General features: G+C 40.1%; 2 protein-coding genes across 7 annotated transcripts; both read left to right on the top strand.

Moving 5' to 3' along the window:
- The first annotated feature begins 1,349 nt into the window (after window positions 1–1,349).
- Window positions 1,350–28,721, top strand: UPF3A (UPF3A regulator of nonsense mediated mRNA decay). 5 transcript variants are annotated; one of them, XM_053971101.1, is made up of 10 exons: window positions 1,350–1,574; window positions 3,776–3,882; window positions 12,404–12,510; window positions 14,323–14,421; window positions 14,508–14,618; window positions 17,986–18,041; window positions 18,134–18,292; window positions 19,987–20,147; window positions 23,214–23,508; window positions 26,395–26,666. In XM_053971101.1, the coding sequence occupies exons 1-10, from the start codon at window positions 1,365–1,367 to the stop codon at window positions 26,566–26,568; spliced, it is 1,479 nt and encodes a 492-aa protein (XP_053827076.1). In that variant the 5' UTR covers window positions 1,350–1,364; the 3' UTR covers window positions 26,569–26,666. The 5 variants fall into 5 exon arrangements, with proteins under 5 accessions (XP_053827076.1, XP_053827072.1, XP_053827073.1 ...); XM_053971097.1 differs by having other exon boundaries at window positions 1,410–1,574; window positions 23,214–23,288; window positions 26,395–28,721; XM_053971098.1 differs by having other exon boundaries at window positions 1,410–1,574; window positions 23,214–23,452; window positions 26,395–26,561.
- Window positions 28,722–34,265: 5,544 nt separating this feature from the next.
- Window positions 34,266–45,980, top strand: CHAMP1 (chromosome alignment maintaining phosphoprotein 1). 2 transcript variants are annotated; one of them, XM_053971368.1, is made up of 2 exons: window positions 34,266–34,322; window positions 42,303–45,980. In XM_053971368.1, exon 2 carries the CDS (start codon window positions 42,364–42,366, stop codon window positions 45,199–45,201), a length of 2,838 nt encoding a protein of 945 aa, XP_053827343.1. In that variant the 5' UTR covers window positions 34,266–34,322; window positions 42,303–42,363; the 3' UTR covers window positions 45,202–45,980. The 2 variants fall into 2 exon arrangements, with proteins under 2 accessions (XP_053827343.1, XP_053827344.1); XM_053971369.1 differs by lacking the exon at window positions 34,266–34,322 and adding an exon at window positions 34,612–35,211.
- Window positions 45,981–54,257: the final 8,277 nt, after the last annotated feature.

Consider the following 54,257-nt stretch of genomic DNA (forward strand, 5'->3'; position numbering starts at 1 on the left):
TTCTGCTCAAAAGATTTGAAAACAAATAATGTGTTAGCTCAATTGATCAGAGCCTGGTGCTAATAACGCCAGTGTTGCAAGCTTAAACCCCATGTGGGCCATTCACTTAAGAGTTGACTCGATGTTCCTTGTGGGTGCCTTCCAACTCCAAATATTCTGTGATTTCAGTTTTTGCAGCCAACGCCATCTACTTTTATTATTCCACATCAGATCATGTATTTCCTTCATGCTGTGGACAGCTGTTTGAGGACTATCAATGCAGCAGGATCTGAAGATTTGCAATGACCCTGTGTATTCTGATTAAATTGCAGGCATTTTTGCTCCTTCTGTCTAATTTCCATAGCTCCAGACAAGTCTGTCCTTAAATGTGTGACATGTCCTTACTTTGGAGTTTGCTGTACTTCTGCCGCCAATTCTAGGAGATTTAGTCCAAGATGTTCCAACTCACACAGGAATTTCAAGAAACTTTTTGGATCTAGATATTGCAAAATTCGTTGATTGCAGTCCAGGACTAAAAAGCCGTGCTCTGATTGATGGGTCAGTACTTAGAATAATCATGGAATCATAGAATGGTGTGGGTTGGAAAGGACCTAAAGATCCTGTAGTCCTAACCCTGCTTCAGCAGGCAGGGACACCTCCCTGCCAGGTTACTTAAGGCCCTGTCCAACCTGGCTTTGACCACTTGCAGGGATGGGCATCTACAATCTCCCTCGGGCAACCTATTCCAGTGCCTCACCAGCCTGACAGTAACTTTCTTGCTAACATGTAGCTTAAATTTCCCCTCTCTCAGTTTGCACCCACTCTCCCTTGTCCTACCACCACAGCTCCTGAGGAAGCCAGGCGGAAAGGCCCGGAGGCACCTTTGGAAGAGCTCTCTCCTGGTGCTGCGTGGCCGTGGGGGCTCAGGCTGGCGTGCATTGCCGAAGTGTACGCACTGCTTCTTAATTATCACAGAACCTCCCTGCAGGCATAAGACTCCTGGCCTCACACAAGTAACGATTAATGGCCTTTTATTTCCTTTTTCCCACTGCTTTCTCCCCAGGATTTGGCTACCCCTTAGACCCTGCATCCAAAGACTGAATAACGCACCCCGCGGTGTCTGTGCCCTTCCCACCCTACGAGCCGCTCTGAGGCCGGGGTGACGAGGCACCCGTGAACGAGGCCGTGAGAGGAAGGAAAGGGGCACGTTTCAGTGTGTTCCCCTCGCAGCGGCACGGTGGGCGCCTTGCGGCTTTCCCGGAGGGACGAGGACGGGCACGGAGCCACCGCTCCCCGCCACGGCTGGCGCGGGAGCCTCGCGAGATCCCGCCGGCCCTGCGGCCGTTCTCGCGAGGTTTCCGCCCGGCTGCGGGCGCGGCGGCTGCATGCGCTCGGAGCGGGAGGCAGGGCCGGGGCCGGGGCCGGGCCGGGGCGGCGGCCGCGACTCGCGGCCCATGGACGCCCCGCTGCCGCAGGAGTCGCCGCGCCGCGACACCGACGCTCCGCCGAACCCGCCGCCGCCGTCCCCGCTGCCGCCGCCGCTTCACCCGGCGCCAGGGAAACAGCGGGAGGAGAAGAAAACGGCGCTGAGCAAAGTGAGGGGGCGCGAGCGCGGCGGGGGCGGCTCCGGTAGGAGATGGGAGAGGGTGGGAGGGAGGCTGCAGTGAGGAGACAGACCGAGCCTGAACTCAGGAGGCTCGTGTGTTTATAATGGGAATTTCTTCATCTGCAGAATGAGAGTGTTCATTCCCTGGAGTATTGGGAGACCCCCAGCGTCAGCGCTGGAAATCATTTCACCTTTAATTGTGAAGTCAAGGCTGGCTATTGCTGTGGCAAAGCAGCTTCTGACAAGGTCAAGAGCACATCTCTCTTCTCCGTCTTTATTCGAGCACCTTTCAAATAATACTTGTAGACTATATAGCAGGTTGTCCAGGGATGTCACGGAGTCTTTCTGGCTGGAGACATACAGAACCCACCTGGACAAGTTCTGTGGCACCTGCTCTAGGTGGCCCTGCCAGTTCTGTGAGTCTTTGAGTGCTGTGAGATTTTATTTATTCCCGGGATTTTTTTAATTGGAAAACTGAAGCACTGAAAATGACTACAACTCAGTAAAATTAAATTCAGATATTAAAGTACTCAGAAATTAAAACAGGTTGCCTGAAGCTTGATGGCCATTTTGCTGCCTTGTGTGCTAGCATCATTCAGCCAGAGGTTTCTACACAGTTTCCTGGACATTATTATTAGTAGAGCTTGGTGTAGTGGGTTGACTCGGGGTGGCTGAGCTCCAGCCAGGTGCTCTTGCACTCCTCCCTCAGCAAGACCCAGGAATAAGGTATGATGGAAAAAACAAAGTGTCATCACAGGAAAAACTCACACAGCTGAGGGAAGACCTCATAGCAGCTTCTTGCAACTTTCTCACAAAGGAAAATGGAGGGGCAGGCACTGGTACTTTCTCTCTGGTGGCCAGTGACAGGATGTGAAGGAATGGCACAAAGCTGTGTCTGGGGAGGTTTAGATTGCGTATAGAAAAAGGTTCTTCACCCAGAGGGTGGTTAGGCACTGGAACAGGCTCCCCAGGAAAATAGTCAGCACTAAGCCTGACAGAATTGAAGAAGCTCTCAGGCACACACTGGATTCTTGGGGCAGGGCCAGGAGTGGGACTTCAGTGGTCCTTGTGGGTCGCTTCTAACTCAGGATACAGTATGTTCTAACATGGAGAGAATTAATTTAATTAATGGCTAATTAAAAATTAGAGAAGACTGTAAAAAAAAAAGATTGCAACTAAAACATGTTCCCACCTCCCCTCTTCCTTCCCAGGCTCAACCTCCTCTGCTTGGAAGGACTGCAGAAGGATGAGGAATGGGGGTTGCAGACAGGACATAACAGCTCCTCTCTGCTGCTCCTTCTCCCTCACACTCCTTCCCTCCTCCAGCATGGGGGACCTGACATGGGCCACAACAGGATACAGTCCTTCATGAAGTGCTGCAGGAGTGTCCCTCCCACATGCTGCAGTTGTTCATGACCTGCTGCAGCATGAGTCTCCTTCATGGGCTGCAGGCCTTCAGGATAAACCTGATCTAGTGTGGGTTCCTCTGCACAGGCTGCAGGACCGTTCAGGGCATCTCCACTTGCTGTGGCATGGGGTTCCCTATGGGCTGCAGTGGGTGTCTTCTCCACTGTGGTCCTTCACGGCACGTGGAGGAACAGTGTGCCTCACCGTGATCTCCTTCAAGGGACTCTCTGCTTTGGCACTTGGAGCACCTCCTCGCCTCCTTCTCCTTTCCTGTTTGTCTGCAGGGTTGTGTCTTACACCTTTTTTCCCCCCTTACTCCTCTGTCTCGCCCACTGCTGTGCTACCTTTCCTGTCCATTCTTAAATACCTTTCCCAGTGTCACCACTGACTTGGCTTAAGGGGCTCAGCTTTGCCCTGAGGTGGATCCACTGGAGCTGGCTGCACTCAGCACTGGGCAGCCCCAGCATCCTCTCAGAGGCTGCCCTGAAAAAGCCCTGCCAGGAGCAGCTGGACACAGAGACCTATTACACTGAAATACTGCTGTAACAAGACTTAAAAGCTAGTTTAAATCATTTTTTTAGAGATACTTTAAAATTTTTATGTAATCAATATCTAATTTTTAGGTTGATGATTAAATTGCAATGGTTCTCAGCCTGTTTATCACAATATGTCAATTATCCTACAGTTTCAAAACAATGCAGGAACCGAGTCAGGGAATTTGTGCCATCTGTTTCTACAGTATTTAGATCAAATATAAATCTCCATTTCTTTTTATATATGCAGGTGGTTATTCGAAGGCTTCCTCCTTGTCTAACCAAGGAGCAACTGGAGGAACAGCTGCATCCTCTACCTGCCCATGATTATTTTGAGTTTTGCACTGCTGATCCCAGGTGAGGATGAGCTGTTTCTGTAGGTATATGGGACATTGCAAATGACATGTTTTTCCTCTTTTTATTAGTTTTGTTGAGTTACTGTGATGGCCTGACTCAGAAGGTGGGGATAACCCAGGTTCTTGTTACTACATCCCTCGGGGCACATTAGTGTGAATGATCAGTATTTGTAAATAAACAATGTAGGGTTTATTATAGAACAACTTGGCTACAAAGGAAAACAGGTATGGAGCTGTTTTGGTGGTTATTATCTATAGTAATACAACATGAAAGCATTGCAATGTGAAAGTGCAACAACATCACCCAAGGACACACACAAGGGGAAAGAAAGAAAGAGGAAGAAAGAAGAAGAGTGTGAAGCATAAAAGAAAGAAAAACAAAGTACAAGAGTGTGAGGCTCTCACCACCCATAGGTCCTGCAATAAGACTTGGTTGCTGTGCAGTCTTGGATCCAGATCTGGCAGGAGGAGTGGAGGGGAAGTCCTGAATAAGTGATGGGGAGAATATGGTGGAACACAGCATCTCTTGAGTCTATATTCACTCCGATGCAGGTGAATAAAAATCAGGTTCCTCCTTCAGGGTGGTACCAGAGCTTGATGTAAGAATGTGGATCAGGGGACACCTTCTAAGACAGCACAGCTGCCCATGCTAGCAGCGCAGTTGAGTCAGTTGTGCCCCATTATGTCCCATCAGCAGATGAACCCGCTCAGGTCCCACTTGAGTTCCCCGGCATTTCCCAGGGGGAGGAGGGCAAGCCCCACAGCCTAGTGGTTTGTGCAAGGAAGCAAGCTTAGCATGACAAGGGGCACAGTTCTCTCCACAGGATCCAGCTCTTATCTCACTCAGCCCATCATTCACCCTGTGCCTTATCAGATCAGAAGTTTAGCCATTACACAACTAAAAGTTCACCTACTCCATATCAACCAAGCACCCTGGCATCTCCACAAATGAGGAATGTTTTGATTGTCTCTGAATAGTTCAGTCTATTTCTTAAAATATTTCTGAAAGCTGGGTGCATATGCAGACACAATGGCATTCCTCCTCTTTTCCTTTACACTGGAGTGTAAAGGATTTTAAAGTGTAGGTTTTTTTTGTATGAATAGGCCATAATATAGTTTGAAACTCTGATGTTTCTTTTAACCTGCATTGATAAACTGTAACAGCCTGTTTAATTGGCTGTGAGCTGTGGGTATTCTCAGCTCAGTCAGAGAGAAAGAAAGGTTTTATAACCAGGCAAGAGCCTGGGAAGCAGTTGGGAAAGAATGTAAATAATTCTCTAATCTGTCTTGTTGTTCACATTGTTTATAGATATGTTCTGCTACTCTGCGTCATTCACTGCACACCAATGGTGTAACATGCTTTTACTCTAAGACCAATGAAATTAGTCTTCTCGATGTTCTCTATATACAGAGCAGTACATTTGAAATAAAGGGAGAGTTCATTTTCTTTGCCTTCTGATCTGGAGTTCTCTGTTCCCGTCCTGCTCAACAGCGTCAGTGAGCAAGATTCAGTCTGGGGCAAACAATGACAGAATGTTTTCATGAGTTCCATTTGACTTTAGTTTCTTTGTTTACCTGCATGTATTTTTATGTGCTTCATACAAATTTTTAAATTTTATTCTAGTTTTTTTATTCTAGTTTTATTCATTTTTGTCTCATGCAAAAGTAAAAAAGAAGAAATATTGGCTGATTTAAATTAAATCAGAATTGCTTGTGTAGTTACATAATTTACTCAGTATCATAGTGGTAAAATGCAATTCCCTTTTGAATAAATCAGTTTCCAGCAGAGAAACAAAACACCGTGTTTGCTTAATCTTCATGTGTTCTGAAAAACTGAAGTGTAAGAGCCATCTTATCATATCTTAGTGTGTGATTAATCACCCCTCCACTGGCTTGAGATTCTTTCCACTGACTGTAGAGGGATGCCAACTCTTTATTGCTGACCAAATTTTGAAGTTAAGGGTTCTCTCAGAGTCAGTTTTGCAATCAAGAAGAAATAAATGTTTATTTAGAGAAATTTTTAGAGAATTAAATTATTAGAGAAATTAGACCGTTTCTGACCTAGGTAGTTGCACATGAGTGCAGCAAGAAAATTGTAGGTGCTTCAGATTTTCTGTTAAAACCATAAAGATGTGAAGTGAAGAAGAAGGAGAATTTATTCTGATTGGAAATCTTTGTACCTTACATTGCTCTTCTGAACTTTGTCATCTCTGTTTCCACATGGGCATCTTTAATGTTTCTGTCCAAGTTGTTCATTTGATAAGAGGAAAATACCAATGGCAAACCAAAAATTCTCTGCAGAAGAGTGTCAGTTCTCACTGTGTTTAGATGCACAAATGCCAATTAACAGTTTAAAAAATTCCAATTTTAATTTTCCAGAAAAGTTTGCATAATAATTTAGGAAGTCAGCCTCTTTAGAAAAGAGAAGGCACTGACAATTGTTGCATATATAAAGTTTCATTTTCTCTCCTATGTGATGAAATTTGGATTACCCAACAATCTTGCTGTTCACTTGTTTATAATTGCATCTATGGCAGGTTACCAATGAAAGATACTCTTTTTTTCTCTCACACTGTCATTTGTAATGTTATTCTCTTCTGCCTTCACAAATCTAAACTCTAAAATAATTCAATTAAGTTTGAATTTTTCAGCATTAAATGTTTTGTGCTTGCTCCATTTTTCTTCATCCTGCTTTTCAAAAAATGTGTTTTCAGACAAAAGATGGGTTTTTTTGGAATAGGTTTGTCTTTACCAGGTTTGTATGGCTACAGCTTCTTTCAGCAAACTACACAGCTTACGTGGGCATTTCACTGCCCTTCTGCAGTGTTGGCTTGACTGATTGTTTTTTGACTGGCTCAAGATCTCCTTGCCTCTTTTGTCCCCTTTGTTCAAATGCTGACATATACCATGTATATCTTTTTATGAGTCATCTCTTTACATTACCCACTCAGGAATATACAAGAAACTTCCAGAAAGTAAAAGTTTAATCAAGGTTAATCTCAGTCTTGTCTTACCCAGCAGAGAATACTTTTTGAGTATAAGGCATTATATTGCTGTAGTCTGTCATGTTATGGACAGTTCACATGATTTCAGCAAACTCTGTGCATGTGGCTTCATGTCATTCCAGCTAACAGGAAAAGCTACAGGACAAGGTTGGCATGTTTTCTGTCATTGAATAGTTTTTTCTAGATCCTGTATCATGTGCATAGTGGCAAGCGATCCAGAGAATTCAGTGATAACAAAAACATGTGAAGATGAAAAGAAATGTCACCCAACGAGAAGGATTTGAAGAAGCTACTCTGTGAAGAGGATCTGGTGGAAAGGGAAAGGGGCGTAGAGATGCTTTGATGCAGAAGCAGACAAGTTTCCTTAAGAGCTGGAACATCTCAATTTAATCACATCCTGTGTAGCTACATCACAGAAATTTCTATAAGCTCATTCAGATTTTAGAACTTGTCAGAAATTCATGCCACAAATGATGAATTCATGCCACAAATGGGTCAGGAGCAGTTTGACAAATATTTACTCTAGACAAATATTTATCTATGCAAACCTATTAAACATAAGTTACAACTTTGGTATTACAAAGTCCCTAGGCTGCAGATACTTGCAGTTATGAACTGAGTATTTGTACATTTTCCTCTTTTTAATAAATTTTCTCTTGGCATTCTCCATTAGTTGCTGTTGGTAAGGGCACTAGAGAGGTCTAACTATAGCTGTTTCTACATTTTTATTTCCAAGATAATTCATCCTAGAGGACAAAACAAAGATATGCCTATCAACTCCAGGTTTTTTTGTAATCTTTATAATATCTTTATAAGTGTTATCTTTAAGTTTACAATGTCCTGTTATAGGCAACCTATAAAACTTTTTCAAATTTCATGTGATTAATGTAATTTTCAGTTTTTCAGTTACATCCATTTCAGTAAAATAATTTCAGAAAGTGACTTGTGTTTTGTGCCTTTTTCAGATTCATCTGATTCACTGCATTATATTTTATTTCTCTTGCATATTGACATCAAAATGCAAACAAAACACTCTTTATAGATGATAATAAAGACTCTGCCTTCCTGACAGGCTGTTGTGTACTCAGACTTCAAATATTAACTATTTTTTCCAGACACTCTTTCCTGTTTGTCTGCTAGTAAAGGTTTCTGAGCCTATTCTAGAGATTTGACTAATCACTAGTCAAGAGATTGATCTCTGGCCCTTCAGGGTTTGGGTAATCTTTCTGGTCTGGCATTGAGTGCTGAGTGCCAGGAATTGTTGATAGTGTTGTGAGGTTATGAAAGGAAAGAAATCTGAACACAAGCCTTGCTTGCATGAAAACAGTTCAAATAGTCAGTGCTATGCCATGTATCACAGGGAGTGATAAAGCTTTTCCACAGAGCACTCCTCCTTTTCCCTCCATAACTTCTTCCCAACATTGTGCTCAGGATTATTGTAGCTAAACAGCATTAACACTGTAGGATGTAGGTTTGCACCCAGGAACTGCAGCACTGAAGGGGCAGTGCCTTTTGTGCTTCAAGTGAGCCACCACTACTGTGTTCTGGGTGAAATAACTGACAGGCTTTGATTGGCACAACGCTAGTGTTTCTGCTTTCTCTGCCAGGCAAACTGCTCATTTATGGCTCTAAAAAGGAAATACTAAGCTTATTTGAAATTGTGCCAGTTCCACCCATAATGTGAATGACCACAGAAGATGATAAGGATGACAGCCAGGGGATTTTAACTTGACATGACAATGTCAATGATGATGGGTTATCAATTACTGTACAAATGGGTGGAGGAGTTACTTGACTCTCCAAAACTTAGTTGTAGAGCTCTATATACATGTAAGTATATATTTTATAAATGCCCACCATGATTCAAGAGTTGATAATTATTTTACTAAGATGAGATTGCTGTTTTTATAGTTCATATGTTGCTGTTTAGACTGTAAATAACTATTTAAAATTGTGTTCCTGTATATCAATCTTTTTACACAATTGTGTTAAAAGGTACTTTGTAGAAGTAGCAAACATTTAGAATGTGTTTTTTATTAAAATTGCTAGAAAAATAAGGACTTAAAGAGATGACTTAAAGAAGTGTTACAGAAATAAATGTACCCTGAAAGACTGAATACCCTTGAATGCAAAGCAGAAAGAGAAGAAAGAAACAGTGTGTTGGAATGAATAAATGTGTACACTCAGACTCATCTGGGTTATTTCCATAGAGATTGCTCCAAGTGCCGACATGTGCAGTGCATCTGTCCAAAACATTATACGTGTGGAAAGCAGCATTATAGACAGCAAACATATGGCAAAATGGAACCAGCTCTTGGATGATAAAACTGAATTTCAGCTCCTGAATGAAATCTGTGGTAGTAGATACTTGAAAAAAGGAGGAGACGCACAGAGTTCACTTCTGTAGGACTCAGCTGGAAGACAAAATCCTGAAGAGTAAAGAGTATTTTAGCCAGTTAACTGCTAGATACTAAGTGCAAAAGTCAAGCAAGAGTGTTTCTTCCTAGGAGGGGTTGTTAGCCTCAGAGTGCCTGTAGCCTTGTGAAGCCCTGTGCATTCTTTGCTGCATGACCATGCTGTTGAGTTCTGAATGGACAATCCAGGGTGGGGAGTAGCTGCTGGAAGTCATATATGTGAAACCTAGAGTAAAAGTGATACATATGCAAGCCACTGCTAAGTATTTCAAATTTGCTAGGTTTAGTTAGCTTCCCACCTAGAATGTTAATTTTACTCACTTTTTTAGGCACACTGTACACTTTGCTGAGTAAGAAGCCTAAGTTTGAAACACTCAGTTGGGTGGGTTTTGTGCACTAGGCACTCTTGATAGCTAACTCACTCACATATGAGAACCAGCTCTTGTGGAAGTGGCTCCATCAGAGAAGCATTGTCACAGCTCTGTTTCTGCAACCTTCTACCCCGATACACAGCTACAGTAATGGACAGACAGTGCTGTGTTATTGTGCTGCACATCAATATCCTGCTGTGCTCAACCATGCTTTTATATTGTTCTGTGTTTCTGCTGGTGCGTGTGAAGTTCTTGAAGATGTTGATAATGTATATCAGCAACACTAGATCCCTTATTTGCAAGGTAAATTCTGAATATCTGTTTTCCAGCGTCCTGTTTACACAGACTCCGTCCTTTCTTACTAATGAGTGCTTGATAACCATATCAGATGTTCCTCCATTTTGAAAGATATTCACTCTGTTTAAGCTGAAAAAGCTAGAAAAATATTATGTTGTGTACCAAGAGAAGATTATGTTGCCAAAGAAGGTGAAAGTGATGGCATTGATATACCAGATAAAGGAAACAAGGAAGGAGCAAGCCTTTGTATTTTCAGTTCTGTTTCAGAATGTGTCTAACCATAAGTTTCTAAGTTCCTACGGGGGAAAAAAAAAAAAAAAACAACTGTATGATGAAGCTGTCCACTGTGCACTGAGGCAGAGAAGTGCCACAGTAATGTAGGAGTGGACCCTTGTCCAAGTAACAGTCTTTAATCTGTAGAAAGTTTTAGTATTTTACAAACACTGAAGATGGAAAGAACAGTGGAGTAGTTATTTAGACTAGGGACTAAAACTCAGTTCCTCAATCTCAGGTAATAATAACTAGAATGAAAAATTATGCTCCCTCAAGATTCCTGGTTTTATTTGATGAATATTTAGCACTTCGAGTGTGCAATCATATCAGTCTAATGTCAGGCCTTGTTCAATTTAAACCTCAAAGCACATGAAACATAAGAATAGTGCTGTTGATATGACAGCGAAGGAAATTTCCTTCTTCATGGGAGCCCAGTTATCTTGAGACTTCTACTGTTGTAGCCATTAGGTAGCACAGATACATTGTTTCCAGTACAGCTATAGATTGCCACAATAAAATTCCCTCCTTTACTTTCACATTTTAAAATACATCTTTTAACTTTGTGTAGTTATGGAAAGTGTTAAATTTTGTCTTCTTTGAAATCGATGAGAAGAAATCTGACTTTTTATATCTGCTTGGCATCTTGGTGATAACTCTACAGCCATGCCATAGCATCTTTCAGCCCTGGCATGCCCTAGCAGTTACCCACTTACCATTGACACGATGCTGTTCCTATCCTGGAATGTCAAAACATACTGGGTATATATGGATAAAATGGCTCTTCCTTTCTTCCTTGGAAATAGTTTATCCTCTTCAAGTTGTACAAACACTTCATAGCTGGTATTTGCAAAGCAGCTAAATGAAAAAAGCCCTCTAGGTTGTTTTGGTTTTTTAACATTTCTTCTGGCTACAGGATCAAACACAAAATTGATGGGTGTACAAAACCATTGGTGATTGACAGCACTGCTCTTTATGGTCTCCTCCTAACACTGTAAGTGGATCCATATGGATGCATATTTTAAAAAGAAAAAATTACTTGGGAGCAGTGTTGCTTTGAGCTGCCACATGCATGGATCCTGTGATTCAATCCATATTTTTGCTCTTTCTCACTCATTATGAAATCTGATTTTGAAAGATCTATGGGATTGAGATACAATTTTAGCTGTGTGTGTTTATTGTCTGCTGGTGGCAGTGGCTAGTTGGTATGAAGACAGGCCATAGGTGACAATGGAATAATGGAATTATAGGTATTTTAAAGATATGGGCTTGTGTTAAGATTTGTTCAGAAACTTGATGTAATATGTAGTCATCATTAAGTCAGTTTAATACAAACTGACATATATAACAGTTGCAGGAGTTTAAAGCATGTACATGCCATGACTCACAATAACTTAGCTGATGGGTTCTAATTCATTAAATTACCTCACTTTCTTCATGGTTGTGGTGTGCCAGCCCTGAGGTTTTTATCAGGCACATTAAACATTTACCCATGGAGTGGGATCTATGCCAATAAAATCTTGAAGAATCAAAATTATTTTAAGTACCTGTTTCTTTTGCTATGCTTTGGATTTTCACAGTAACTGTTGGTCACAACTAGACATTGCATGCACGTTGATAACACAGGGATGTCTGATAGAGTTTATTTATTTGTGTAGAATTCAGTGGATTATATTGCAAACTATTAGGTTTTTTATTCTTTCCTAAAGATGGAAATCTATTTAAATACAGTGACAGCCTGGAAGCTGCCCCTTCACTTCAGTCATTTACTTAACCTTTCATTTTCAGTGACACAAGACTTTTCTTAGTATGCCCAAGAAGTTCCCCAAAAGCACTGCTGTTATTCATATCTCTTTAACTGGGAAATATTAAAGTTTTGATCCTGCACAATTGGAAATGTATGCTCTGCAATTTAGGGGGACAAAATAAACTGGAAATATTTGTGTCAGTTCAGAATAAATTTCATAGTTGCATACAGAACTCTGATGTTCTCTTACTTTTTGTCATATATATATATATCATTAGACATGTAAATGTAAAGGCTGTTTAAGGTAGTAGTTTCTCAAAGAAGAGGAGAATTATGATGTGATCCTTCTGGTTTTATGTTTTCCCTAGCCCTGAAAAGAATAATAAATAACAGAAAATAAAATTGTTTCTTGTTGCAGCCTTTATCCTCATCTCTACTCAAGAGCATACATTAACTTTAGAAATCCTGAGGACATCCTTCTTTTTAGAGATCGCTTTGATGGCTATGTCTTCATTGATAATAAAGGTTGGACTATTTATAAAATACTAAATGTGTATGTATACATATAGCAGTTTAGAGCATCGATTTCCTTTCTTTTTGCTAGTTATGCCACCATTTCCTCTCTATGCAGTTAATTACATTAAAATATGTTAACATTTATCACTTAAAATATAATAAACTGTGAAATATATTTGTCCATGCAGTTTTGCTTGTCTATGTGGTGTGCATGCTTTATGTGCATTCTTATACTTTTGGCAATGCACTATCAAGATCATACTAAGAAAATTACCTTATGCAAGCTTCACAATTCATTACAATAGTAACTGAACACATTGTGAGCACAGATTTTAACATCTTCAGTGTTTCTGAGATAAAGTTTTGCCATTTACTCCTGTTTGGAAAAAGCAAGAGGAAACCTTCAACATTTTGGTTGCCCACTTTTAAGACATGTAGAGATTGAATTTTTAGGGCCTTTGCCGACATCCTGAGTTGAGTTCTGAGAACAAGAATGGCAAAAATTATTTCCAATTTTAAAATGTTCAGTCTGCAAATGTTTGTGCAACAGTAAAGAAAAAGTCTGTAATGTAGATGTGGATAAATCCAGGTCTTCTGCAGGAGTATGAAACTGCCATCATTAAGAAATGGTTTAGCAGAACTTTAGCAGTTCCTTGCCTCATTCAGGCATACCTTCTGTAAAAAATTGCATAGGTTATGTAAAATAGACATAGGTTTGTGGCTCTCTTGTACAGACATTTTCTATTCGGTATACTCAGTGTTGCAGAGGTCCTGTGAAAAGGAGTCCTGGCCACTCTTACTAGAAACTGATCTCTAAAGAAGCTGTCAAACTAATGAACTCCTCTTCAGCATTTCTTAGCTGAGTTGTTTTATTTGCTTCCAATATCCGTCAGATTTAGATGGTTGTTGTAGAGATTAAGAACAACACATCCCTAGCAGTGTGTATTTCCCAGATTTAAAATTCTGGGTGTTTTAAGATTTAAAACACAATTGTACAATTAAAGAGCACAAGGTTTGATCAGAAGTGCTCTCTGGTGAGGCTTGTGGCAGCATTGCATTATGAGGCTAAAACTGAAACTAGGATTAGCAGGTTCAATAAGGTTAACAAATGTTCTAGCAGACTGAAGACAAGTTTTCCATGGACTTGAGTAAAGTGTAGTCTTGAACCTGCTGCAAGTGGAAACCAAGTGAAATTCAAAATCCACACACAGTTCTGACTTCAGTCCACAGAAGAAGCCAGCGTTTAAGGCATAACTCAAAGCAAAGAATCCCTGCCAGTAAAAACACAGGCAGGAGTTGCACAGTCCATCGTAAACAGAGAACTTACACACAATTTTGCCTGCTGAGCTTTACAGTTGTGGTTCTCAAAGGAGATGGTTTGTTGTTTTATTGCATATTACCCATAATTTATTTCTTTTTTAGGCAACAAAGCCTTAGAAAAGCAACTCAACAGCTTCAGATTGATTTCCCAATAGTACTTAATCACTTGTCAGATTGAGATTTTGTGATAGATTTTTCTAATCAATGTCTGTGAATAATTAAAAGGGAGCTATAAATAATAATGCAAGAATTTTATTTTGCAACCGTAGTCATCCTCATTTTCACAGTCTGGTCAGCACATCCAAATAAAAGATTTACTTTTCTTTTAATTTTAAATACCTCTACATGTAACTTTTCATTAGAAGTTTAGGAGTGAGTTGTAGAAATATTTTTGTTTTCTCATAAGACTTCCCAACACGTGTTCAAGAGTTTGGAAAATCTTACTTGAAGGTAGGGAATGTTTCTCCCCTTCAAAAAAATTAAGGATTGATTTCTTTTAAGGTTTGGAATATCCTGCAGTGGTTGAGTTTGCTCCATTCCAGAAGATTTCAAAAAAGAAGCTGAAGAAGAAAGATGCCAAAGCTGGGAGCATTGAAGATGGTAAGCATCTTTTCTTGATATCACAGTGGGAAATTTCTGTTATGCATAGCAAAGTATTAACATAATTAAAAATTTTTTCTTCACAGATCCAGAATATAGGAAATTTTTAGAGAATTATTGTGCTGATGAAGACAAGATCTGTGCTAATCCTGAGATTCTTTTGGGAGAGATTGAGGCCAAAACAAGGGAACTCATTGGTCTGTTTTCTTGATTTTTCTTATTATTGAGAATATTCAATATCTTACTTTATATCTTTATGATACTACCTGCAGGAGCTGACTTGTTCAATGTAACAGATTTATATTACTACAGTTAAATATTTGTTTTCCAGGCAAGTTGTAGCAGTAAACCTTTAAGTCTCTATGCATGAAATAACTTGGTTTCACTTTTGCATGCACACACATTTGCTTCAGAAATAGGCCCTTAGTAATTCTGAATACTAACAGATGTATTAGTAGATGGAAGATTAATTTTTAAAATACAAAGTAGCTGAATACTTAACCATTGATCCCTGATATTAGCTGCTTTTATTAAGAAACATGAAATGATCTCTCTCTGTTCTCATGGTCAAGATTCTGGAAAAGCTCTGAAAGTAAGGCAACACCTTGTTTTCTGTATGCATGCAGCATGGCTTCCACAGTCCTGGGGGGATTTTAAAAAAGGTCAGCACTGAAACCTTCAGTGCTAGTATGCAGGATGACATAGAATTTTGGTGTATCTTCAAGTGATAACATGCAGAACAGTTAGGTGTGACAATTGAGTAGGAAAAAAAAATGACCTTTCCTGTTACATCTTTACAGTGAAAAAGTAGCCACCTCTTTTGATTAGAATCATAGAATCATTTAGGTTGGAAACTTGCTGTTCAAGAACATCAAGTACAACCATTAACTCAACAGTGCCAAGTCCACCACTAAACCATGCCCCCAAATGCCACAACTGCACATCTTTTAAATACCTACAGGGACAGCACTCCATTTCCCTGGGCAGCCTGTTTCAGTGCTTGACAGTCTTTTGTGAAGAAATTTTTCTTAGTATCCAGTATAAACCTGCTCAATTACATCTTGAGGCCATTTCCCCTTTCCTGTCACTTGTTACTGCTGTTTGAGAGTTGACTGGAGAGATTTGGAACTCTAATAATTTAGAGGAAGTGGACATTAGGTAACTCTGTTATGAATAAAACTTGTTTGTTGCTGTTTTAGATGGGGAAGTCACCCAATAATTTTTATTTACCCCTAATCTTCCATGGTTCTCTGGTTGACAGCAGAGTAAAGGCAGTAAAATGTTTTAATAAGTTTGCAATTTGCAAAAAGTTTACAGTTTCAAGAAGATTTATTAACTTGAAAGTATTCTATCAGTGAAGATGATTAATCTTGAGAGTTGCAGATTTCTGAGTAACATTAACTGAAGGCAGCTTTACATTAAGACTTTTAATGTTTCATTTCTGTTAAATCAGAGGAAATCAAACAAGTTGCTTTATTTTTCCTGCCATTCAAAGCTCTGGCCATTGATATCAACATAAAACCAAAAATTTCTTCAGCAGCTAGCATGTTTATAGCAAAATTATGTAAGGGTTTAGCTGTGTGTCCAGTTTCAAAGGTGTTACTCCTACTGATGTCAATAAAGGGTGTGCCCAAGACTTTGCTGGCAGAATTGAGCCTCACATGCTCAGAATTTCTCCATGTAAAGTTACTGCAAACCAACATGTTTTATGCATCATGTGTTTGCATGATCATGGTTGATCAGTTTCCATGTGACAGAGAGATATGAAAGAGATTTTCTCTGTAGCAAAATGAAGATAAGCTCTTTTTTCTGGTATGTTTGTAGACAGCAGGATAAAATGTAAAGTTTTGCAGACACAGCTCTTCATTTAGTAATTTATTTTCAGTTAAAGGTTCTTAAACATTTTAAGAAATTGCTCTTAGGTTTGTATTTGCAGTAAGGCCTATAAATAAGATGGGTAAGATTCAAGTTTGATAAACTTTTTTTTTCCCCCTTCCTCTTTTGGTAGTACTCATCACACTGCTTCTCTCCCTTGAACTTCAAGTTATAATTTCTCATTAAACCTCTTGCACTACAGTCGTAGTCATGACTAGGGTCAAGTTCTGAACTCTCAGTGCAGCTTATCCTTTCCCCAGACCTTCCAGTTAAAATTTGTGATCTCTTTCAGCATGTAAAGGTGCCCAGAGGAAGCCACTGCTCAGGCATGGGAATTTAGGGAGGAGGAGAAAGAGGCAAAACTCAGATCTGAGGGGCTGGAAGTGGGCTCTGGGGACCTAAAACTTGTCAAAATGATGGGCAGGTGAGGAGGATGGGGAGGCATGGAAAATCTTGGAATAGAAGGAGGAAAATACCAAATCAACAATCTTTATTGGTTGTTGATTCCTACCGCTGATATTTGCTAAAAAGAATCCTATCAGCCTTCTCACTCATAACTGTGTAACAAAATTTTGCTATTAACGAATGGGTTGCCCCCAGTATAGTCCAACTTTCAATGCAAAAACATTTAAATGTTTTTGGGATATGAATTGTGTCTAGATTTTGGCCATGTAATTTCAAATTTGTTGAAGACTTTCCTAATTAATTTTTTTTTTCTTTCTTTTCTTTCAAATTTTGTCATGCATTTCAATAGGGAATGTTTTTCTGTGGTTTGAGGGAGAATCCGATACATAACTGTAGAGCAATTTCAAGTAGTAAACATTTTCTATTCTGGGATATCTAAAACTGACAAAATTTGTTGTAACTACTCAAGAGCTGTAAGTACAGGCTGAATTGAAGTCTGAATTCAGTACTGACAGTTATGAATAAAGAATTTGATAAGGAACATGATAAAGAATTTGATGATGCTCTCCAAGATTTTATAGAATTTGAGGATGGTTCAGGCAGATGACTTGATTTCAGAGCATGGAGACAGCTCTGTAATAAAAGAATGACTGATCCAGTAGACGAGACCTTTTATTAGCAATTTTGGAAGCCAGAGTTTTATTGGATCTGCTCATACTTTGCTATGTAACCTGGGACAAACTGCTTATATGTTATTCCTCCTGTTTTCCTGTGGAAAGGTGAATACTAAATGTCAGGTAAATTAAAATGTTATATGAGACTGAAAATATTTCCTTCATGATGTACTTTGAAAACTGGGATTGAAAAGTGCTATATGAGATTGCAGTAATGTGGGCTGTATATGAGCAACAATATAGCTAGGTTTTGATGTACAAAAGTAAAAAGTAAGAATAGATTCTGAACACATTTCTTTATTTTTTTGGTGAAATAACCATCCAATAAGCAGGAGAGAAAAGCCATTCTCTTGAACTGAAAGGCTATGATCTTTAATTAAATATCAAATAATTGTGCAACATATTTCTGTTGCTTCTAATGCTAACAGCAAAAAAGCAATGAAGTGTTTCTAAATGATGGGAATGCCTTCAAAAATACATTAAACAAATAGGTTTATCAATGACTTAGCTCCCTTTCAGATAAAGCTAGAAAAAGGGGGTTATTACTAAAGTAAAGAAATGAGTACATTTTAGGAGTTGAACACTATATCACAAATTTTTTGTGTTTTAGCTAGAAGAACAACACCCCTTTTGGAATATATTAAAAATAGAAAATTAGAAAAGCAGGTACGTTCAGACTTTTGCCTGAAGTTCTATATTTATGTTTCATATGGTTTTCTGTTGGACAATTTACAATTAATCATTATTGAACTCTTCAGAGAATACGAGAAGAGAAAAGAGAAGAACGAAGGCGGAGGGAATTGGAGAAGAAACGTTTGCGGGAGGAAGAGAAAAGGAAGCGCAGAGAAGAGGAAAGACGTAAAAGAAAAGAAGTGGAGAAGCAAAAGAAGATTTCTGAAAAAGAAATAAGGATCAAGGTAACTAAGATCAATGAAAAAAAAATTATTCTTCTTTTAAAGTTATCCAGAAGTTCTCTGGTATCTCAATGTTTATTTAGGCTACTACAGCACAGTGTGGCGACACCAAACCAGTTTTGACTGGAAGGGGAAGTAATGTAGGGCTTTGACAATGTGTTGTTTGGAAGTGTGACTGATGGCCTTGCCTACCATGGTGTGCTGGTGCAGTTAGAGCAGGTAACTCAGATATCTTCATACAACTCTGCTGTATTCTATGCCAGCATTACCTGACAGAACCAAATTGTTCTGTGCCAGCCTGTTGGAAGATTATGGTGGGTTTGATCCCCATATGGGCCATTCACTTAAGAGCTGGACTTGATGATCCTTTCAGCAATCTGAACAGATTTTAATGACATCACTCAGGAGGGTGTATCTTGTGCTATGAAGTCAGGCCATATAAAACCATCTTATTTCTGTAAGATGACAGATGATAGATAAAACTGTTCATCTGAACCAAATTTTTTATTATTGGAAAGGCTTTTTAGGCTGTTTTGAAGAGGAAATTTGGTATAAGAATTTGTAGCATAAAGCAAGAACACAGAGACTTGACTCAGATGTAGTGGTGGTGAGAAGCCACAGAATTGTGAACATCCTTCCTTGTTTCTTCTTGGAAAACAGTTTTCTTCACCTAAAAGCATAAAAATAGTAAATTCTGAAGCTGAATTATATGTTTTTCATATCTGAGCATAAAAAAAAAATACTCTAGAAGTTCATAAGAAAAGGGACTTAATCCTTAAAATATATTACCTAAAAATACTTACCCAAAAAGCCTCAGTATTCATGACATATCTGTGGTGATATGACCCTGAAAGCTATTTCTGTCTCTGAATGAAAAGAAAAATATTACCTGAGAGAAACATTATAGAAATTTCAAATATTGGAGAAGAGTAACCTGTGCTCATTTCAGAAACAAAATGGTGGAATGGAAAGACAGAGATGTTCTGCCTAGAATTGATATGGTACGGTAATAATTTGAGACAGTTGGTCCTTCTATAAAGATTATGCCTGTAATACTATACTCTGCTGAAATCCTGTATCGGTTGCTATGAAAGGAACAGACTTCTTGAAAATCCTAATCTTCAAGGTGAAAATGTAATGACTTCTTTTCTGCTAATATCACAAGTTTTTCCTCATCTGTATTTGTGTCAGGATGTACTAAGCACCTACTTCTACATGCCTGTCTATCCCAATTCATGTGACACATATTTTATATATGATATTTCAAGGAGTGAAGTATTAATCTTGCTCTCTTTGTAGTATTGTAGAGGTTCTGCTTCTTATTTTATGGGCAATGACATTGAGCTCTGTTACATGATTTCTAAGAAACCATAGACCATAATAATGTCTTTATATTTATAACTCAGGAGAGAAGAGTAGGTAAGTGCTCTGAGAAGAATAGGTAAGTGCTTTCTCTAGTATTCTCCACATATTTGAAAGTGTGCAGTTGAATGCCTATTAATGACTGTCACTCCTTAGCAAATATAAACCACCCTTTTAAAATAACTTTAAATTTCATACTTTGTAAAATATATTCCTAGCATGTAAATAAGGTATCTCCAATCTTAGCAGGTTACTGATATATTTAGTACTTACTAAAATGTTTGTATAATAGAGGGGAACAATTTTCCATCATAATATAAACAAATATCTCTTAGCTTCTCAAGAAGCCTGAAAAAGGAGATGAACTGGCCATTGAAAAGCACAAAGAAAAAGGGGAAGAAGCTGACATTGAGGAAAACAAATGGGATAAATCACCTGGATCTGGGAGTATAAAATCAAAATCTTTGGAGAGTTCACTAAAAGAACTTAAAGAAAAGTAAGTAATATTTATCTTTTAGTCTTTAATTTAGATCTTAAATTCTTTCATCACAAGAGTTAAATATAAGTGATGCATTGACAAGATGTTCTGTCACCAAAGAACCAATTTCATTTTATATGTGAACAAATCTCTCCTATTGTTTTGGTAAAAGGTGTTTTGTAACAATTTACTGACCTGGTAGCAGTATTAGTGGATGCAATTTGTTATTGATGAAATGCTATGAAATCCCTGATTGGAAGGATTTCTGCATGAAAATTCAAGTAATTTTGTTGTTATTTCACCTGTTCCCCATCAAGAGCTCAGATAAGGCTCTCCTTCCATTACTCATGTTGAAGACTAAATTGTCCACAATGCCATACTTTTCCTTCACTTATAGGTTGACTGCAATAAACATATAAATATTTAGGTAAGTGGGACAATGGCAAAATATTGAAGGTGTGAATGAAAGCCTTATGATAGATACATGCTGTAGGCTCTCTCTGTCTCCTGCTGCCTTTTATGTTACATTTGCAGTGGTAGGAACAAAAGGCATAGCTCAGTTCTATTACTGCTGTAGTCTGGAAATGACTCATCCTACAAGTGTTTTCAGCAGTTGGTTCTTTCTTGTCCTTTGGCACAGGAGTCCCATCGCGAGCAGGATCTACTCATAAGATATGTAAGATAAATAATGAAGAAAAATACGTATGTTCTGAATGTTCCTGAAAACTTCCATGTCCTGTTGAAACTGAAAATATTCAGCAACTTCTTTATTGATGGTCTTCATGAAAGGAATCAGAACAGGCTCAAAAGAAACACTTGCAGGGGCAAATCAGTTGTTTGCTCCTCATAGAATCTTTCAGGTTGGAATGGACTTTTAAGATCATTGAGTCCATCTGTTAACCCAGCCCTGCCAAACTGCCATTATAAACTGTGTCCTTAAGTGCCACGTCTACATGTGTTTTAAATACTTCCAGGGATTCTGACCCCACTACTTCCCTGGCTTTTTATGGATTAAACTTTTGGTGGTGCCATGTAACATTGTTTGCTATTGATGCAGTAAGTTTAATAAGATATTAATGTAAAATTTGCTCTTGTAAAACAGAATCTGTTTGGCTGCACAGGTACAGTAAGCATTACTTTGTGTTTCCAAGTGCTGATTTCATCTTGATTTTTAGTGGGTAGGTAGCAAGCTATGAGCTATTTCAGCTGGATGGAGGTTTAAAGTTGAAACTACTTTGTCACTGACTCAGAAATTGGTAATAAGCTGTAACTGCCAACTCTACCTGCAGGAGACTGAATTGCCTGTTTGAAACCATGTCAAAGGCTTGGTAGCAATAGCTTCCTACCACAAATCAAAATCTCAGTAGGTGCATAAGTTAATGGTCAAATATGGATTTGAAACTTCACCAAACAGAAGTGTGCTTCCATTCCCTTTACTTCTATTCATTTCTGCTTTCTCTGACAGTGTAACTTCGTCTTCTACCTATACTCTGAAATTGCTTACCCTGCCATTTCCACTCCTGCCTGTCTGTTCACTGTGACTGAATTTTAGGAATCTACTTTAACCACTCTGGGAATAGGAGTTTGTATCCCTGTCACCTGCCTGCCTTCAGACACAGCATTCCTCCCTGACAGTAACAGACAAGGGAAGAGACGAGTATCAGGCAATACTGCAGCAAGAAATTGAGAGGGTCTTTTTGGCTTTTTGGAAGGTCTTGCCCTGAGCCTTGCTAGGACTTGGAGTTATGTTCTGGAATAGCATATTAAACATGAAACAAAGCAACTTACAGCACATACCCTTATCTAACATAGCATTTTATGTAAATTTATCCATGCTACAGGTACAGCGTCTGTGTAATTGTGGTTGGTTCAGGTGTCTGTGACAGCTGGGACGTTGCTTCCACTTGGTGAATGTGTTATGCTGATACGAGCTCAGTCTTGCGAAATGCTGAATAACTTAACTTCTCATTCAGGTTCTGCTCTGACTTTCAGCTCTTCCTGAGACAGGGATTCTCTTTTGGCAGCCCCACTAATGCCCAAGTTCATGACAGATGCTACCAATTTCACATTTTTGTTATATGAAAAAGTTGTGTATATAGATACACTTTTATTTGTATTAAATAATTCTGAATGAGAAGCATATCACTATTTGATCACCATACCATTGAAAAATCTCCATCCTCTCTGATTCTATCTGCAGTTTCCCAAAATATGAGGAGACTACCAAAAGTAACTTGCTGTTTCAATTTTAAGTATTTATACATATGTAATGAAAAGAAACTGCCTGTATTTGTTCCTTTTGAAGTTCAATCTATTTTGTAATCTTTCTTCATTATTTGCAGTCTTGCCGTATGAGAAAAACACCCATTTGCTGAACTGGAGCAATGAAGTGAATAAGAGCTGAGAATTTTATCAGACAGGCAGCAAAATATTGCCAGTAGTCTTTATAATATAAACCATTTACAGCATAGCAGAAATTAAGTATCATGTTGTGGTAAGGTAACGGTCTTTGCTGAAATAAAATATGCAAAGGCAGGGTAGGTTATTTGGAAACACAACAAACAAAAGCCTGGAACATAAGTATTTTCACAAATATCTTCTGCAAGTTATGATGTCAGTAAATAACTTTTGTTGTACAGAGACATAAAATTTACAAATTGATACATGATACTTGCACAATTCCTTCACATCCTGAATGTTCCTGTTCAAGGGAATACTTCCATGCATGACTCACCTCAACACCAGGCTACAAGAGCTAATAGTGCAGCATGTGTTTATATGAAGGGGATTGGGGAACTATTGATAGGATTTCAAAGAGGGATAGAAGATGAAGAATGGGCCTTCCACAACAGTTGCACAAAAGCTTGGTAAAGTTTTGTCTGGTATTCTGAACCAAATGCATAGGTGGACATACACAGGTGAGACATTGAGCATTTAACCCTTTGTAATGAGAAGAAAACAACCTTGCTATATAACTTATCTACACACTTCTGAAGTCAAAGGAAGGCTTTGACTTGTACCTTTCTGTAGCTCCTTTTTACTGTTAATTACTTGGATTTTCTTTCTTTTCATGTATACTCACAGGTCACAAAATGATAGTGACAAAGAGCAAAGAGATTTGGAGAGAAGATTTCGAGAAAAAGAACCTGAAAGACAAAGGTATCGATTGGATGATGGCAGAAAGCATAGAACTCACTATGAGTTTGACAAGTTTATGAGAAGGAATGAAGAAGAGCTGAAATGGGGGAAAGGATACAACCAAGACAGAGGAAAGAAAGGGAACTACAACTACAGCTTCACTGTGGAGGCAGTAGACAAACTGGGTAAAGAGGACAAGTGTGATGACATGGCATCCAAAAAGGAGCGCATAAGAAATAAGGTTCTTTTATTCATTTAGGATAATCTTTCATTAGTTAATATGGTTCAAGATCACAGGTTTTAACTTCTGCAAATTCAGCACAAAGATGCTTTTTCAAAAGAATTCTTCATCTCATTTTCAGTAAAACTCAGATTTCTTTCTGTGTTGTTGTCAAAGGACAACAGCAGTTAAAATAAGTTAAGGTTACAGGCTCATTCATATTCACAATATATAGAAGACTTTCTGTCTTCATTTCAACCTTGTCATTTTAAGAATACTATTCTTGGAAGCCTTACATTTTATAAGTATATTAAAAATCATTACAACTTTTTTTAAATTTAAAAACTGTGGCATGTTAGTCTTTTAAAAATGTACTTCTATTACTCTCATAAAATAATTATATTATGGATTTGCCAGGCATTGTTTGGTAGAGCAACAACAAGGACTTAAATAAATAGCTAATTCAGAGAGCGTGAATGTATGGATTCTTCAGTATTGCATACCTGCCAATATGAAAAGGCTGTCACTTCATCAGGATAAATTTATCCTCATAGCTGTTGTCAGGGAAAGAGCAGATGCAAAACCATTGTATCATTTTTCTCAGGCTAGCTGATTTCACGGATGTGCCAGAGTCTTTTCAGGATGTGGCTCTCCTTGTCAGCCCCTTTTTCTCTCTCTTTCTTAATCCTAGATTTTCCACAGAAGATGACCAAAACACTGTTAGCGTAGAAATTTATTCTGCATGTGAAACTCTTCTTTCAAAGCAAGTGACTGATCTGTACTGTGAGCTAAGGCTGACAAGAGTAAACTGGTCACATGTAGAGTGAGCCTGCATGGAGTGTGCAGGGAGCAAGTTCAGATGGACTCACTGTGCATGTCAAGGAAGTCATCTTCTGCCAACACAGAAAGCCTGGTGTGCCCCGGGGCTTTTTTATGCAGAGGTCAGCTGGGCAGGATGGCTAAGATTTATCTTAATTTACACATTAGCCACTTGCCTCATCAGTGGCTCTACATTTTTCTGTAGAATAGTCAGAAAAATGGCTAGTTCAGAAACAGGAAGATGGGAAAAATATTATTTCTCATTCTTGCCATGCTTGTCTTGAAATATGTCAAAATAATCTCCAACCTTGGAATTGGATGGTGGGTCTTGGGGGCCTTTTGGCAAGTGTTAAGAAGCTTCCTGCTTTCTATTTCTTTGCATCACACTTCTGGTAGCTTGCTGAGTCCCTGGATTAGTCCACACTTAGGACTAAAATACTAGATTTGCTCCCTAAAAAATTAAGCACCATCAGTAAGGTATTTTGCAGTGTGGTGACTTTTTTCCTTAGAGTATTTATTACATAGGTGATTAGGGGCTCAGTTTTACAACTTAGGTATAGCATTGACAATGCCAGCACAAAGTTTTAGTCAGAGATGGAACCTGTTTCTGCAGTTCGTAGGAATTAATTAGAAAATGGGAAATTTCCAGTGTATGTAACGTGATAGCTTTTATACAAACCACAGGCTACAGAGGCTGTGGTAGGAAAAGTCATTTGGACCCTTTATCTTAAACTTTCTAAAGGGCACTGCTTGAAGATCTACTTTTATGCAGCTGTTTGGGATATAGAAAGATGTGTTATGCATTTCATACCACACTGCAAAGCATAAACTGGAATGATCTAGTTATAAGGCTCAGTAGTGATTCTTGACATCTGGTCTAAAGAGAAGGAAAAAAAAAAGTGGGTGAAAAATAGACAAGTGGGTCAAAAATGATGATGGAAAAAGAAAAGGGGAAATGCATATTGGGAATAAGAAAAAAGAATGAAAGAACAAAAATCTAGAATTACTTCAGAGTTACTTATTATTACTTATTATATTGCTTACTTCATTATGAAGGCAATTGAAAATTAGTATAATATGATATAGGACAATTTCAGTGCTCTGCCACTGTCTTTAAGTAGGCTGCTGGCTGTTTGCTAAACTTAACACAAGACTGATCAAAAAGCTCAGGTATTGGTGAGCTTTCAGTTGTTTCATAACATTATGTGAAAGTAAAATACCTTTACCAGGAAAAGACTTCTTAAGGAGAGTTTCTAACTGGTGTGTTTTACTCATGAAATTTCAAAGATAAAGAGTGCTCTGAAGAGCATCACCATTTTCTGGTTTGATGTGTCTTTACCATGTAAACTGGCTCTTTCCATTTTCTCAGGGTCAGAGCAGCATGTGTATGATTGGGTCACTCAAGAGCCTGCACATGCTAAAATTGTACTTACTTTGTTTATTACCAGTGCATAAATTCCCCTGTTCTCATACTCAGTATGGAAGGCAAGATGAAGTGAAGTAAAAACTGTGCAATTTTATTTTTATGTGTATAATTCAAATGTGCATTGCATGTTTAAATTCTCTTAAGGATTGGGTAATGATTGATGTTCAGTTCAGGATAATTTTCTTGCTGCTACCTGCTGAGCTATTCTCTGGTCTGCCTTGGATTTTTATGCTTATATGTAATATTTGACATTCATCTGCAGAGTTGCAAGTGCACAGGCTATTGTTCTTCTCAGCTAATGTTAGTGAAGGTAGCAACATTTCTTTCGTTTTACTTGTAAATAATGTTTGATAATTGCCTGCAGTATTTCTTCTTGTTTATGTCAAATGTATCATAGGATCTTTAATTTTTACAGCATTTTTCATTTATTCAAAATGTTTGGCTCCCAAGAATAGTGTTATAAACAACACATATTGAATACTAGATACTGAATACCCGTTACATTGCATTCATTACATACCATTTTTTTCCTGGTTCTTATGAAATATAAAGTAATTTAACACAAAATCTACTTTCTTCATAAAGATTCAAATCTTTAAAATTCCACATATGTTTCCCACATGGGTTTCTCAGAGCATTAACCATTATCTCCTTCCTTCTAGGATCGTCCAGCCATGCAGTTGTACCAGCCAGGAGCTCGCATCCGAACACATATGGGACCTACAAGTAAATCGTATGACTGCAGTGGGAAATCCTTTGAAGATGCTCTTGATAAAAAGTATGAGGCAGATAATTCAGCTGGAGCTAGTTCTGAAAAGACTGAAGAAGCAGAATAAAACAGTCTGGGGGAAAAGTCTTGTGGAAAGGAATGAATTTAAGATTCAGCATCATCACAAAAATCCATTGGGCTGTTTCAGAATTCCACAGGCAATTGCATCAACAAAATAATAATAGCTCTGCCTCTTACTTTCTGTAAAATAAAGGGAAGAGTGACTGGAGATATGTAAAATATCTTACAGCAAAGGAATATTGTTGCTTTTTTACAAAAAGCAGCTCAAGCACTCTTTGCTAATTTAAAAGCAGTTCAAATATTTTATTAGATTTACTTTGAAATAGATGACCATCTAACAATTTTAAGGGAATATTTATGTAAGACTTTAGAGAAGTTATGTCATCTTCTTGAGTCTAAAGAAATTAAATGTAAATTTGCATCAGTTTGAAATCTGAGGCATTTTACATGTATTTGGTGCGTGACATGAGGGTCCACAGGACCCCTTCCTGCAAATGGCAGGGGTGGGGGCTGCTGCAGGGTGTTGCGGACAATTCAGTGGGACCAGCCCTGAGATGAAGCTCTGGAGCCAGTGGTGTTTGCAGGATGAGGCCCACAGTTTGCACAGTTGTGAGGAATGTCCAGTGGTGTCTGTACCTCCTGGTGTTTACGTTGGTTTTCAATTAACTGTAGTGTCAGATAAGTGTTAGTAAAGCTCCAACTATGTTGTTGGAGAATTTGTCATTTTCTGAGCCACTTTTGCCTTTTATGTTTTAATAGATTCCTTGTGCTTAAAACAGAAGACAGCTAATGCAAACATCAGCACATTAACAATAAATCTGTTTTTAATTAATTAGCTGGTTTTTATCGTTCTGATGCTGACTTTTGGACAAAAGTGTGGTTGTACAGTGATGACTTTTTATATGCTAATGTTTCATGTAAGTGGCAGTAACAGGATTTGGAAAATGTAAAATACATGAGCATTCTTCAGTTTTGTTTGTTAAAAAATTAAACACACATGAATGTCACTTGCAAACTACCATTTTGTAAGATCCAGGCCAAATTCTGCCCTCTAAGGCAGGCACATATACATGCGTGTGTGTGGGTGTGGGTGTTTGTGTGTCTTCTGCTGGTTTCAATGATAGATGTGTGTTTATGAAAGGGCGAGATATGTTCATTTATCTTTCATGGCTGAAAATTTCTCAGTTGTCTAAAACTGAGACCTGCTTTGTTGTTGAAGTTAAATAGTAAGATATTATTTTTACATCCTCTCTGAACATTTTATTATTAAGCATAACATCTAATTGTCCTAGACTGAAAATTATTTATTGTATTTTACCAGATATTAAGCATTAAATAGAATAAAAGCAAAAAAGATTTTGACTATGCTTTTGAGATGTGATACTGTGCTATTTTTTCATCTATTTCCAGAAAAAAATAAGTAAGATGCTATTATACTGCTTTGTGTGCTTCAGAAGCAGATAAAAATACAGTTGAGAAGAATTTTAGTATCAGGCTACATAAGTCAGCTGCCAACTAAAATTACTTCAAGATTAAGTAAAACTGCTGCTAGAGAATCATCTGGGTTTAGCTCAACCTAAAGTTTATCTCATTTGCCAAGTTTATCCTTACTGCAGGAGAAGGGATTTTGTTGCGGTGTCCTGGCTGAGCACTGGGAGGGCAGCCTTTCCCCTCAGTGAAAAATCCCGGCTTGATCCAAGGAAACTCATCAGGGAAATTCTGCAGTAGAGCTGGGCAGAGCTGGGATTTTCACCAGATGAGGATCTGCTCAAAAGCATTTCCCACCTTTTTGGATGCCCTGTGGGTGACTGGAGCAGGGGGTGTGTTTCACCTTTGAGAGGGACCAGCAGGACAAAGGAGCTGAGATTTTGCACATGCTCACAAGTTGAGTTTGATATCGTTTGGTTTTTGGGCTTCTCCATTTGCACCCGAGTTCCTTGGTTATGAGCACCTCTTGACAGTGTTACAGACAACTAACTAAACACAGGAATTTTGCAGTATTTTTCCATTTGGGTCTTCATATTCAAACCTCATCTCAGTAAAAACTGTCAGTGCTTAAACACTTGTGTCCATCAGATCAAGCTGGAGATCCAGGACAAGACAGAAATTCTTGCAGCCTTTTAACAAATTGTTGTGTTCTTGTGAATGCAGGCTCCTGCCCAAAGGGGAAGAGACAGAGAATCTGCCCTTTGACTTAGATATTCACATGGAAGGAATATTCAGGACATGCAAATTTGGATGTGGAGAGTGCATTAGTCAACATCTGCATGCAGCTGCAGCCTGAGCTGCATCCCAAGCTGCCTGATGGCTTGGCAGTGCCACTCTTGGAACCCTTGGGACAACCTCTCTTATGCAGCAGGTACTGGCATCTTTTCTTGCCACATCTGAGAAGGGCAGTATCAGCAGGATCCGCTGCCACCATCAGCAGGATCTGAGCATTGCTATGGCCAACTACACCTGCCACAAGCAGCTCAGGAGAGACAGGAACAGCAAGGCAGCCGCAGGAACACTGGGAGCCCAGGGTGCATGGGAGTGCTGCCTGCAGGCTCTCTGCTACAGTGTGACCCCTCCTAAAATAGAGAAACATCATCACTGAGCTTCCCCTCTCTGCGCTCATGGTCATCTTGGGCAGTGCCAGCAGGACAGACTGTGCCTGTGGAAACAGGAATCAGGTTTGGGTTGGGAGCTTGTGCAGCTATATCTGCAGGGAAGACTGCCCACTGGAATCGAGCATGTACCTCATGGGAATGCTGCAAAGTACAATGGCTAAAGCAGCAAATACATTTCCAAGTCCCTGATCCAGTGTGTCCTACACAGGAATGCAGCAGGGCCTAAGCTTGCTTCCCTTGCTGGAGGAGCTGCCACCTGCTCTGTGCTCACTTGTTCTTTTATGCTTCTCCCAATGACATCAAATAAATGCAGGCTTGCTGCCTGCCTTTGTGCAAACTCATCGTGGCATGAGAGCTTCATTGCCACAATAGTAACTTTGTTTTGCAAATTCAGCTTAGCTGAAAGTAGAGACAGCGTCCCCACAGAATGGGAATTGTGTCTGGTTACATCACAGCTGACTTCAGTGCCATCTGTTTTCTTGCTTTTCAAATATAATGTTCTACATATAGAGAGCTTCACCAAATTTCTGTTGCCCTGTTTCTTATTGAATTCCAAGGTCATTGACATTTAGGAACATGCAAATCACTCTGTCTGTCAAATGGAGATTGGGCTTCATTCTATCGTGATCTATTGTGTTACTGGAAACTGATGTGGAATGTAAATATTCTGTAAAAATCCCTGCATTTTTGCTTGTTGCTGCTCTAAAGAGAAGCTTATTCAACTCCAAACATTGTACTGACAACTTCACATTCAGTTTATAAATACATTCTGTTGCTTCTTTTCATTTAAAACCAAATGGCTGAAAGTTGTTTTTGGAGAGTCTTTGGAGGTCCATCCATGGTTAAGCCAACACTACTCTTCATGCTGAAGGCAGTTTCTCTGCTGGCATATTTTGCAGTATTAGTCCTGAACAGCCCAAACAAAAGCCTGAAATACGAACATGACAAAACCCACTCATTGGACACAAAATAATATTGAACATCAGAATAAAATATGCCAAAAAAGGAAACCCCAAACCTGATGGAATGTTGAAAATCTGGGGAAAATTATTTGTGAGTTGGTGGTGCTGTTTGAGTATTATATGATGAAAGGCGAGACTTAAAATTCTCAAGTTACTTATTTATAACTGTTTCATTAGAAAGAAAAAATATCTGAAAAAAATGGGAAACCAGAATCTTATCTGATAATTTCTAAGTGACTTAGAGGCATTCACTCTGTCTTTTGTGTCTCTACTTGAGCTTTCATTGAAGTTCTTGAAGACTGAAAATGTCATCTTACCAGGTGCTGGTTTCCCTCTTAGCAGTTAAACCCTCTCCCAAACATCTTCATTGTTGTATAACTAAAAAAATATTTTCCAGATATGTTTTGTGATTTCCACTGCATTAGGCCACACCTGATCTCCTGAATATGCCCAATTTTCATATCCCATCTACAATTACGTAAATACTATCAGAGGCTCATTACTATCCCATAAATATTACAGTATTTTGATTCAAATTGACACAAACACACAAGACATTGGACTGCAGTGCTCTTTATTCAATTCCAATTAAGCCTGGATTATTAAAAAAAAAAAAATGTCCAACACACTCCAAAAGGGTAAAGATTAGCAAAAATGGCACATAGACTCATGGTCCATTGTTTCCTTAACATTTAACAACATCCTGAAATACAAAGATTAAAGTTGCTTGTATATTGGAAACTTTTAAGTTCCGAAATTAGGGATCAAATAACAAGGAGGAAAACATTTGGGAATATGTTACATAAGGTAAAAATATAATCAGGAGTATTTAGATATATCTCCAATGAATTGTGAGCTCTCCATAGCTACAGTGTTAGGTAACATTCATTGCTGTATTTGTTACAGTTTCTAATGCATAATAAGAAAAAGGCCATTGCAGAAAGTAATTTAGAGGCCTAAGGGAAGGAATTGAATGAAAAAATAGCTATCTTGGATGATTAAACTCCATGCCTTGAAAAGCCTGCTGGCATTTTTACTGAGAGACTTCACAGGTGAATATGGTAATTTTTTACATGTTGCTTATAAAAAAAATAATCTAGGACTGCAAACTATATTCAACTATATTATTATTATATAATAATATTATACTACTATATTATTATATTATTACTATTATTATTATATTATACTATTACTATAGTATTATAGTATATTATTACTATACTATAGTATTATTATTAATATATATAATATATATAATAGATATAATATATATAATATATAACTGAAAGGGAGTAGACTTATGAAACTTTAGCATGATTTCATAAATCAAATTTAATCCCTAGATGTAAAGGAAAAAAAAAATTATAAACAAGTTAGAAAAGAAAGTTTAACCATACAGTACAAATAAGTCTATTAAAAGAAAGTTATTCATTGTGGTTAGTTGAGATGTGTTCTTTACCTATGCTCTGTAATTGCTAATCCAGCAAAAAAATCTCTGTGGGATTTCTTTACCTCCTTTGAGAAAACTTCTTCACTAGGTTGAAAGGAAATCCTTCAAGTACTCCAAATCACTTACAGGTAACAATAGCATGGAAAAAGTTTACTTAGTCTGTCTAAGAAGAAACCTAATGAATGGGGTACACCTGGTTTATCTGGAATTTAATTGTTTGATTCCATTCTCAACGGAAATTATTAACTACAGTAGCTGGAAATTAATTTTAAAACTGTAAGATGAATGAAAGCACTGGCAAACCAGAAAGAGATGACAAGCTCAGGATCAAGTGAAAATGACAGGTTATTAGTTGGCCTTGGGTTGACTTTACAGCTATTTCCATGAATGAACAAAGCAGGAGTCAGCATTTTGAGCAATAAAAACCAGATAAAATGCAAGTACAAGGGGAAACAACCAGTTGGGTTTTGTTAGTCATGGGAAAACCACAATCCCCAATGATGAATGTATAACCTGTAGTCAAAGAGATATGAGCCTGGGACATGACTACACAGAAGACCTGGAGAGTATCTAGCCTGCAGTGCTAGATTTCTCCATGTCATCTAGATGTGGAAAAAAGAAATAAATTCCTCATCAATCAGTAATTGTAGTTAATCACTACACTTCCACTACCTTTTCAGAGCATGAGCAGGATTTATTTTGTTGGTAACATAGATATGACTGGCAAAAAATACTGTTTCTAACCAAGCAGCCAGGGGATGCAACAGATCACTGCTGAATGCTGCCTGTCACAGAGACTGCCCTCTTGGTAAGGAAATGCTACTGAACCTACAGCCCGAACCTTGCCTGAGGGAGATCTGAGCCATTCCTACCTATCCTCTCAGTGGGTACCAGGGAGAAAAGCTTAACATCTTTCCCTCTGCTTCTCTCCTCTGGAAGATGTAGAGAGCAATGAGGACATGTGAGAGATGGAACTATTAAGAGACAATGACTCAAAACATTCTTCATTTGTGGAGATGCCAGGGTGCTTGGTTGAGAGGGAGTAGGTGAACTTTTAGTTGTGTAATGGCTAAACCTCTGATCTGATAAGGCACAGGAGATCCTCACACTCTTGTTTTCCTTTCCTTTCCTTTCCTTTCCTTTCCTTTCCTTTCCTTTCCTTTCCTTTCCTTTCCTTTCCTTTCCTTTCCTTTCCTTTCCTTTCCTTTCCTTTCCTTTCCTTTCCTTTCCTTTCCTTTCCTTTCCTTTCCTTTCCTTTCCTTTCCTTTCCTTTCCTTTCCTTTCCTTTCCTTTCCTTTCCTTTCCTTTCCTTTCCTTTCCTTTCCTTTCCTTTCCTTTCCTTTCCTTTCCTTTCCTTCCCTTCCCTTCCCTTCCCTTCCCTTCCCTTCCCTTCCCTTCCCTTTCCTTCCCTTTCCTTCCCTTTCCCTTTCCCTTTCCTCTTTTCCTCTTTTCCTCATTTGTCCTTTCTCTTTCTTTCCCCTTGTGTGTGTCCTTGGGTGATGTTCTTGCACTTTCACATTGCAATGCTTTCATGTTGTATTACTATAGATAATAACCACCAAAACAGCTCCATACCTGTTTTCCTTTGTAGCCAAGTTGTTCTATAATAAACCCTACATTGTTTATTTACAAATACTGATCATTCAGTGTCGTTTCACACTAATTTGCCCCAAGGGATCTAGTAACAAGAACGTGGGTTACCCCCACCTTCTGTCCTAACAAAATGCCCTTCAGCCTCCAGAGAGTCTTTCCTTAAACACCTCCAGGAGTAACTGTCCCTGGAGTTGTTTAAGGAAAAACTGGACATGATACCCAGTGCTGTGGTCTGGTTAACATGGGGGTGCTCACTCACAGGTTGATTTCAGAGGTCTTTTCCAACTTAATTGGTTCTGTGATTCTGTGAGTCTGTGATTCTTTCCATACTGGACAAAAAGCACGGCTAAACCCAAAAGACAAAAAGCAATTCCTGAATTGAGGGCTCCAGAACTGGACACACAGTACCTGAGGTGTGGCCTATTTGGCACTGGTAAGCCTACACCTAAAATCCTGCATACATTTCTGGGCCCGTCAGTTCGGGAAGGACATTAATGGCAGATCCAGAGAAGAGCGATAGAGCGGGTGTCCTATAGGGAGCGGCTGAGGGAGCTGGGGCTCTTCAGCCTGGAGAAGAGGAGGCTCAGGGGAGACCTTACCACTCCCTACAATCACCTGGAAGGAGGCTGCAGCAGGTTGGGGTCAGGCCCTTCTCCCAGGCAACCAGTGGCAGGATGAGAGGACACAGTCTTAAACGCCATCAAGGGATTTTTAGGCTGGATATTAGGAAGAATTTCTTTACTCAGCGGGGTGATTGGTTATTGGAATGGGCTGCCCAGCAACGTGGTGGAGTCACCGTCCCAGGAGGTGTTTAAGGAAAACTGGACATGGCACCGAGCCCATGGTCTTGTTGACACGGTGGTGTTTGATCAAGTCGAGGATATCAGAGGTCTTTTGCAGCCTAGTTTGTGACTTTGTGGCTCTCTTTCTGCCACTCTGGAATTCTCTCCGCGCTGGACAATCCCCCTGCGGGCGCCCGGGCAAGGCCGGGCCCCCTGTGCGGCAGCGCCCCCTGCCGGCGGGCGCGGAGGGCGGTGCGGCCCGGCCCCGCCCCCGTCCCCGCCGCCGCGGCCGCGGCACGTGACCCGGCCCCGCCTCCCGCCGCCGCCGCCGCCGCCATTGGCGGGGGGAGCCCGGCCCGGCCCCCCCGGCCCCGCGCCCGCCGTCCCGGAGGTGCCGAACGGTGAGTGCGGGCGCCCCGTCCCGCTCGCCCCCCGCTCCCGCCGGCCGGGCCCGGCGCGCTTCCCTCCCTCCCCCTGGGCATCGGGCCTGGGCCTTCCCCTTGTCCAGCCCCCGCCGCGCGGGGGGCGGCGGCGGCTGCCGGTGCCGGCGCGGGGGGAACAAAACCGTTGGGGCCGCGCACGGGAGGGAAGAGGGAGAGGGGAGGCGGCGAGGGAGAGCGCCCGCAGGGGCAGGATGAATGGGCGGGCGGCGTGGCCCCCGGCCCCGGGGGTGCGGCCCCCGGGAGGGCCGGGCAGCAGGGAGCCGGCGGCCCCGGGAAAGCCGAGCCCGCAGGCACCCCCTTCCCGCAGGAAAGTTAAAGTGATGCCGGCGGAACGAGGAGCAGGAGGAGCACGCTGCCGGTGTGCTGTGCTGGGATAGCGAGTTCGGCACGGGACGTGTCCCCGCCGGGACCGGGCCCTTCCCCGGTGACAGAAATAGCTGCCGGGAGCGACTGCGTCGCACGTGGGAGCAGAGAAGCAGGTGCAGAGCCAAGGCTCACAGCAGTTCTGGAGAGCATGTCCTGTGAGGAGCGGCTGAGGGAGCTGGGGTTGTTCAGCCTGGAGAGCAGGAGGTTCAGGGGGGACCTTATCACTCTACAGCCGCGTGAAAGGAGGGTGTAGCCAGGTGGGGGTCGGCCTCTCCTCCCAGGCAACAAGTGACAGGACGAGAGGACATAATCCTAAATTGCACCAACGGACGTTTAAATTGGACATTAGGAAGAATTTCTTCACTGTGAAAGTGATTGGACATTGGAATGGACTCTCCAGAGTGGTGTTGGAGTCACTGTCCCCGAAGCTGTTTAAGGAAAGACTGGACGTGGCACTGAGTGCCCTGGTCTACTTGACAAGGTGGGGTTCAGTCACAGGTTGGAGCTCGATGATCTCAGAGGTCTTTTCCAACCTAAATGATTCTATGAATTTTTTTGCAAGCGAGGAATATAGAAACTTTGGATTTCACATTTCTCTTCTGTAATCTTCCCTTGAACCCCATATTCTTTCAGGGTAGTGTTAATGGAATTCTTAGCATGTTACCAAGTTTCACAACCCTAATTCAGTTCTTGACTAGCTTGTAATGCTCTAGTGGGTCTAGTGGCACTTCATTAGCTCAGGTACAGCACTGCAGCAATAAGGTTTTTGGGGCCATTTTTGGAAGCCAACTGGAAGTGGAATTGTGAACTTGGAGTTAGAAAGCTGCAGAAGCAGTACATGGAATTAATTTCTTCTGTCTTGAATCTGTCAAAGGTGCATTGATTTTACTCTGCAATTTTGACTGTTGTTAGATCTTTTAGTGAGAGTTAATGTTGTGTAGACTTGTTATTCTCTTAACAAAGATTGAAATATTGCAAAATTGTTGCAGTTTTGGGTGCTTTGTTTTTCTTAAGTCAGCTGTAGAGATCTGTATGTGCATCAAGTATTGTCACTTTGTAGATCTCCCCTGACTTGAACCTTTCCTGGAAACATGGAACTTCGTAATGCAGCATTTCCTGCCTGGATCTGGTGCCTCCCATGTTCTTAGCATATCTTGCTGTTTCAGTGGTTGGTTGGGTCAGAGTGTTTGTGGCCTTGTGTAGCTGTGTAATTTTAAAGACCTTGTTCAGCAATTGTTGCTGGTGGAACTTAGCCTGAGTAGACTGGCTGGTACCTGGGAGTTCAGATGTGAGGTTGTAGTCAGATACTGTGGACACTTGTGGACTAGCAGGAGCACAGGGCTGCCTGTCTTGTTCATGGTGCCTTGGAAGTGATGCCCTTACCTGCCTAGTTCGTTGTGAAGTGCCTGCTCTGCCCCACTGTGGGGTGTTTGTGTGCAGCTTCCTCTGGGAGCTAAACTTCTCTTTGTCAGTCACAACACAGGGATGTAGCTTCAAGAGAAGCATCATGCTGCCACCAGACTGCCATTTACTTTTTGGCACAGCAAGAACATGTAATTTTTCCTTTTGCTTAAACCCAGCAAAAGTCTGGATCTGTTCCTGCTAGCAGAGGCAATGATGCTGCTGTATCTCACTTACTCAGCTTTCTTTTGCTGGGAACAAATTTGCCATTGACCCTCCTCACTGACAGAGGTTATGACTGAGCTGTTAGTCTGCAAGAAACTTCCAAGGCTGATGAAAATCAGCAGTGATCCTTCCTGTGCAGTGACTGGTATAGGGAATCTTATGTGTGGTTGTAGCACATTGCAGAAAATCACAGGGCTTTCTTCTGGATCATTTTCCCAGCTGTGTTGGTGTCATTTAAAGTATGCTGCATGTTCTCTGTCTGCTTGTTTTTCACCAGGCTTGATTGTTCATTGAGAGGAAAAGAGTTATAGATTCTTTTGCTGCTGAGAACCAAGACAGTCTGATTTTGAACAATGATGTAGCAGACTACTTGTTGCTGTGCTCTGAATTTCTTCATGTAATGTTAAAAGAAATCTAATTTTCTGTGCTCACAGACAGTCTAGATCTTTAGCTTTGAGCCCTTCATTGCGTCCCTTGGACAGTTGCAGCTTATCTTCAGTAGAGGAAAAATGCAGTATATATAAAACCAGTATATATTAACTGTTGCAATGCTAAGTGTAGAATGTGTTTATTAAAAATTACCAGGAATGATTGGAAGACTTGTAGCTATGAAATTGGAATGAGTTAAAAAATAGAGACATCTTGTTTGCTGCCAGAGTCATGTTGTGCCAATACTTGCATGGATTCCCTCTTATATGTAGGTATCTCCTCTGCATTTTTCCGCTTCTCTTCTACTGGGATGTTTTTGAGAGGCTGTAGGAAGTATGGCTTAATCGTAAGTGGGATCCTTGTGGAAGATGGGGTACAGAATCCAGGAACCATCTCTGACATGGCTGGATGTGTTGGCTGGGAAGACATCAGGAGGTCTCTCCTCTCTGTGCATTAGCTTAGGACACTCCTATTGCTCAGTTTAACATGAGCTCAGCAGAAACTTCTGATGCTGTTTGACTCCACTCTGTGGCTGCCTTGCGATACTCATAGCCAACTTTTGGTTGAATTTGTGGTTATCTTGCTGCCTCTGACTTCCTGGATACTTCTTCTTTCTGCCAAATCATGACTTTAGCCTCTTGGCTGCTAAAAACAAATCAAGAAAAATAGTGATGGTTGTTCTTTTCTCAGGTAGATACATGCCCTCATTACCAATCCTTTCCTCATGCTGTTTTGCTGTTTTTCCTCTGGTGGAGGAGATTATGGCCAGAACTGCAATGTAGGGGGCAGGAACTGGTGTAAGGATCTTCAGCATCTCAGTGGAGAGAGGAGCGTTGGTGGTAGGAACCTCTGGATGTAGGTTCTAAACATGCCTGAAAGAAGAGGGGTTGGGGAGGTGGCTGATGGAGCAGCAGAAGGGACTGGTGGTCCACTGCTGAGATTTGTGTCTCTTCAGGCAGCTTTAAACTGAGTGATGGGCATTGATCTGTGTCACTTCAAGTCAGCTAAGAGTTCCTACTCCTACTGAGTTCCTACTGATGCTGTTACTATGCTTGATATCTGAGGATATAGTGAGCTTTTAGCCAGAAGCACTTACCTGTTCAGGTAGATTTCAGTGGGAAATGTCATGACTTAGGAAGACTCTGAATGAGTCTTGGCTGCCTTAAGTTAAAATTTAGTATTGCAAGCCCCAGAATCTTAGTTGAATCACAGTATTTTGTCTTGAAGGCAGCATGTGGATACAGGACAGGCATAAGTGCTGGGCTTCAGGCTTCTGCTTCGGTTGTAGTGTGTTCTGTTTGGCTGCATGTGTATTTGTTTTCTCAGTGTTGCAGCCATGGAAAGTGAGAAAAGTAGGAGGGAATGCAGAAAGAGCAATTAAGGAATGTGTTGTGCTTTGTAGTGTTACAGTACCATGCAGCACAGCCTCAGTTACAACCACTGCTGCACTGCACATGCTGTTACCTGAGAGTTTGAATAGGGGAATGCTCAGGTGTCCTTTTTACAAAACAGTTATGGCCTGGCAGACTGTTCAACTAAACAAAGGGGCCTGAGGCCTGCACAGCAGTTATTTGTACTTGCAGTGGTGGCAGCTTCTTTGTCCTCCTAGGAGTATTCAAGAAGTCTTGAGAGATACTCCAGTGGCCATCTGTCTTCTGCTTTATTTAATGGTGAAGCTGTTGCTCATGACCATTTGATCTTTGTCCTGAAATTCATACTTTTCCTCAAAGAGCTTCAGAGGACTTGAATGATTTGTTGATTTAGTACTTGGTCTAGGTCTCTGCAGTGCACATGGAGCAGCCTGACAAAATCACACCATTTATTTAATAAAACCTTTTTATGGGTTCGATCTGCAGCAGCACAGAGCTAGTTCCCTTTAACGTCTAATGCATTTACACAGGAGGAGCATGGTCTATCTCTCTCAGTGTTGCCAAAAAGATGCTGCTGAGCACAGATTACATCACAGTTCATGCAGGACCAAGGCCATGGGGACCTGGTTACTGAGCATATGGTTTCTAGGCTGGCTAGTTCTGCTGGTGTGGGACTCTTTAGAAAGCAGTGATGTGTTGTTCCTCGCACTTTCACCCAACTAGGCAAGCCAGGATCCAGTGCAGAACAAGTTCTGATGCAGGAGCTGATGGCAAAGAGCAGTGTGAAGCAGAGTCATCTGTGTGATAAACCTGACTACAGAGGAGGACGGCAACCAAAACCATGTAGAGACAGTGGCACTGGAGCTCAATATTGAGAAGGAATCTGGAGGGATTGACAGGAAAATCTTTCAAACTAGCTGTTTAGATCTGTGCTAAGTGAACCAGCAACATCTCAGAGTTTATTCTTCCAGAAGTATTTCAAAAAATCTAAATTGACAACATGAGTTAGCAGGGGCTCAGAGCTGTTTAAGTTTGTTACTGATCTCAGTAACTATTCTAAAACTAGATTTACTGTTCCATGGGCTTGCGGCCTAAGGTGCTGCAATAATGAAGAGTTGTCTTGCTCAGTAGGATGCCTCAGTTAAGTAGAGATTTCAGCAGAAGAGGCAGATTCTTCAGTGACTGCCAGATACACTGGGTTGAGTTAAAAAACTAAAAATGGTGAATGATGGCAGTGTGAGACAAAGTGCCCTCAGCTCTTTAATGTTATTTCTTATGCAAAAGGCTTGACTGTCAAGACTTTTGGGTGTCTGGACTGTGCCTGTAACTTCTTTGGTTCCAAAAATGATCTCATGGTCAAAAAAGCTTAGGAGCAATGTGGACAATTTGTGGAATTTGGGAGCCACTGACTTCTTCTAACTGTTGTATTTGGAAAAAAAGTGGGAATTTTCATCATAAAGTAAGGTAGAACTGAATACAAGGATTCCTGGTTGGAAGGAAGGAAGAGGATGGGAGGTGGGGGGAAGTGTATTTCAGTGAATAACAAAATACTTCAGCAAGGGCAACAGGTGACATGTGAAGAGATGGGAAATTATGAAGAGAGTAGAAAAGATTGTCTGGTAAACTTTGTTATAAACTGTGATATATTCAAATTAGAAAAGCCCTTTTTTGGTTTTCTAGTGAAAAGAAAATGGATAATTCAGGATTACAGCCAATTTTGGAATTGACAAATTCCCTTTCAAGTCTAAAAACATGATTGCTGCAGTATGTCTTCATTGTCCTAATTATGTTCTGCTGTGATTTGATTAAAAGAAAACCAAAACCTTTTTATTTTGCTCATATCAGCAATTCAGAAATTTTTGCTTTCAAATTTAAATTTTCCTTTCCTCCCATTGTCCTGAGTCCTGCAAACAAAATATAAACTGTAGTTCATAAAGATTTGAAGGTCTTTTAGAGTACTAAGACATGATGTGCTGTGGGTTTTTATAATTGCCAAGTTATTTTCTGTTGCAGAGATACAGCCCACTGAACACTGCTGTCATCTTTCTGTTTTGTTTGCATCTTTTACAGACATTAAAAATTTGTTATAAGATGTTGGGAAGTGTTTTGGGTCAACACTGAATGTGGTGTGGGCAACAATTTGGGGTGTCTTTTGTATGGCTGCCAGCAGTGCTGGGAAACTGCAACTTATATCCCAAAGGCATCAGTGTTTGTAGAGCAGAGTAATTACTTCTCATTTGTAGCTTGGCTGTGGTCGGATGCTGTTCATTTGCCTCATGGTTATAAAGCAGGTTCCTTCTTAAAACTCCATATGTGGTTCCACCATGCTTCCCAATTGGAAATCTACCTGTTCCTGTGACTTAATGTGAAGTGTGTATGCACAGTGCATGCAAAGGAGTTGCTCTGTAAGCAGCTGAACTAGTGAACATCTATTTCTTAAGGATTTGTGCCCTTCTGCTCCTCATCCAATCCTTCTTTCCTGGTTTTTTGCTGTATCCATCTCATCCTTTAGCAGTGCTGCTAATTTGCTTTCATTCTGTTTCTACCCCAAGCCCAAAGCAACTCACTGCTGTAGTATTTTGAATTCCTTCCCCTTTTGCTTAATTACAAGCTGAATCAGATACTGCTTGCTCTGAATGTTTCAAGACTATTTGTAGAGAGGCTAAAGAGAAGTCGCTGCTAAGTGACATATTCTGCCTCAGTGGAGACATTGCTTGCATTCTCTAGTTCCTGATTTTCATGAAAGGTGTAGAAATGCAAAGTAAGGCTGGATTGCTTTGTCCGGCTTGATTGGCATTGACTGCAGGGCAGTGTGTTTGTGTAAGCCTCATTTCCATAAGAAACCAGGGGGGAAAGTGCTTTAGGAATAAATTAAGAAAACTTGCTTTGAATGCATATTTTTAGACTTGTTAGTCTAATAGATATTTAGACAGGTAAATTAATGTTAAAATTAAACAACAATTTTGAGTGTTTTGAAGCAGTGTGTTTTACAAGGCCCCCCCAAAATTAGGTTGATAGCTTAGCATGATTAATAATGTAACAACTGTTTAATTTCAACCTACAGGAAAAAAGTGTGTGCATTTCACTTAAATGTCCTTTTTACCTTCCACTTTTATGTCAATATAACTTACAGAATATGGCTAGACTTGGTTTTCTGCTTATTGTAGTAGCTAATCTGGTTAAATTCTGCTGGAAGAAATGGAGTCTAGCCAAATCATTAAAAGCTATTTACGTTTGGGGGCGTTTTTAGTTGTTTTTTGGGGTGGTTTTTTTTTTTCTTTTTTTTTGTTGTTGTTGTTATGTTGGGTTTTTTTAAGTCTTGCAAAAAAACATTAATTTTGAGAAATTTCCATTTTTGGGGTGAAGAAAACAATGTTCTAGATACAGCAGACTGTTAACTACCAACTGGGAAAAAAAAAACCTGCTGTTTTTCTTGAATAGTATTTTTGTTGTTATTGTGGCAACAGATGAAATAATGGAACAGGAAAAGTCCTTTTCATAATAGATGAAGTTTTTATGATCAGCATTATCTTTTTTTCATGTAATTAGTGAAAGGAAGTCAATATTTGACAGATGAAAACAGCCTAGGCTTTAGGCTGCTGTTTTCTGGAATTTTTTTTTGTCTTTGTAAAAAACTACTGATTTGTTTTGAAATTTAATGATGGAGATGCTTTTTTTAAATGGCCTTATCTCAGTGGCAGTGTTTCAAGTACTTTCCAAAGTACTTTTTGTTTTCAGTTTACATGTGTAATGTAAATAATACAATACCAATAAAAGCACATCAAATATGGGAAGAGAAGACAATGGAGAAAACAAGTCACATTTATCAAATGAAATTCAAACTTTGCTCTTCATCACCTGGGTTCTTTTTTTATCGTTTGTTTCCAGTTTTTTTACATAGGTAGGAAGGCCTGTTGTTAAATATAAGCTTTGTTTTTTCAAGTTTTACTGATGCAAAATTACTTTTAGGAGTTGGTGACACCTATGTATGGATTTCTCTATGAAGTAGTCAGTATCTGTACAAAATTTATGCTTTCTAAAAAGGGAGGGGGGATGAGCAGGGAAAAGCCCATGTGGTTATTTAGGAATGACAGAGTTGAAATTAACATGGATGGATAACTATACAGATCTTTTTCCTTTATTGCAGGACTCGAAAAATCCTCTTTAAAAGGTGCAGTGCTGTGGAAGCTGTTACTGCCTATAGAAAAATGGACATGTTGCAGATACTACGTAAAACCACAGAGCGCTTGGAATGTGACTACTGCAGCTTCAGGGGAACTGACTATGAAAACATACAAATTCATATGGGCACCGTTCACCCAGAGTATTGTGATGAAATGGATGCTGCTGGTTTGGGTAAACTTATCTTTTATCAAAAAAGTGCAAAACTGTTTCACTGCCATAAATGTTTCTTTACCAGCAAGATGTATTGCAACGTATATTACCACATCAAAGCACAGCATGCAGCACCTGAGAAGTGGAACGAAGAGCAGAAAGAGCAACAGGTAGAAGGAGATTCAGATTCATCCAAGAAAAGTGTCACATTGGAGCCACAGAAACCTACCCTTTCCCCTGAGTCACACAAACCTGCCCTTTCTCCTGACCTCCCCAAATCTGAACCTGTTGTTTCCCCCAAGCTTCAGAAATCTTCTGTGTCCCCGGAGCCCCAGAAGTCTGTTCAGGTGACTTCCCCAGAGCCAGAGAAGTCAGTCCAGACTGTGTCCCCAGATCCAGAAAAGTCAGCCCAGGCCACATCTCCCGATCCAGAGAAGCTAGCCTCATCTATGTCCCCTGACCCACAGATGCCACCTCCTGCTGTGTCTCCTGACCCACAGAAGCCATCTCCTGTCATGTCTCCTGACCCACAGAAGCCATCTCCTGCTGTGTCCCCCGACCCACAGAAGCCAGCCCCAGCCGTGTCGCCAGAGCCCCGTCGGCACTCCCCAGCAACGTCTCCAGAGCCCCGTCGGCATTCCCCCGCCATATCACCTGAGCCCCGGCGCCATTCTCCTGCTGTGTCTCCAGAACCCCGCAGATACTCCCCAGCTGTGTCACCAGAGCCAAAGAAACCTCCTCCAGCAGTGTCCCCTGAGCCACGGAGGTATGCCCCAGCTGGGTCTCCTGAGCCACGGAGGCATCCCTCTCAAATGCGTAGGCCCGCTTCTGCTTCTTCTCCTGAAAGCCGGAGGCCTGCTTCTGCAGTTTCACCAGAGTCATGGAGACCTGGTCCCACTGTTTCCCCTGAGCCCTGGAGGTCTTCACCTCATGAAGTGCAGAAGTCTTCCACAGTTTCTCCCTGGGCTTCAAAGCCTGCCATGTCGGTGTCCGTAGAATCCCGGAGGTCTGCCCCCGAGTCCCGAAGGCCTGGTTCGGTTGTGTTGCCAGAACCTAGGAGGCTTGTTTCTGATTCGTGTAAGTCTACGTCCTTTTCTGAATCTCAGAAGTCTACTCTTGTTTCTTCTGAGCCCTGGAAACCCATCTCATCTGTTTACCCTGAAGGCTGGAAACCTGTTCTGTCCCCTGACACATGGAAGCATTCTCCCCCTGTTTCTCCTGAGCTTCGAAAGTCCAGTCACACTGTTTCCTCTGACTCTTGGAAGCCTTCTTTCTTTCCTGAGGTCCGTAAGCCTGGTGTTTCAGTATCTCCTGAATCTTGGAAACTCTCTGAGTCACGGAAATCTATGTATTTTTCTGAAACTCAGAAATCCACCTCTGCTGCTTCATCTGAGATTCAGAAACGGTCTCATTTCCCTGAACCTCGGAAAAGAGTGTTGTTCCCAGAGACTCGTAAATCTAATCCTACTGCTTCTACTGATGTCCAGAAACGTGCTGTCTTTTCTGAGCCCCAGAATCAGATATCTGCTTCTGCTATTTCTGCTGAAGGTCAAAAGCAAGCTCTGTGTTCTGAAGCCCAAAAATCCACTCTTGTTTCTTCTGAAGTCCAGAAGCATGCCCTGTTTTCTGAAGCCCAAAAACTCACTTCCATTTCCTCTGAAGTTCAGGAGTCTACTTCCTTTCTAGAGTCTCAGAAATCCACATCTCCTGAAGTTCAGAAACATGGCCTCTTTACTGAGTCCCAGAAACCTACTCCTGTTTCTCCTGAGACACTTAAGCAAGCTGTTTTCACAGACTGCCAGAAATCTGCTGTTTCCCCTGATGTTCAAAAGCATGCTGTATTTTCTGAGATGCAGAAGCCTGCTGCTGCTCTATCCTCTGATGTCCAGAGACATGCTGAAACTACTGTACCTTCTGAAATCCAGAAGAACATCCTGTTTTCCGAGCCTCACAAGCCTGCTTCGGGCTTTTTCTCTGAGCCCCAAACACCTAGTGAGTCGGGTGAGAGTGACTTTCTCTCACACAGTTTAGATGATCAGAAACCACTGGATGATTTATTCTCACAGGATGAACAATCACTATTAGCCAAAGAATCACCTGAACACATGTTATATTCATGCCCAAAAAAGAAGCCCAAGAAGGAAAACCAGGAGAACTCAGATTCTGAACTAAATAGCAGTGAGTGTGGAAAACCAGTGGTGGACTCAATGGAGATAAAGGAACAAGAATCCAACAGTGACCAGGAGCAGTATGATATGGAGTCATCTGATTACAGCAAAGAGAGCAAAATGGATGCAACTACGCCTACGCAGCCACAGTGTGTGCTTCAGTTTACTGAAGAGAAAGAGGCTTTCATCTCTGAGGAAGAAATAGCAAAATACATGAAGCGTGGCAAGGGAAAGTATTACTGCAAAATTTGTTGCTGTCGTGCAATGAAAAAAGGTGCTGTCTTGCACCATTTAGTTAACAAGCATAATGTTCAAAGCCCATACAAATGTAAAATATGTGGCAAAGCTTTTCTTTTGGAGTCTCTTCTTAAAAATCATGTTGCTGCTCATGGTCAAAGTCTGTTGAAGTGTCCCCGTTGTAATTTTGAATCAAATTTTCCCCGAGGCTTTAAGAAACATTTAACCCATTGCCAAAGCCGTCATAGTGATGATACACCTAAAAAACACTTGGACAGCCTTGAACCACTCGAAGAACAAATTTAATCTTTTTTTCCCCTTGTGCTAGAAAAGCTGAATTTACGAAGTGTTCAAAAGTGTTATTGTATGTTAACCGAGTAGTTTAGCTGATCTGACAAGTCAGAAGATGCATGGTTTATTGTACTATGTTTAACTTGTCTTATAGCTGTATTACTGAAAAGATTTACTTTTGAAAGTAATTTTAAATGCGTGTTCATGTCTTTGTATTACCCATCAGTAGAGTCATATTTTATTTTTCAGATGTACTATGTTTTTGAAACCAAAATGGATACAAATTAGTTTTGTAAAGATTTGTAAAACATATAGGCAATTAAGGACTGGAGTGGCAAACAATCTGTATTTTCCTGTGAAGACAACTTCTTTTTTCACATTTGTTAAATGTTGTATTTTTTAAAATGTTTTTATCAAGTTCTCAAATCAAAATTCTCACTAAATTGAATGTGAATGAGCAAGAATATGAGGAACTACCAATATTCCTGGAATAATTCTGCCCTGAGGTTGTAATTGAGTGTATAGACATTTGCTGGAAATTTATTGCACTCAGTTCTCTGACTTGTCTCAGATTTAGAAGCATCAAGGTACTTATTTTGTGATTCTGTATTTTGGCCATGTTTTAATTATTTACTAATATCCATTAAATTGATAGATTAACATCAGACTATGTATAGCTCAACACTTTCTCTTGATGATCCAGATGTTTGTAATGTCAGACAACCCCTAAATTTCCTGTAATTGGTGAAATGTTATGCTTTAATGTTTTAACAATAAAAAGAAATCCAACCTGGCGTTGGCCATAATTTTTTTTTTTTTTTTGTTAAGTCAAGAACAAAACCTTTGTATTCAATGCAGTATCTTTTAAGTATCTTTGGCAACAAGAGATGCAAAATTACCTGGGAGGTCTGCTTTGAAAGCTTCAACTTTGCAGTCATCGGCCTCAGTCATCACTAAGCAAGGTTAGTCTAAATTTCCCGTCTCTTTCAGAAGAACATGTCAGATGTAAATGAAGGAAAACAAGAATTTATGCACTGTTATTTAGGATGATGGCCTTTGTGTGATTTGTGTATTACTTGTTAAAAACACGTAAGTACTTTATAATTCAGAAGGAATGTAGATTTCATGTGGAGGCAGCACAAGGAAGAAGGAATTCCTCTCCAGCTGAATTATGCCTAGACAAGCTGTTTTAACTATGGGTTTAGGATATGAATGTGTTAGTGTTAAATTAATAATAAAAAAGTCACCAGGTGTAATCTCCAACCAAAGAGCTTCAGATTGGTTTACTGAAGCTTGTATTTTTATCTTTGTTGTCTTTCAAGAGGATTTCTAAAGGAATGGCAAAGATATTTAAAGCTCTGCACTCAGGTGACTTCTTAGTGCTGTTTATTAAGTGAAAGAGTTGCCTGCCTATATGTCTATACGAATAATTCAATTCCATTTTGTGACTTATTATGTATGTGCTATGGCTGCAGTTCATTGTAGAAATAGTGGCATTATGTAAAAGCCAGTAAAAGTGACTCAGGACAGCACAGAGTGACACAGTCATTCTTTACTTCCCAAGTGTTAGAAAATATTATTTCTTGCAATGGCAAATATTTAATAATGATAAGGTCAGCATAATGAAATAATTTCCTGACTTTGCAGCATGTCTTCATTACACTTGGGGTAGTACTCACAATATTAAACTTTCAGGTTCTCTAACTTTTTAAAGGCTGTTACATTAATAGATCATATATATGACTGAAAAAATGCTTCTATATGAACTTTTAGGCAGTTATTTTTTATCATCCCTGTCCTTGGAGAGGAACCTCTTCTGTGTACTCTTGGAAGGACACTGGTTTCAATCCTTTTTGTGAAGAATGCTCAACGGAAAGTACAAAAGGGAAACAATAAACAAACATCAGAGGAGGATGTTAAAGAAGGATGTTAGCTGTGGCCATATGTGCAATACAAACTTACCTTCATCTTTTTATAGCAAAAAGTGATTGATTGTATGGAATGCTCAGTCATGTTTTTAAAGTGCATTTTCATGAGCTTTCATTCAATCAAACTAAAAGTACTCTTCTGCAGAGAACTTGGAGGTGTTTGTCAGAAAAGGCTATTTTTGTCTCTGGTTACACTTCATTTCATTTGATATTTGGGGAAAGATTCTTGCAAGAATTACTAGTTTCAGTAATTTATCTTCAGCATAGCTAAGAGTGTCTAGCTGTCTTGGTATATCAGTATGTTGCTTATCTCTAGATCAGAGAAATATGGAATGTAACCACTAGAATATGAACACATATAACATTATTGGTACTGTTTGGTCTTACATTAATGAGTGAATTAATTGTGTAAAAACACCCCTGAGGACCATTTAGGATTCGGTGTTTTAAAATAAGAATTCTGTGCTTCACAATTGTCTGTTCTGAGAAAGATTCTATAAAAGAAGTATTAAATTTTAGTATTAAAATTTAGTGGAAGTCACGTCAAAGGAATTGTTGCTAATTTGTAATGTCTGGCATACTTGACCAGGTATTTCTTCTGAGCTGTACAATCAAAAGTGTAGGCTCGCTGTCTTACTTTCTTTGGGCACAAGGGACAGTGAGTTCATACGGGCTTATGGTAACTCTAAAACTGCACTCTCAATCACAGACATGCTGGCTGAGTTGCTTATCGATGATGTCCTGACAACTCAGTTGCATTATTTCCTCACATCTGCCTCTTATCTGTCAGTTGTCTGCTGGGTTGTTTTTTTGCTTTGTTTTGTTTTTTTTTTCACTGCCTCTCTACCTTTTTACTCTGTTTTACTGAATGCTCAGGCAAGATTTTTCTTATACCACGTGAAAGCCACAAGTGCTACCCCCTAACAATGGATAAACTGTGTTTGTTTGTGCTTAGTGTTTCTTTAGCTGAGCTAAGCTTTGGTGTTGTAGTTGAGACTTGCTGTTCTGTTGAAGCTGCAAGATAGCCCTCATTGTACCTAGACACTCCATGACTGCAGCAGAGGTTTGTGCAGGTATCAAAACCAGATGTTCTGATTCCCTGTCTCAAATGCTTATACTAATATTGACTCATCAAAGTGTACAACCTTCTGAAACCCAAAACCACAAACTCCAAAGTTTAAGTGAAACTCAGTGGAAAAGCAGGCATTTATTCCCAGAGGCTTCCTCCAGTGCTGCAAGAGGAAAAATTAAAAACAGTTGTTCTTCTCTTTTTACACTCAGCATTTTGTTTTATTCCTTTTTCTTCCTCCATGCACAGCCTTAAAACTTGAAACATTGAGGAAAAACAACTTTTAAATACCTCCCAAACCTCCTGCATTTTAAAAGTGAAAATAAAAATAAATTATTTAAACCCCATGGGGATAATTAAATGTTTGCATTAAGAAAAAGATACCTAACATAGGTATATGTCATCCTGACTTTGCAGAAGACTGAAGGTTTTATCAGTTCCAGCATCCATGCTATGTACTTCTAGTTAGCAGTGGTCAGATGTTCACAGACACAAGAGGGTGAAGTTTCTGGCAGCTTCTCACAGAAGACCCCCCCCTCTCCCCATAGCTCCCCGCTACCCAAGCCTGGCCACACAAAGCCAGTACTTACTGCTACATTAGTGGAAAAAATCTGAGCAAAGGACTGTAACCAAGTGGAGTGGGTGGATTGGTGGCTGCAGGCACACAGAAGTCTGATGTATCCAGTGCCACCTTTATCTTTTCTTCACCAGCAAGGTCTCCCATGCCTCTTTGTTTAGTGAAAGAGTGGAAGAACTACCATCAGAGAGGGTTGAATCAGGAGTGACTCAAGAGAACTCAACTCATGCACATCCCTGACACCCTAGGGGTGGTGTCCAGGGTGCTGTGAGAATTGGCTGACTCCCATGGCTATTGTACATCATCTTTGATGGAGTTTGGGAAAAGTTCCCTGTCATTGGAGAAGAACAAATGCTTCACTCATGTTCAAAAAAGTACAGAAAGATGGTCCAGATTTCCCTGCTGGCAAATACTTAATTTCTATAATTCTGATAAAAAATGATGAAAACATATTAAAGGTGAACACTTCGGTTATCACTGGTGTTCTATAAACGTTAATACTTATGCCTACTCTAAGGACAGAATCTTCCTGAAAATTAAAGGAAAGGAGAGGGATGTGCATTAAAGAAATCTTAAAGCTACTTCTGTTTTCCCTCATTCTGCAGTTTCCAAATATGTAACTTTATAAGGACTCATCAATGCAGTTGCTACAGACCTGAATTGGCTCAGTGATACCCCATGCTGTTTTACTTTGAAGAGGAGGAGAGCTGGTAATGACCAAATGAAGAGTTTGGAGAAAATCAACTCTGCAGTTGAAATGATGTCTCAGCATGTCATTAACACATATTGGTAGAGCAACCTCACAGATGGGACAGAAGCTTTTTACATGAGGACCATATGTGCACTAAATAGATAATGTAATGAACTTTCTGCTGTGGCTTTGGCTTTAGGGGTTACTGCTCTCAGCTGCCTGACTCCTTTTGTCTGTGCTCTGTTCCTTAGCCCCTTTTTGTTGAACTGTTCACCTGTGTGATTTCTGAAGCTGAAATTAGTCTCTTAAAATGTTTTGAGTATAATATTTTCTTTTTTTAAAAACCAGAAGGATTTCTAACTGACTACATTTATGGTTAAATGAAGATCCCACTATGGTGCAAATGGGGTGTTAACATCCAAAAGGGGCAAAAAAAGTCACCTGGAGGTGAATGATAAGTACTAATTACATATTTCTTGGCAAAAATGCATGCACATGGTAGGGAAAATTTCTTCACCAAAGGAGTGCTAGGCCAGACAGGCTAGAGTAGGCAGCTCAGGGAGGCACCATCCTGGAGGTGTTTGAAAGACATGTAGGTGTGGCACTTGGGGATATGGTTTAGTGGTGGAGCTTGCAGCGCTACATTAACAGTTGGACTTGATGAACTAACAGACCTTCCAACCTAAAGAGTTCTATGATTCTGTGATTTTACATGTAGCCTATGTGGACCAAAATATTCCTATTTGAATGAGTCCTTCACTACATGTCACTTCAGGTTCCTTCCAAGGCCCTGCCACTGAGTACTCTGGGATTTGTATCAGCTGAGCCACAAACCTCCCAGTTAAATGAAATGCTTTCTGCCTCACTGTGAGGCAAATCAATGTGTATTAGAATGTTAAATAGTTTTCTTGAAGTATTTTGCTGCATAAATCAATTATTTATGTGGGAATTATACCCAATGATCTATGAAATACTGTTTTCCTCTAGTTTCCAGATGCTGTTCTGCTCTGTACCCAACCTATTGTTCATTAAGACTCTTCCTCTGTACTCTGAAACAAGTGTTTTTGTCTCAAAGTCAGCATTAAAAATAACTGACAGTATGGAATAGTAATTTTGCCTAAAAAAAAATAATTGTTATGGCTAAAGGCAGGTTGGAGTTGATGCAAATAAACCCTTAAACAAACTAAATGTTCCTGATATGCATATGGGAGAAATACACATTGGACAGAAAGGGGTATGTGTGTGCAAATACAGCATGGCTTTTACTAGTATCACTTGTTCACATGTACGAGATTGTTTTGTTACAGCTTTCTCTCATATCTAACTTCCCAAAGATTTTACAACTAAAATAATTTTCAGAACTGGAAACCGAACAGACTTTACCCCCTTTGGGCTGTGCTGATCTCCAGAGTGTTCACAGTGACTACAGGAGTGCAAAGTGTCAGAAAATATTAGTGTGGAAATTCTCACTGATGTGTTAAACAAGATTTGGTGTACACTTTAATCTGCACAGGAGGAATTATGGCTTCTCAATGAATTGTAATATATGGACTTCTATAATTAATTTTCAACTAATTCAGTATGGATGTTATATTTTAAATGATACTATCCACTGATGTTGCTGTTTGTGCATTGCTAGATCATGTCATTATTTTTTTAGTCTCCCTATTATCCTCTGTTGTAGCTGCAAAGAAATCTGCCTGAGGATTGACTGTATCAGCCATTTTTTATTTTTTGCTCCCTTGCCCAGAGAAATTGTAGATGCCCCATCCCTGGAAGTGTTCAAGGCCAGCTGTCTAGTGGAAGTTGTCCCTGCCCACGGCAGAAGGGTTGTAACTAGAGGATTTTTAAGGCCCCTTCCAGCCCAAACCATTCAGTGATTGTACGATTCTGTGCTACATCAAGAGCACAGAAGTTTTATTGTTCTCTGCCTCCCGGAGCCCAGTTTCGGTAAAGTTGTCATTAGAGGGAGCTACAGAGCAATTTATGAGCCGATCAGCTTTAAACATGCTAAATACACACACACAATGATAATAATAATAATAATAATAATAATAATAATAATAATAATAATAATAATAATAATAATAATAATAAAACACCAACGATTGGTTCAGAAATGGCTCTGGGCTTTTGTCCTTGTTCTGGTGAATTAATTTTGGCCCTCCTATGACTGATTTCCTCGCCACTGTATTCCGAGTCTTTTGTTTTAAAGCACTTGTCTGTTTTCTTTGACACCCCTCCCTGCTGTGCAGTATTCCCACTCCCTCAGCATATGCATTATTTACAAAGGTGCTCAAAACATTTATGTAATCACCAAAAAATGACCTCTCTTTTGTTCTTTAGACCACTACTCATCTCGGTAAAAAAAAGCTCTAAGGGAGTTTCAGAGGAGTTCTGCGCCTTCCATGGAGGCGTTGGAGTGCTGGGCTGCGCTCGAGGCCCCCCAGTGCCAGCTGCCGTGCCCAGGACCCGTGCTGGGCATAAGCTCTGTAAGTGCAAAGAGGATTTCAGTGCAGTCCACAGCAGCTGGTGCACACAAGTGAGAGACAGCCTGTGCCTGACAAGAGGGTTTAAAAATCTCTGACCTGTTGACTGTCAGAAGATGAGGGGATGAAGCAGGGCCACGAGCACTCCCCTCAAGTCTTGCTCACAGCAGCTGCAGCTCCCACTGCTTTTGTGGAAGACCCCAGCAGAGTTTCTCACCCAAGTTTTGCACTGAGAAGGACACACAGAAATCACACCATGATTCAGAATCACACAGAAATGCACTGGAGGGAACTAGTGAGACGGAAAAGAGAAGAAATGTGAGAAACCACATTTAGATCCAGGTAAAACTCTCCCAGGTTTGGGCAGAGAGAGGACAATCTCCAAGTAAGAAATCTGAACATATGAATCCAGGTGTAGCTGGTGGTGTCATAGGAAGTCTGCCTGCAAAGCAGTGGTAGCACTGACTGGGTTTAGTATGTTTGCACTTCCACTGACAGCACTTATTTGTTATTGATGCACAGCAAGATAGTGACTGACTTGCTTTCACCATGTTGGTGACATATTTATTTATTCTTTATATCTTATCTAATATTAAATTAGATATAAAGAAGAAGTTCTTTACTGTGCAGGTGGCAAGGCACTGGAACAGGTTGCTCAGAAAATTTGTGGATGCTCCATCCCTGGATTTGGTCCAGGCCAGGTTGGATGGATCTTTGAGCAACCTGGCCTAGTGGAAGGTATCTATGGCAGGGGACATGAGCTCATCCTTGAGGTCCTTTCCAAACCATTCTATGATTCTCTGTTACATCTGTACTCTGGGACATTGCCTTCAGATGCAGCCTGCCCATCTGCAGTCATATTTCCCCTTGAAATCCAAGGGAATTTTGCCTGAGTAAGGCTATGCACAACCTGTCTTACAGAGGCAAAAGCAGTTTGCAGATACAATATAAAAACAAGGCCTGAAATGTCTGTCCTTCATCATTTTGCATTGACTTGCTGTGGTCTGGGCCATCTCCAGCATTTTTTCCTCTCTGCTCTCATTACTCCAGGCAATAATGAAACTGACTAAGTGAAATGACGAACTTAGCCTTGACATGGTCAAAATGTTGTTGTAATGGGGAAAAATACAAACATACTGCCTTGGCCATGGGAACCTTCCTGCTTCTTTTATAGTAAAAAAAAAAAAAATACCAGAAATCCTTAATTCCCTCAATTTCATAGTCAATTTCAGAATTCTTTGGTACACATCCACTCTTAGGTGTTGCAAAAAACATCAGAGACAAAAAAGTCAGAAGACTTTCATAATTTGATCTTTCCATCCTGTCAGTGAGATTTTTTTTTTTTAAATTTTAACTTCCTACTAATGCAACAGAAGTAAAGTTGTAGGGATGTCTTAATAGTATTGAAATGATCAGCAGGAATGGACACATCACTTGGAAGCAAATGCCTCTTTTGAGTAATGGTCTCCCACTGCAAGATGAACTGACAAAATAAGATGAATGGTCTTAGGCAGGATTGTTGGCATAGCCTTCACTGTGGTTTTGAAGCAGCAAGGAAAGATTCAAATACCTATGTGTTTACAACAGAATCAGAGCTATTTATCTAAACTGGTTTATGTCGGCACATTTATGTGCGAACAGCTGAAGTAAAGATTCCAGTTCTGCTGATAAATAACAGAAAATTAACCCACCACCCCTGGCTTGCACAGCATAGTTCACATTGCTTTGTAGCAGCTGCAGGATGGGTTTTTTACATTTTGTATAAACAAACAGATATGATCCCAGCACAGGGGAGGGCTCCTGCCAGGCTCTGGCACAGCAGCTCCATGACCTCCTGGCCAAGAGAAAGCAGGCACTGGAGCCTTTGATGGCTGTTGGCTTGGGCTGTGTCCTATCCAGATTTCTTAAAACGGGCTATTTTATTGTTTGGCTGTGAACGCATTGCTGATTAGATGGAAGTGGGTTTGTTTAATTAAAAATGAAAAAAAAAGAAAAAAAAAAAAGGCCAACAAATTGAGTTAAAACTGTGTGGTTTACGGCAGAAAATGCCAAAGTTAATTATGGTTACCATCTGTTTCATCAAAACCTTTATTTGCTTTGGATACCTCTATTTTCAGGTCAGGACTGGTTTTAATATCTTTCTCAAATTTATTCCAGTGACGAGGCACTTTAAAATTAAATTACCTTATTCTCCGTAACCCTGAGCAGAGTCGTGATGTCTGCAGTGACCTTGTGGTGCTATTTCTTGTAAAGAAAATATTACTGTGGCTTTAATCACTGCAAGCTTAGCTCTGCAAGCAGAAAGCTTGCATGGCTT

Source organism: Vidua macroura, chromosome 2 (genome assembly GCF_024509145.1).
Source record: "Vidua macroura isolate BioBank_ID:100142 chromosome 2, ASM2450914v1, whole genome shotgun sequence".
Classification (NCBI taxonomy): Eukaryota; Metazoa; Chordata; class Aves; order Passeriformes; family Viduidae; genus Vidua; species Vidua macroura.

Excerpts from the sequence above, each read along its gene's own strand:
- UPF3A (XM_053971101.1), top strand. The coding sequence starts at position 1,365 with ATGCGCTCGGAGCGGGAGGCAGGGCCGGGGCCGGGGCCGGGCCGGGGC. Across the intron at positions 14,422-14,507 it reads AGCTGGGAGCATTGAAGATG|ATCCAGAATATAGGAAATTT; the intron begins GTAAGCATCTTT and ends TTTTCTTCACAG. Across the intron at positions 23,509-26,394 it reads AGGAGCGCATAAGAAATAAG|GATCGTCCAGCCATGCAGTT; the intron begins GTTCTTTTATTC and ends CCTTCCTTCTAG.
- CHAMP1 (XM_053971368.1), top strand. The coding sequence starts at position 42,364 with ATGGACATGTTGCAGATACTACGTAAAACCACAGAGCGCTTGGAATGT.